Consider the following 72089-nt stretch of genomic DNA (forward strand, 5'->3'; position numbering starts at 1 on the left):
TACCAGAAGGCTGTGTAGATGGACAGTATATAAAATAAGAAATTAACATGAACATGGTAACAACTTATTCTATAATGGCAGCTGGGTGCCCTAATTGCATTAACCCATTACTGGCACGCCTATACGCGGTATGGGCACACGTAACTTAGTATTCTGTAAGTTGTATACATAAGTGGCAGCACTGCTCATGCACATTCTAGGCCCCTCCCATGTGAATGTCTTCTGTACCAATTACACATGCCTTTACAGAACAGTGCCTAATCACACGGCTGCCACTTATATGTAAGTGTACACTTACCCTGGAAAGTACTTGTATCGATATATTTATGTATGCAGATGGTGCCGGATTCTGTAACCGTCATCGTTGTTGGTGGCTGCCAATTGCATGACAGCGCCGGGTACAGAATCACGCCTCCAGCAAAGGTAGGCAATGTAAATGTAGGCCAGGGTTCACAGCTACATTTCTGGCACCTACCTTTGGTATGAATTGTGCCTCTGTAGCCACCTCATGCCACTTCTAGCATTAGCCATGCCCACAGTGGCATTAAGCAGCCTAAACTACCTACAGAAGTGCAGTTCCATCATCAATTTTTTTAGGCACTGTAGGTTACTTTGAAATTCAGTTAAAAACATCATTTAAATGGTGTTTTTTACTGAGCTTGGGCTCCTACCAGTGCCTAAAAAATTGACGCCAGTTAGAGGATCTGGGCCATGGCTCATAAATGCCGGTGTTCAGTTATATGATTGCCCTGTAAATGTATGTCTTTTTGAATATGTTTTCCTGTGTCCTTAAGCTACATATAATAAGAAATGTTTACTAGATAAGCAAATCATCTCAGCACCACACCGGCCCTAAAACCCTGACTGCCCTATCACAGCATACCGATCTGCTCGAGGCTGCCTGGGACACATAACTTATAAGTCGTCTAATGTCTTCCTGTCCATTGTTTGCCTTTGTTATCAAATGTCCTCAGTACTACTGTGTATGTATTCTTGTAACCCATTCTGGGCTATATAACTAACTAACAACTAAATACAACAAACTTCATTGTGTGTAATTATTTTTTGTTTGCTTTTTTTTTTTAAGGAAATCATTTGTTCTTTGCAAAACATGCAAGAATTACTTCAGCGACAAACTCAAGTAATAGTCAGTGTAGAAGCACAGTTGAATGCTCTTAAAGAAGACTATCAGGTCAGATATTTTTCATTAGCCTTTATTGTATCTAATTTACAAAAGAATAGCATAATTAATGATTAGAAAATGAGATTCATAGAGCATCACCTAGTCCCTCTTCCATTAAACACCTCATAATTGATGCTAATTGGAGTTAATTGAAAGTTCTCTGAGGGCAAGCAGGCATAATATTCTTACATGTTGGTGACATCATCAATGCAACCCAACACAGACCCTACCAAGTGCACTGTCACTTCAAATCTTTAGGCAGTGCCCCTACCGCTTGTATGCCGGTGCCTTCTTGCCAGATGTTGGCTCGTGGAACCTTCAGTTCAGTAGCAAAACTAAGAAGCCAACTAGGGGAGGTGGGCAGGTTATGATAATATATGTCTGCTGCCCTTGGAGAACACCGAGAACAAGCAGGTATTATATTCTCACATGTTGGACTCCCAAGCTACCGGGATGACTCTGGACGAGGATAATGGATATATAAACATGATCCTGGTGAAACCTGAGAAGGTTGGAGAGAAAGTTGGCGATCAGGAAGTAAAAAGGTTCTGCAAAACTGCTTGTCCAAACCCATAGTCTCTTCTGGAATTTTGTTCCAAACAGTGGTGAGAAGTAAAGGTATGGACTGAGGACCAAGTAGCCACCTTGCAGACATCCTCAATAGATGCGGAGCGGAAATGAGCTACCAAGGCAGCCATACCACATTCCCATCCTGGAAAATCAGCTCTTCATGCCTTGGACTGCAAACATGCTCTGGTACACTACCTGGACCGGACTGAACCTTATAGAGGATCCTCCCAACTTGTGGCTTTTGACCCTAACAGATTCAGAGTTCCTGTTACCAAGAAAACTATCTCTACTTGGTTAGTGGACTATATCCCCTTCGTGTATACTGAGGCTGGGCTAATGCTACAAGGCAGTGTAACAGCCCAGAATGTCTGAGGCCAGAGCTGGGGGGGGGGGGGCTTTTGTGGGTCCCAGTGCTCTCACCAGTACTTTCTAGGAACTGGAGGAACCAAGGTTCAGGTTTCTGCTCTGCAGTGCCAGCCAAAAAGCCACAATGATGCCAGCTCTTAAACCACTTCTTTGATTGGAAGTCAGCTCTCGGACTCTTGGAGGCTTGGGAATGGATAATGTCCAACTGCTGGGTCCTGGAGATTATCAGAGAGGATTATAAGATAGAGTTCATGCACCCTTTCTCTGATTGGTTCATGGATTTGTCAGCAGGCTGGCCAGAGAAGGCAGAAAAGGCCAGGCAATGTTACAAAGGTTGCTAGATATTCAAACTATAGAACCAGTCCATCCAGAAGACTCAGGCTTCAGCAGATACTCCATATACTACTATGTTGTACCCAAGAAAGGCTCAGAGTTTTTGGCCACCATAGATTTGATGGAAGCTTACCTTCACATCCCGATCTTCACAGAACAGAAAGTTCCCCAGATTCCATGTGTTGGAGAATCACTATTAATTCTCAGGGCTTCCCTTTGGGCTGGCAACAGTGCCCCGAACTTTCATCAAGGTTATGATTGTGGTGGCCACTCATCTCCACAGAGTGGGTCATCAGAGCCCCATCCTGAATGGAAGAAGTAAAGGTGGTAGCGGCAGTTGTGGAGGCATTAGAGCCTGGGATGGATTGTGAACTTTTGAAATAGCCACCTAGTTCTGACACAGTCCCTGGAATATCTGAGAGTCTTATTCAACATGGCAGAAGGCATAGTTCCCTCCTTTCTACTGAATGTCATTTCAGTGTTTCATGTCAACCAAGAGGTTAGGTTGCCAGTATTTCACCTCAAAGGGTCCAAGAAGAAAGACAAAGTCTTAAAGGTTTTGGATGTCAGGAAAGTCTTATTGCATCACTTGGAGGTGAAAAATAAATTTTGTTTCTCAGATTATCTTTTCATGTTAACCAATCAGGTGAGATGAGGCAGACCTGCTTCCAAGGCTACCATCTCTAGATGGATTCAAGGAGCTATATGCTCTGCATATATCGATTGCGGCAAACAGCCGCCTAACTCATTTGATTTTTTTATTTAAAGAAATCGGATCATGTTTAGCCCTACTACAGGCAGCTCCATTGGTTACCATTTGAGGCCAGGGTATTGTTTAAATTTGGGACTCTTTGTTATAATGCCCTACATGGCCAGGCACCCGAATATTTACTGTATCAATTTACGCTTCTCAAGATAGATCGTCTGCTACGGATAACATTTTTGTTTATGTTTCCTTCTGTGCGAGGCTGTCATTATAAGAAATTTTTGCATTGAACAATTGCATATCTGTTTGTTAGTTGGGACATAGAGCTACGCACTTTGTTTGTTTCCTCAGTCTCATATATGCACTTTTTTTTTTTTTTTTTTTCCATTATATTTTTATTTTCAAATTTTACAAAAAGTGTACATAATAATAAAATACAGTTGATAAATGCATGGTATCACTTTTATATCTAACACAATGTATGTCTGAATTTGATTTTCCCCTTCACCCTCCCCCCACCCTTTTATTGCTTTAATATAATATTTTTAATTTTCAAATTTTATAAAAGTATACAACATATTAGAATACAATTGATAATTATTCAATAACATATTTATATCTAATACAATATATTCTGGATAAATTTTATTCATTTTCCCTCCCCCCACCCTTCTATTATTTTTTAATCATATGTTACATTTTGTATCATATATTATAATATATTATATATAAATTGTTTTCCTTACCCCCCCTATATGTGTGTCATAAAAAAAAAAAATCTCTAAAAGAAGAAAAGAAGAAAAAGTATTTTATTATTTATTCATTACAGTATTTTGTCAATGGCCCCCATATTTTTATAAATTTATTATATGTCCCCTTTTGTATTGCTATTGTTCTTTCCATTTTAAAAATATGGCATATTGTATTCCACCAAAATGTGTAATTTAGGTTGTTGTAATTTTTCCAATTGTTAGTTATATGTTGAATGGCAACCCCTGTCATAATTAATAAAAGCTTATTATTTTCTGGTGAAATTTGACTTTTTTTTCTCATCATTGTTCCAAATAAAATTGTATCATATGATATTGCAATATGATTTTCCATTAATTTATTAATTTGTGGCCAAATTGAATTCCAAAAAATTTTAATATAAGGACAATGATATAATAAATGATCTAATGTCCCTGGTTCTAGATTACAGTGCCAGCATCTATTAGACTTAGAACTGTCTAGTTTTTGTAAACGAGTAGGGGTCCAAAAAGCTCTATGTAATAAAAAGAACCATGTTTGTCTCATAGACGCTGACACTGTACATCCCATTCTCCAAGACCAAATTAGTGGCCATTGAGATGCATTAATTTGATGTCCAATCTCAATGCTCCAAATGTCTCTTAGACCATTTTTTGGTTTTTTATTCAAATATCCAGATATTAATTTATACCACAATGCGGCTTGATGTCCTAGGAAGTCTGCTTTAAAGCATAAGAACTTTAAACTATATTGATTGTTTAATGATTTCCATTCAGGGAACCCAACCTGAATGGCCTGCTTCAATTGCAACCATTTAAAACTTTGTGTTTTATTAAGACCAAATCTATGTTGCAATTGTGAAAAATCCAGCAGTTTACCTTCTGAAATAATATCATCTAGAGATCTAATTCCTGCAATAATCCAGTTCTTCCAAAGGATTTGAGCTCCGCCAATTTTGATCTTGGAGTTTATCCATATGGATTGATTAGTTGATTTATATATTGGGATGGGTGTTAATTTATCAATAAATCTCAATGTTTTCCAAGTATCCATTATTATTTTATTTTCTCTGTATCTTTTAGGTATATTAATACTTGGTAAATGAACTAAATTTAGGGGAAACATAAGGCGCCATTCCAAATATAACCAATCTGGTGCATTATCTATAAGTTCTGGGAGGATCCAATACATACCCTGACGTAGAATATAGGCTTGATGGTACCTATAGAAATTTGGAAAATTTACCCCTCCCTCCTTAATTGATTTTTGTAAGGTTACTAAAGCTATTCTAGGTGTTTTACCAAGCCAAAGAAATTTTGTTAAAATTCTATTAAGCTTCTTATAAAAGGACCCCTGAAAATAAATAGGTATCATACTCATTTGGTAGCAAACCACAGGCAACATCATCATTTTAATAGTTTGAACTCTGCCCCACCAAGATATATGTAATGGGTTCCATTGTTCACATAACTCCATTACTTTTTTTAATACATATTTTTCATTTTCTTTTACAGTATCTTCAATTGTTTTTTTAACTTGAATGCCTAGATATTTAAATCCTTCTTCTTTCCATATGAATGGAAAAATATCAAATAATCCTTTTACACAGTAAACATTCAAGGGTATAATTTCAGATTTATTCCAATTAATTTTATAACCTGAAAATTTGCCAAACTTATCAATTAATTCCAATAAAGAAGATAAGGTAGACTCTGGATTTCTCAAATAAAGCAAAATATCATCAGCATAAGCCGAAATTTTATATTCCATATCTGAATATGGAATTCCTTGTATCTCCCTCGTTTGCTGTATTGCTAACAATAAGGGTTCTAATACAACATCAAATAACAAAGGAGATAAAGGACAACCTTGTCTAACTCCCCTCTGCAATTGAAAACCATCAGATATCTTATTATTAATATTTAATCTTGCAATCGGGAAGCTATACAATGTTTTTACCATTTGTATAAATCCAGAACCTATACCAAACCATTCTAAAGCCTGATACATAAAATTCCATTCTACCCTATCAAATGCTTTCTCAGCATCTAATGAAACTGTAAAAGCCGGTTCATCCATTTTTTTTGATAAGTTTAGCATGTGAAATAATAGTCTAGAGTTATTGGAGGAATGTCTTTTAGCAACGAAACCCGTTTGATGCATATCTATAATATGTGGGAGAGCTTTGGCTAATCTCAAAGCCAAAATTTTCGCCAAAAGTTTATTATCAACGTTTATCAAAGATATAGGCCTGTAGTTTGAAACCAAAGTAGGATCTTTATTTGGCTTAGGCAAAACAATTATTATTGATTCAGCCATAGTACCTTTTATATTACCTTTTATAAGTTGTGTCTGATATAATTTTAATAAATGTGGGGAGAGGATATTTTGAAATGTTTTATAAAATTCTACTGTGTAACCATCACCACCTGGAGCGGATCCAACTCTAAGAGATCTCAATGCTGTTTCTAATTCTTTTAATGATATAGGTTCTTCTAAACTTCGTTTTATATGATCAGGAATCTTAGGTCCATTTATTAAATCTAAAAATTTTTTTCCATCTTTTTGTTTCCCCAAATAAGGTTCGGAAGAATATAGATCCTTATAAAAATTTAAAAATTGTTTTAATATTATATTTGTTTGATTTGTTATTATACCATTATCATCTTTTATTCCATTAATATTAGTTCTCCTTTTTTTTGCCTTAAGATAATTTGCTAATAATTTTCCCGCCTTATTAGAATTTCCATAATACACCGTTTGTTTAGAAAACAAATCTTTTCTTATCATTTTTGAAGTTAATTCATTATATTTACCTTTTACTTTCAAAAGAGTTTGCAATACTTCATATTCCCATTTACTTATCAATTTAGCTTCTAATATTTTTATTTCTTTTTCTAATTCCATATATTGTTTTTTAATTTGTTTCCTAATAAAAGCTGAATATGATATGATATTACCCCTCATAGTTGCTTTAAATGCATCCCATACATTCTCTATAGATGTATCTTCCACTAAATTTATTTGAAAAAATTCATTAATTTGTGTTTTAAAATTTTCCAAAAATTTGTCATCCACAAGCAATGCATTATCAAATCTCCAAAGAGGTCTATTATTTTCTAATTGATCTAATTGTAATTCTATCCATATTCCCGCATGATCCGAAATGATAATAGGATCAATGGAGGCTTTAATCACTTGTTGCACTTTATTTGTTGAAACAAAAATATAATCTATTCTTGAAAATGATTTATGAACCTGTGAACAAAATGAATACTCCTGATCATTAAAATGAAGAATACGCCATATATCTTTCAAATCACATGATCGAACTAAATTATCTAGACCTAAAGATTTAATATTTTTACCTGGTTTTTTATCCAATAATGGATCCATTACAGCATTAAAATCTCCAGCCACCACTAAATTAGAGGCAGCCAGTGGTAATAACATATTTTGTAGCTTTTTGAAAAATTCTGATTGATTCGAATTAGGGGCATATATATTAAATAACGTCAGGGTATCATTTCCCATACCTATATCGATATGTATCCATCTTCCATGTGGATCTGAATTTTTTACCTTTATATTGGCCATACATTTTTTATTTATAAGGATTGCAACCCCTGCTTTTTTACCCACTGCTGGAGCAAAAAAACATTCTTTTATCCATCCACCTGATAATTTCTGTGATTCCTTCATATTAAGATGGGTCTCTTGCAGACAGTAAATATCTGCATTTTGTTTTTTTAAAAATGTTAATATTTTTTTCCTTTTAATTACGTGATTCAGGCCATTGACATTAATAGAATATATTTTAAAAGACATTATATATTTTAATACTTTTCATTATCTTATTCTTCCTCTCCTCTTTCATATTTAATATCCAAAAAATTTTCTTCATGACACACATATTTAACCCTAATGTATCTCCCTTAATTATTCTAATAAATATTCTCCTTATCCCTCCCTTTCCCACCCAATACATTGGCTGCTTAAGGATACACATTGGAACTGTAATCCTAACATTCTCCCCATTCCAGGCAATCAATATTCAATTGTTTAAACAAATTTCCCTTCTATCTATCTATATTGATCTTTTATATTTATTTAATCATTTTCCATAACATTTTATTAATGTATCATTTTCCATTTAACAATATGTTAATTTGTATTTCCTTAGTATTATGATTTCAACATATAATTATTTTAAACATATATGCAGTGTATTATTTAATAATTTTCCTATATTCTGTTCTTTCTTTCATATAATTATTATTGTCTTTTCTTTGTATTGTTTTCCTCCATTTCTTCAAATATTTCGATATGTTATATTTTCTAATTTTTCATAGAGTCTTCAAAACCATCTTAATATATTATGTTAATATATCATAGGTTCTGGTTTAGAGAGAAAATCTTTTAGTTTTTCAGGATCCTCAAAATATAAGGACTTGTCTCCAGATGACACTCTCATTTTCGCCGGGTAGTATAGACCATATTTAAATCCTTTTTCTTTGAGTAGAGGTCTCATGTCTAGTAGTCTTTTTCTTTTAGTTGCTGTGTTTTTGGCGAAGTCTGGTAAAAACCATAATCTTGATCCTTTATAATTTAAGTTTTTATCTTTTTTTGCAGCATTTAGTATCTCTATTGCTTGTTGGTATCTCAACATTTTGAAAATGATTGGTCTTGGTCTGTTTTTATTTTCTAAATTTTTAATTGGGATTCTATGCGCCCTTTCAATTTCAATTGGTTGTTTCAAGTCTAACTGTAGAATTTTTGGAATTAAATTTTCAAGGAAAAGGATAGTATTTTTTCCCTCTAAATTTTCTTGTATTCCAAAGAGTTTGATGTTCTTTCTTCTTCCTCTATTCTCATAATCCTCCAGTTGATCTTTTAATTTATTTAATTCCAGGCTGTCGTTTTTACATCTTTTTGATTCACATTCTATATTTTCCATTTTTGATTCTAGTTCAGTTGTTCTTTTGTTGTTAACTTCCATTTGTCTATGTATATTTAAAATTTCTTCTTTCATTTCCGACATATTAGTTATAGTTTCCTTGAGCATTTGTTTGATTTGTTTTAGTTCTTCCATAACTTCTGTTTTGCTTAATGTGTCTGATTCTTCGATAGGAAGTGGTATCTTGCTTGGTGTTATTTGTTCTTGTTTCTGTCTTTTTGCAGATGTACCAGCCTCATTTTTGTTTTGTCTGGTACTTGCCATGTTATTGTTTTATTTTTCTTGGTTATTATTATTTCTTGTATTTAGTCTTTTAGATTTGGTATTCTTAGGTTTTTAATCTCTTTTCTTCCAAGATTTTGTTCTATCTTTTGAAGTAAAAATTTTTCTTTTTAAGCTCTTTTCTTTTTCCTTTACCTATGTCAGTTTGAAAATTCTTTTCTCACTTTCACTTTTTCAATGAAGTAGGGGAACTTTTTCTTTTTTTTTTTTTTTTTTCTCCTCTCACAAGCCCAATCGCAGCCCTGATTGAGGAGAGCAACACTTTTTTAGAGTTATTTTTCCTATTTTGACCAATTTTAAGCAATTTTCTTCTGTTTTTTCTCAGCGTCTCTCAATTCCTCAATGTCTTGCTGTTTCAGTTTTTTAAAGTTCCGTTGAACCTTTTCTCTGTCTCCTCTCTCACAAGCCCAATCGCAGCTTTGTCAGAGGAAAGTAATATTCAATTCAGTATTTATTTTAATAAGCTGATATTTATTTGTCTTCAGCGCTTCGGCACTTAATTATTGAGAGAAAATGCATGTATTCCTCTCTCAATTTTTTTTTTTTTTTTTTTTATTAATCCCCTTTTTTATCAAAGAATAATCTTTTTCCTTTTTTTTTTTTGGTTTCAATATAGCTGGTCAGAATAAAAATTTCTTTGATAATAATCAACAAAAGAGATCCTTTTCCCCTTTTTCTTAAGTCTTTCTCTCTCAGAATTTGATTCTGACTTCAAACAGCAGAAATTCAACACTATGTTATTCAGCATAGAAGAAATAATTTTTTTTCCTCAGGCTTTGCTTTGACATTAAGCAGGAGAGGGCTATATCAAACTGTCATATTTTTATCTTTGACAGGCAGCCCTCTATCCCAATCAGTCTGAAGTGAAACTTTTCTGTTTATTAATTAAATGTAATATTCAATGTTCTTCCCTTTAAAGTGTCTTGATTTTATGTCTCAAGAAACTGCTTCAATCTGAGGATTAATTGATCTCTCTCAGGACTCCAACTCAGTACCGTCAGGAGAGAGCTATTTCAAACTGTCATAGCATTTAGAAGTCAAACTGACAATTGCCTCATAATGAGATCGATGTTTTCCTCTATTTATCAATCTTTTAGACAGTTTAAAACTTCAACATCTTTTCTTATTACCGTGCCACATCAACAGAAAAATGAAGCCGATATTAAAAACAATGAAAACCAGCAGTTTTTCTTTCTTTTCCCTTCAGGTCTTTTTTGTCAGTTGCCCCGAAGCCGCACTGCTCTAGCGCTGAACAAAAAACCGGCAATCCCACCCTTGATTCTCCTATATCAGAATCCGTCTCAATTTCAGCAGAGGAGATCAATATTAATACTAATCATTCACAATTCTTGTTTTTTAAAGATTAGCAGCAAGGGAAAAGTTTCAAAAACCGTTGTCAATTTTATTTCACACACATACCAGACCTCGCCTCATCACCGGCAGAGGAGGGCCACTTCAAAACCGCTGACTGACAGGAACCAGCCCACCATATAAATTATTTATAAAGAGGAAAATTCTCTCCTTGTCGCTAGGCAGTTCACCGCCAGTTTCAATCCCCGTCGGTCTCCAGCCTTCCGCACAGCACTGCTCAAGACACAAAAAACGGCACCTTTGCTTCTTGGTTTTTCACCTCCCAGGCGTCTCTTCCGTCTCAGCGAAGAAAGTCAACATTAGTCCATCATAACTTCAGGATCGTAGGAATTTATTTTTTTTTTGATAAAATTCTGTAATATGGGGTTAATTTTCATTAATAGTTGCCTAGTGATGAGGAGCGTCGCGATCACACTTCCATTCGTGCTCGCGTTAAGCCACGCCCTCTCATATATGCACTTTTGAAAATTATTGAAGACTTCTCTCTTTGTAAGATTTCTGGGAAATTAAAGAATGTGCATTATTTTTGTAATCGCGTTTTTGTATAGTTTCTTGACTATGTAAACCGCATTGATCTGGAAGGTTTTGCAATCTAGAAGTGCATTTTAATGTAATGTAATTCAACAAGAGGAATAGCATCCTCTTGGGCAGAAGCAAGGGCAGTTCCTCCTGAGGAGATTTGTAGATCAGCAACCTGGTCCTCCCTTTATATTTTCACCAAATTCTACAGGGTGGACATATCAGTACAGGAGGATGCTGCTTTTGGGTCCTTAGTACTACATGCAGGCTCATTTCTATGGGGACTGCTTAGGTATATGTCCATATGGTTCAACATACCATCCCTATTGCCCTGGAAAAAGGGATTAGGTTCTTACCTTGATAATATATTTTCCAGTAGATAGGGATGGCATGCTGAATCCCCCACCCAGCAGTTTATCTGATGTGCCTGCTTTCTGACTCAAATGTAATGGTCAGCTCCATAGCTAGGATTTTACTTTCAGTCAGACTATTGGATTATGAAGAGTCTGTATATACGTAGGATTACAAGGAATCCTAAAAGTTGTTTCCTATTAGTTATTTTAAGTTATTTCTAGTAGTCTGCATTGTATGATTCATCATTGACATTTTTTTGACAGAGAAATGTCTGACTATTTTGATATTTGATTTTGATTGTGTTACTGCTTATATTTCCCACTTGTAATTAGTTTCGTCAAGTATTTATGGTGGGGTTTTTTTTTTTTTTTTTTTTCTTTTATAGGATTACAAGGAACAGAGTATAGTAAAATGCATATTAGCTGCATAACACACTTTCATAAATAGGCCCCTATTTTTCTCTTATATAGAAAAGGGAAACTTGTAAGTTCAAATATTCTCTTAGGCTGGCATCATGATTGTTGCTGTGTCTGGGTAAGTAGAACCGATGTTTCAGCCATCATGCTGTGGCTTTCTTCAGGGTATGCTGAAAAAAGCCACAGTATATCCTGAAGAAAGCCACAGCATGATGGCTGAAACGTCGGTTCTACCAGCGAAACCTGGACAATAACAACAATCATATGTTAAAATGTTTGTATTGATGTACATGTGTAGCATAATTTTATAACAGGGCACTTGTTTTAAAAGGATAAGTAGTGTCTACTTAGGCACTTTTCTATAAAGATAAGTAAGAACCTATTTATCTTCATAAAACACTAGCTTCACAATATGACTTTTAATTCTAAAGCTTGCTTTCCAGTGAAAAAAATGATCTTGGGGGCAAAGTTTGTAAGCCTACTTTATCTGCCTCGGTGACATACCCCCCTTCTACAAAGCCACTGAAATTTGCTGTAAAGTTTCGAACAAAACCTAAGCAGAAACTGAAACCTTGTGGCATCATGGCCCTCCCCAGAGAGGCAGCAAGACCCACTACCCTCTGCCCCCCATGAAAACCCCACCACTCCCTCTCCCCATGCCTACTTTAGAAGCCCTGGTGATCAGTGGTAATCAGCAGTTGCTATTGCCTATGCCTGCTCTGCAGTCCAAAATGGCTGCCATGACTTCCCTCAGCAGCTTTGTGAGGCTGTGAGCAACTATGGTGAGAGGACAGCAGTGGTGATAGTGATGATTTTGGTGAAGGAGGGTGTCAGTTTCAGGAAAAGCAAAACATGGAAATGGTGTGCATTTTTGCGCCTGCTATTTATTAGAAAATGCAAGCGTAGTCTTCCACCCTAAACATGTCCCTGGAAGCCTTACTTTACAACTGAAGCTCATTTGCATACTTCAAGACACCAAGGACACTTTTCATTTTGGACAAGCCACCTGGCCAAATGTCTTTTAATATTGCTTTATTGAATACCAGTTGGCAGTGCCATAGTAAGGATAGGCGGACCGCCCGGGACTCTGGCACCTCTCCTCCTCTCTGTCCCCCACTCCTCCCCATCACATGCGCGCCTTCACTTCACCTCCCACCATAGCTCTAGCTTTTCCCCAGCGCAAACAGCAGCTCCAACCTCCTGAACGCCCCGGCCTCAGCGCTCCCCTCTGACGTTACTTCTGGGTCCTGTGACCAGGAAATGACATCAGAGGGAGTGCCAACGCCAGTGCGGGCAGCAAGTTGGAGATGCTGCTTGTGCTGGGAGAGATAAACAGGTACGGTGACTATAGGGGGGCGCCTCTCACCCTCGCTACACCATGCCAGTTCGTCCAAGAAACATTTTTTCACCCCCTTCTTTGGGTTTCCTGTTTAACTGGAACCAAGGCTGGGATCTGGGGGCACAGACTTTATTGGCAACTGGTCAGGAATTGCTGCACAAATCCTTGACTGACTGCCCTACAGCAGGCTGCTTTTGGTCACTAAATCTGGCTCCTAGTTGTCACTGATGAATGATAACTATGACTTTTCCCTACTCCCAGGGTCTGTGAACACCTCTTCTGTGGCACCTCCATCCATCCATTCCTGGCAGGGAGCAACCTGCATTCAGGAACCAAATCCTAGTCTCTTTCCCTCCCCTAACAAATATTTTTAATGGGAAACAGCTTCATGTATTGATTTTAAACAATAAAAGTGATAAAGAATTAGTACATTGAGGAACAGTTAAACCTAAGAAATTTTAAAATATTGAGGTACTTTTTTTCTCTGCTTTGAGTAATCTGGATTTGAATTATGCCAGATTTCATACTTCTTAGCTCTGCAGGTTATATTACTTTTCAGCACATTAAAACTTATGCAGTGAAACTGAATAATGGCAAGTGTTTTTATACCCTTTTATAGCCACTTCTTTCTATAACCTCCCCCTCTTTCCTGCTAGCTAAACTATAAGCACCTTTCTGTTAATTTATGAAAATTATTGTTGAGAGTACATTATCAGTGATCTGCATGGCACTTCCAGCATGTTAGATGCAAAGGTCCGAGCCACATAAAACACATCAAAATTCATTAATGTGGTATTGATTATTTTTTGGATAATTAATTTTATTGCAGATCCTTGAAAGAGATAATGAGCTGCAAAGGGAGAAGGCAAAAGAAAATGAACAAAAGTTCCTTAATCTTTTGAATGAGAAATCATTGGAAACTTGGAAAAAAGATGTAAGTTTATTTATTTAGATTAAATAGAAGACAGGTTTATAAGTTTTTATAAGGTAGGTCCTGGAAATTGACTGGATCTATAGCACCGTGCAACTGTGAGAACAGGCTTGACGGATCAAGCCAGTTTGGAGAGATGTGCTTTTAGTTGAAGCTGGAGGATAGCAAAGTATGTTGGCTCATACACATCAGTGAAATGGAGCATCTGCCATATGAGCACTTCAGGTGAATCTGGACTTCTAAAGACTTGCCCATCTCATGTAACAAATTTAATTTCTACTTTTACAAACGTTATTTGTCCCGGATCATAATCATTGCTATTCTATATTTGGTGGATGTGAGTTTGCCATTTTATTACTACTGCTACTAATATTTATCATTTCTATAGTGCTGTACATTTAACATTCAATAGACAGTCCCTGCTCAGAAGAGCTTACATTCTAATTTGGATAGATGGACAGGACATCGTAGAGTTCTGTCTTTGAATTACTGGTATACATATTCTTTGTTTCATTCGTGGAAAATGAGTAAATAATCCAGATAAATGAAGGAATCATTTAGGGTGTGCAGTGACGACAGAAAAAAGCAGTAGCTAGCCTCTTTTCTGTGTTTGGTCTTGTTTGCTTACTCACCTGTTATTCGACTATGAATTGTTTATATTATCCCTTCAAACTACAAAGAATGTTTGTGTATTTACGAAGTGTGTACTTTAATGCAGTTCCTTTTGAAGAATTACCTCAAAAATGTCATTAGCTGGAAGATAGCAAAATGCAAATCAAGACCCCCAGACATTTACTTAAGTGTTTCTTTTTGCACAAATAAAGTGTAATTGACCTAATTACTTTCCCATTTTTCCCTTTCAACTAATTGTATCTAAACGAACCCATTAATAGGTGAACCAATCTAGGAAGGTTGAACACCAGGGTATGTGGAGTTCGGGAAGGGAAATAATACCTCAGAAGCAGAGGTAGCCCAAAAATCTGTGCGCCATTTTTTTTTTTTTTTTTTTCTTTTGTTCCAAATAGATCTTATGCATAGTCATTATTTATTTATTTAACACTCGATATACCCGCCTTGCACACAAAAATCAAAGTGATGTACAATTAAAATAATAAGTCAAAAAGAATGCTATGGTGGAAATAGTTGAAAGGGGATAGATTCCCTACAAAAGTAAGGAAGTTCTTCACCCAGAGAGTGGTGGAGAGCTGGAACGCTCTTCCGAAGTCTCAAGACTAAGCTGGACAAGTTCCTGCTAAACTGGGACGTACACAGGTGAGGCTGAGCTCATTTTAGAGCACTGACCGCCGCTTGAGCGGACCGCTGGGCGCAATGGACCATTGGTCTGACCCAGCAGCGGCAATTCTTATGTTCTTAAATCTTGGCAATGGAACTGGACCAGATTGCCCACACCCCTGTTAGAGGAAACTTTTATATGTCGTATTTGATAACTCATACAAAATGTGAGTTGTTTTATCTCTATCAGCTGAGAACTTCTGGGCGTCTGTAGTGTCTCACACTGGCATGGCAACCTGTGATTAGGGGTTCAGTTTTGGATTTGCCATGGCTGAACTACAGCCAAACCATGGGAGGGATTAACAACAGGTTCCACTATATTTCCTTTACCGCACTTATCCTGCATCTTCTTTGTTGTAGCAGAATGTTTTACAATCAGATCAGCTAAATGAAACACCAAAGAAGCAACTGGAAGATGGATGTGCAGAAGTCAAGACTGGAAATTTAAACCAATGTGGAGAAAAATCCATAGATAAACAAAGTACGGAAGAATGCCAGGGAGAACACACAGAGGAAGTATGTATAGAACACAAGAATGGACTAGATGCCAAAGGTACAGTAAACATTTAATACACTTACAAAATTCAAAACATTTGGCTAGCAACATAGTATAGGACAGCATTTAAAGGCCATCCACGTTACTAAGGAGCTGTCATGGCTTCTTCTTAAAAACATCCAGGACTTTTCTCTTGTACTTGTCGTCTTCTACTGTCTCAGGCAGATGAGCATGACTGTGGCCCAAACATATAGGGGGAGGCAGTGCTGGGCCTTTTCTGGTGGCTGCCATTGAATAGCCGGGATTTTTTTGGCTGCTCTAACTTAACCAGCTAAGCGAATATTCAGCGCTGGCAGCTAACATACTAGCGGGCAAAGACATGCAGTCTGCTTTGCCCACTAAATGTAGCACTGAATGTTGGAGATAACTGGTTATCTTGTGTTGAACATTTGTAATTAGGTGCTGAAATTCTATTTAACCAGTCAGCGGCTGTTTCTGGACCTTTGCTCAGTTTTTAGTTTTTATAAACCACATAGATTTACTTGTTAATATTTGTGGTATATCAAATAAACTGAGCTAAACTGGACAGTTAAATCCATCTGAATATTGGGGGGCATGGTTTCCTAGGTCCCTATCACCTTTCTGGATGTTATCCTGTCACACTATCAACCTGGGTGATTTGGCTTTATTCTGTTCTATTCAGTACACTTATGAGAGGGTGCTGAGGAGTTCTTAACCCAACCAACCCACTTCCTAAATTTTGAACGTTATTTTGCCTCTGTTGCTTATTTCGTTATGTGCCAATTAGCAGAAACAAAATTCTATGTTTTGACATTGTTTTAGATCATTGAGTGAACCATATCCATGTCTTCTCTTCTTGGCTGGGCTGAGAACTTTTCAGCACCCCCTCAAATATACCACTTCTTCCCTAAAAATAGGTCTTGAAGTGGTTCACATAATTGGACAATAGGGAAAACATTATAAAATAAGTTCTAAAAAGATCAACAAATACGAGGGGTTGCTGAAAAGTTCTCAGTCCACTTTTTTCATTCCGTCAGAAAAATATGGACCAAAACAAAGTGGAAAATTACTGGATTAAGGTGCTCATAATAATAATAATAATAAAAAAAATCTAAAAACCTGCCTAAATCAACACTTGGATGATCAAAAAGACAGGTCATCCAAGTACCAATAATCAAACAGGATTTTAGACTGGGTGAGGGAGGTTCTGTGATATGTGTATGAAAGACATGGTTTCTGTTACTGTTGACCAGCCTTGTTTGGTGAAACACATCGGGCATGGTTCATGGGAGTACCTTCAATAAACCTGATTTGAATCTCCTTCATTTCTGCCAATTATCTTTTGTTCCATGTTGGATTCTTTGGTGAACCGCTTGCCTTGTTGTTTCATTACAAGTTAACATACATGGAGTGGTTGTTTATACATACATATGAGTTCCAGTTGGACGACACAGAATGAGGCAGTTGAGAGGAGTTGCAAACTTGGTTATTAATACAGACTTATATTTCGGATAGCATTACTGCTTTACAATGTGAAAAATTCTAGTTGTAGACCTGATTGATGTCCAGAATGAGCTTGACATGTAAGCAGTCTAGCATAACAAGTTAGCTCATAGAAACATAGAAATAGATGGCAGATAAGGGCCACGGCCCATCAAGTCTGCCCACTCCAATGACCCTCCCTATCTATCTTTGCGGATAGATCCCACATGTTTGTCCCATTTGGCCTTAAAATCTGGCACGCTTCTGGCCTCAGTTTGTAGATTATGACTATTGACTTTGGTTTATAGATTGTAGATTCATATGTAGCATTATATGGTTATGCATATGGTCATTGCGTAGTCTATCTATATGAGTTCAAAGACTGTGGTTGGATCATCAGAAGAGGTAGATTTTACTGCTTTCCAGTTCATCATCGGAATATAGCTCTAAGAACTGGGTTTACTGTTCCTAATATCCTTGGCTAGCAAGGACTGTGTAGAATCAGTTTACTACGATGGTTTTACTTCCTATAAGAGGAATTTTGAAAGTGTGTCAGGACAAGAAGGTTCAAAAGAAGCCTAAATCATCATTGGACACGTAATAAAGTAAAACTGCCCTTTATAGAGGCTGCTCTTGGACTTCCCACCTTCAGTCTGCTGGATTTTGACGACATCATTGAAGAGTTTGCCAGGAGAATAGAAAGAAGAAAGTTACTGTAAAGGTTCTTATGAATATTGTATTTAGGCCAATGGTTTTGCAATTATAGTTTATTTCTTCAATGCTGCCACAAATCCCAGTTTACTAAAGTGAACTAATTAACATACTGGTATGCAAATGGGTGTGGGAGTTAAAAATGTTGTTGTATTGGTTTATCATAGTTATGGTATTGTATATTTAACTCCGTGTGAAATCAAATGGAAATCCCAGCTGATGATGAATCAAGGTTGCAGTACACTTTTATTTACGTATGGAAAGGGTTCAGAGTTAAAGTCCTGAGCAAGAAGGTGGGAAGGGAAGGAAGGGGGGATTTGTTCAGAGATGTTTGGGGGTTGCACAGAAGAAAAACTACACTGGCATGGTAATCTATGTTGTTTGTTTTGAATCTTAAAATAAAAGAAATGCAAGTGGAAATAAAGAAGTAAAGAAAAAAACAGGTCCATGGGGGTGGGGCAGGGCCAGGGGGCCCTCAAAGAATTAATCCTGCCCTGCTGGCTCCCCATTCCAGCAATGCAGCAGATTTTTTAAAATGCTCTGTTAATTGATTTCCACTCCTTCTCTCTCCAGGTGCAGTGGCTGTACTAGCCAAAGATCCTCATCCTTCTTAGTTTGATGAGCATCAGGTAGGAAACAATAAACTTTTGTAGCTTTATATAACACATTTCATGATATCAATATGGCTTGCATTATAGCATTTTTAAATAGCTCTAGTGGAGGGAGGTCTAGAAGGGAAGAGACAGAAGCAGGATAGGAGCAGAGAAAATAAGCTAAAGCACTGTACAGATATGCAGGGTCCCCCTTCCAGGGAAAGAAGGTGGTGAAGTGAAGGCATCCTTGAAATGTCTTAAGCTTTGGGTTGGATTTATTGCATTAGATATACCGCTTGACCATAGGCATTGGTCTTAAAGCTATCTTGGGTAGATTCCAGTTTATTGGGAAGTGAGTTCGACTACTGAGAAGATAGTTTTGCAAGTTGAGTCATACCCCTCACTGTAATTGTACAATGGCCAAGGAAGCTGAGGCCAAAAACAAGGGATTTGAAACTGGACTAGGAATTTATAGCAACAGTTTCCCTACAAGAGATCTCCTCCTATCATTGCCAGTCACAAGTTGGGGTTTCCACAATGAATATAGAAACATGACAGCAGATAAAGGCCAAATGGCCCATCTAGTTTGGCCATCCACAGTAACCATTATCTCTTTCTCTCTCTGAGAGATCCCACATGCCTATCCCAGGCCCTTTTGAATTCAGACAAAGTCTCTGTCTCCACCACCTCTTCTGGGAGACTGTTCCACACATCTATCACCCTTTCTGTAAAAAAAAAGTATTTCCTTAGATTATTCCAGAGCCTATCACCTCTTAACTTCATCCTATGCCCTCTCATTGCAGAGTTTCCTGTCAAATGAAAAAGACTCGACTCATGCACATTTATATTATGTAGGTACTGTATTTTTTGCTCTATAAGATGCACTTTATCCACCCCCAAAAAGAGGGTGGAAAAGCGAGTGCATCTTATGGAGCAAATATACCTCCCCCCCACCCCCCCAGGTTCATTTGTCTCCTGCTGAACGGCTGCCTTTCTCATTGCAGTGCGGCGCATAACACAGGAGCGTGACCGTTGCGCTTCCTGCCTGGTCCCGCACCGCTCTATGATTAGCTGAGGTCAGTTCTCGAGAAGGTATGTACATTTCAGTGCAATGAACAAGCCATCACAGATTTAAGAAACACCACTGATAGTGAAGAACTCCAATCACATTGCAGTCTTTGTTGGCCTAACTCCTAATGGAAAAGGAGAAAATGCTCTTAGACAGTACTGAAGCATTAGTTGTCTGCAGTGCAGATGAAAGTCAGCAGACAGACTCCAACGAGCATTCATTTGGCACTAGTACATATAAATGATAAGACTGACACACATGATGACAACTAACCACCCCAAAAATAATTCAAATTGGTTCTCGGTACTGGGAAAAGCTCGATGAATGAGGAAATTATGGATAGGAGACACACTAATGACACACACTGTTATCAGTGCAGTTCACAGGATGCAGGACGGAGGCTGCTAACTACAGACCGGTGAGTCTCACATCAATAGTGAGCAAGCTAATGGAAACTCTAATCAAACGCCAATTGGATACGATCATGAACGAGGAGAATCTATGAGATACGCGTCAACATGGATTTACTAAGGGGAGGTCCTGCCAATCTAACCTAATCAGCTTCTTTGACTGGGTGACAGGGAAGCTGGATGTTGGGGAGTCCCTAGACATCGTATACTTGGACTTCAGCAAAGCATTCGATAGCGTACCACACCGCAGGTTGTTGAACAAGATGAGCTCTATAGGATTAGGAGACACGTTGACAGCATGGGTTAGGGACTGGCTTGGAGGTAGGCTACAGAGGGTGGTGGTAAACGGCACCCCCTCCGAAAAGATGGAGGTGATCAGTGGAGTGCCACAGGGCTCGGTCTTGGGCCCGATCCTATTTAACATCTTCATAAGGGACTTGGCTGAGGAACTTCAAGGTAAAATAGCGCTATTCGCCGATGACGCCAAACTATGCAATGTAGTAGGCAAGAACACGTCAGACCAAAGCACAGGGCCGGACGGAAACTCAATGCCCGACAGTATGGTGAACGACCTACTCCTACTGGAGCACTGGTCCAGGACCTGGCAACTCAGTTTCAATACCGAAAAATGTAAAGTCATGCACCTGGGCAGCCAAAATCCATGCAAGACGTACACCTTTAATGGTAAAATCCTACAAAGGACTGTAGCAGAACGTGACTTAGGGGTGATCATCAGTGAGGACATGAAGACTGCCAAGCAAGTGGAGAAAGCTTCATCTAAGGCTAGACAAATCATAGGTTGTATACGTAGGGGTTTCGTCAGCCGGAAGCCCGAAGTCATTATGCCATTGTATAGATCCATGGTGAGACCCCATCTGGAGTACTGTGTACAATTTTGGGAACCCATTGTGTGCAGACTTTCCTGTATCCCAAGTCAACATGCATTATGACAAATGCTGATCCATAGCTGATATCCAAATCTGCAGCCAATTGAGACACCGTTATCTACCGGTCTTCTCTAATTAAGGCATCCGCCCTGTCAATATGCTCTTGTGCGCAATGTTGATGGGTGACCAGAACTGCTTAGGATAATAGCCAGTTATGTTTCACCAGTTGCAGAGATAACTGGTTATGTTGCATATGTACAATATAGCTGGTTATGTGAACATAAACGTTGATGCTTTGAGCACTTCTGTATTATATGAGGGTAAATCAGAATTTAAAGGCAATTGTTAAATTACGTGATAAGCAGAAAAGAGCTAGCGAAATGCAATATATGTACTCCTACATTGCCTGTTGGATAGTTCATCCACACACAGTGCAGCACTCGGCCTTTAGTTGTGTGACAGCCACAAGGTCAGAAACATGAACGCTCTATTGCAAGATTGCACCATCGAAGAACAATGTTCAGTAGAGCGCTTTCTTTGGGCAGAGGGAAATTCAGTATAGACATAGCACCATGAATCAATGAAAGGTTTAAGTTTAAAGCAGGAAGAACAGGTGTAACTGATAAAGGTCGTTAGCTTAGCAGAGTTTAATAAAAGGTTTGGAAAAGTTCCTACAGCAAAAGTCCATAAACCATTATTAAGATGAACTTGGGAAAATCCACTGCTTATTTCTATGATGAGCAATATAAAATTAATTTTACTCACTACTTTTGGAAACAGGATATTGGACATGATGTCATACTTATGTGCTTATGCATAGTTCATGTATAAAATGCAAATACAGTAACAACCAGAAACTGCCATTATTTGATGCAAAAATATGTGGCCCTTAACATCAGATATAAAACAGAAGTTCATTCCCTCTACAGTGAGTATTTAGGGAATAAATTGCATTTGTTACCATTTCCTCTTTGTCCATCAGATTCTCCTACTATTAAACTTGTTGACATTTTGAATACCTCATGTATGAACTGAGGTCCCAGGAGAGATCCTAGTGAAAAATGGAATGCAATTGCAGAGGCGTTTTACGATTTTTCTTTTCCCACAGAACTTGTAAGTCAATTACAAATATTGCATAGTAGACCTTGGGTGAGCCAGATACAAATATATGCCACACTGTACACATCTGGCTGCTTTAAGACCTAGCTGATTTCAAGCATAATAAAAGGGGGCAACATGGCACCATTTTTCACAATTAAGGATGATAGAAAACAGCAGGAAAAAGTCACAGCAGATAAATCAGAGAGATGCCATCAAACTTATTTGAGGAAGGTCAGTATTTTTGTACTTCATTAAAAAAAATTGAACAAAATATTTAAGATATGACATTTTATGTTCTCACATTGCATAGTTATACATTTGCTTCTGAGACTTCTCTAGATGAACCTAGTCTTATTAAATAAAATCCATGTTCTGCTTAAAGCAAAAACCAAGTTTACATTTATTTTCAGGTTATTGCAATCTATTTCAATTTTAGTTTTGAAATGCCAGAATTTACTGCACTAAAATATGTATGTATTATAATGAGTAAATTTAAAAAAAGGAGATTGCTGTGAACTTTAGAACTATTTAAGCCTGTATTAAGTATAGAGCCAAGTCTTTCCTTTATGCTAATTTTCCCAAATACTAGAATTTTAAAACAAGAATTATTGATATAATCACTACACCTCACAGATGATCTCTACATTTCAATACAATTAGAAATGCTGTCACCTGAATTTGTAATCAGTGTTCCCATCGAGCAGGATTGAGTCAGGCACACAAGTGGATGTTATTGTATGTTACAACAGCTCTACCAGAGCTCAGACCTTAGTGTAAAATTATCAACATACAAAGTCATGTGTAGCTGTCTCCGTTATTCAGCTGGTTTTTTTTCTCCGGTGCTAAATGTCAAAACAAAGCTCTCCTACTTGATTTTGATAGCTTTTTACCTCTAGGTCCTGGTTTTCTTCCTGACAGGAGTGGAGTGGGGAGATAGACTGGACTGGGATTGGGGGGGGGAGAGAAAAGAGGAAGAGAGTATACTCGGGGATAGATGCTGGACCAACAGAGGGAGGGAGGGAAGGAAGCAGTAGGAAAGGGGCAGAGAAATGCTGGCCTTGGGGTGAGAGGGGGCATGACCAGCAGATGGGGGGGGGGGAATATGATAGAGACGTTTAAATACCTATGTAATGTAAATGCGCATGAGTCGAGTCTCTTTCATTTGAAAGGAAGCTCTGGAGTGAGAGGGCATAGGATGAGGTTAAGAGGTGATAGGCTCAGGATAATCTAAGGAAATTCTTTTTTACAGAAACGGTGGTGGATGCATGGAACAGTCTTCTGGAAGAGATGGTGGAGACAGACTGTGACTGAATTCAAGAAAGCCTGGGATAGGCACGTGGGATCTCTTAGAGAGAGGACGATATCATGGTTACTGCGGATGGGCAGACTGGATGGGCCATTTGGCCTTTATCTGCCATGATGTTTCTTTTTAAGAATAGCTTTACTGGGTCAGACCAATGGTCCATCAAGCCCAGTAGCCCGTTCTCACTGTGGCCAATCCAGGTCACTAGTACCTGGCTTAAACTCAAGGTGTAGTGTAGCAATATTCCATGCTACCAATACAGGCCAAGCTCTTCTGTGGTTTAGTAAACCCAGTGTTAGTTAGGTAGAAACAAGATGGCAGATAAAGACCAAGGATCTCTTTGATAGTAAAGTTGAAAAAATCAAAAAATTTTTAGTTTTGTTTTTATATAAGGGTACTTAGAAATAAGATGTCAGCCTTGTTAGAGTTGTTCAATTAACTTTTAATATGGACACAAAATTTGAGGATATTGGGCGATTTTAATCTGCCCACCTTGGATCCTATAAGTGACTTAACAGTAGGTGTCTTTAAATGGCCTCAAAATAGCAGGATTTGAACTGAAGATATCCTCCTCTATTCAAGTTAAAGGGGGTATTTTATTATCACAGGAGTTGATATGCAAAGGTATTTAACTGGTCAGAAACAGCTTCTGGCTTGTTAAATCGCATGTTTGGGGCTAACTGGTCCTTTTCAGTGGAACTTAACTAGTTAATGACCAGTTAACATCTAATACAAAACTAGCTATTTTGGGGCATTTCAGGAGCGGAAACAGCACTTAACCTGGCAAGGTAACTGCAGAAACACCGCTTAAAAATCAGTCCTATCTTTATATGATCCCCATAGTTGATTAACTGCTGAATATTGCACTTAACCAGTTATGTTTTAGTCAAACTTGCCCAGTATTGAATTTCCAGGCTGAACACTGTCAGCTGGATATCAATCCCACAATTCTTTTATTAGGATTTTCAAGTTTATTAGGATTTTATATACCGCCTATCAAGGTTATCTAAGTGGTTTTTACAATCAGGTACTCAAGCATTTTTTTGTGCAATTGAAGCTCCCGTGAGTTTATCATTGACACTATTCTGACCTTTTGCTAGTCAGAACTTCGAGATATAGATTTGACTCTTCTTCCAGGGCACCAAGATCAGAAGGTGTACAAAATGGAAGATTTGGCTGCTATTTGTTCAGTGGAACCCCTTAGGACAGTGGTCTTCACTCATTTTTAAGTTGGGTCCACTTTGGATCCAATGAGCTGAAGGAGAGTTGCCAAATACCTTTCTATATGAGATTGTTGACTAGTGTGTTTCAATGATGTCTACCCCATCAGCCCATCTTCAAACTGTTTATTGGTCACATCCTCAAGATGACCATTTCCAAATAAGTTCTCTTTACCTGTTGAGAAATGCCTTGTCTTTCAAGCATTTGGCTCTTCTGCCTTTCTGTAATGAACTTGGATAGAGGCAGAGTAGAAGAAAAAAAAAATCAGAATGATGATAAGGGCCACCTTAGAGGTCTCCAATGGCTGCCATTGGACCCTAGGTCTTGCATTAAATAACGCTGCCTTAAGACTGCCTTATCAATTTCAGCTGGCTCATAGACACTTTAGGCCTGCTGGCTTTCTGGATTGGGGACCCTCTGAATAAAAATCAGACAGAGCTATGTGAAAAGTCAGCTCCTTGGTTTACCGAGGAGCAACTTTTCAAGTACCAGACCAGAAAGTTTGAATTCAGTTGGCATAAGGCCTATGAGGCAAGACTGGGAGATTTCCTCTACACCTACTTCATGCTCTTGATGTAACTACGCTGCATTCCTGCAGCCTCTCTTGTTGTAAACCGTCTTGAACTGAAAGGTATACTGGGATATAAATAAAATTATTATTATATACAAAGAACAAATAAAGCTGTACAATAGAAAGATTGTGAAGGCAATGGATAATGCCAAGAAAGTTTCCAAATTGTGCCTGTATAATTACCACACAACGAAGACCTCTCTGGAAACTTTTCATGCAACTCATAACTAGATGTGAATAAACTGGTGCACATCTGTTCTCTTAAGATTTGCTGAAAATATTTTCATATATATACAAATTGTGACAATTTTCTAAGTACTCATTGGGTGATGGTTGATATATAAAGAAAATGTTGTTCTAATACAGCTTCATCTTCCACATGCAGTTGGATGATACGATGTCTTTAGTGTGCTTCCTTTAGTTGCTTGGGTTACCTAAGCTTGGTCTTGCTTTTATCTCCCAACTACTTTGAAACTAACATTCAAAGTCCCCAAGCTACAAACCATATTTTGCCTTTAAACAGGAGAATTCTTGGAACAACCATAACAAGCCTTCAAAGCCGTACTGCAGCAAAGCCTGGGCTTATGGTGGCAGAAGCAGGAAAAATTTATTTTTAGGTCACATTTATAACACTGTCCTTAAACAGAATCAGACAAATTGTTCTGCATGTGGCATCATAGTTTCCCTATGTATGGTTGTATAACATTCTTTATCTAATGTGGCAGCATTTTCTAATTATACCGAGATGGTGCAATGTAAGAGACATATCACTGTAAGCCTATGTCCTTTTTAGAAGAAATGATTAGGTTCTTTCAATTTTAGATCAGTATCTAATTTGCCCAAAAATATAATCCATAACTGACACACAAATGTTTTATTTCCTAGCTCTGCATGGAGGCTACAGGTAATGAGAAAGCTCACTCCGAGTCTTTCCATCTCCAAATGATGGAGGTTTTCAGCCTGCCAAAATGCATCAACTAATCAATGAGGCCAAGGGGTTTTTGGCTTAACAAACAAAGCAACAAAGAAAATCTGATAAAGCTAGAAGAGAGAACAGAATTTGTAAAAGTAGACATTTAAAGGTGTCGATCAAATAAAAAATGGACAAAAATGTCATACCCATTAACGTTCAAATTTTATTTGGAGCGATGAAATTGGTGAATTGTAAGATTGGTGAATAATCAGAAAAATACATCAGCACACGCTGATACAAAAAGGGGGCTGGAATTATCAGTACCAACACTCAAAGCTTCAACCATGCCCACAGGTTTCAACCTTGTCTGAATAAGTAATCTAAATGCTGAGCTAAAAATTAAAGTAACATTTGGTAGAATACTTGCAGTACAGAAGGGTTATTTTAAAAGATTTCAGGAGGTGTGGAGGCCATTAATTGAATATTATAATGATTAAGGTTTATTCTTTTTCCTTATGGGATAATTTGGAGAAATGGGGGGGGGATAAGATATTTTAATTAAATAGCATTAAATAGCATTAATTTTAACTGATTAATGCATATAAGAAATATGGTATATATGTATGAACAGAAAAGGAAAGGGGGTAAATATATTGGAAATATATTGCTATGGAATTTTAGGGGATATATGTAATATGATGAGTTATATTTGTTGTGCATTTAATTTATATAATACAATGAACAAAGAGTTTGAGGAAGAAAGGGTAGGGGGAGGGATAGGTTAATGTAAGATTAATTGTAATGTAGAAGAGAGATGTCTAGGTATGTATATGTTTGGATAGATTATTTTGTGGATATGGGGAGGGATGGGAGGTGGGTGGGGAGAATTAAAATATGTATAATAACGTTGTTTAAGAATGTCAAGTGAGTTATGTGAATCATTTGTAATAATATTGTATACTTGTTGAAAAATAAAATGAATAAAGATTAAAAAAAAATAAAAATAAAGTAACATTTGGTTTGACTTTAAATTCAGTTTAGGTTACAAAAGATTACTGAACTTTCTTTTGAGGAAAAAAGTTTATTTCTTAATACACTTAAATCTTAAGCATCAGAAATGCTATGGAGACTGTTTTTCACTTTGTTTAAATTCTGTTTCCAACAGTTAAGTATGTCATAAAGTTGTTGCCACTGCTGTTTTCCAAACGTTCGATGTGTGCTGTGGCTAAAAGCAAAGAGAAAGAGAGTTTATTACAGCTTCATTATAAATTGCACATGCAAATCTATCCAGGTCCAAATGCAAATTTCCATTTGCACAGAAAATACTTGTTTGCAATCTCTGCTTCCCCTTCCCGGTAAAACCCCCTTCACAGCCTTCTCCAAGTATTTAAAGGAAATTCAAATGCCATTTGTATTCCAGCCATGAATAGGCCATTAAATGAAATGTGCTGGAAAATAGGACGCTTTCATTAAATAAGCTAATCACATTCCGTCTTAGCTTTAATAAAATTATGATAAATAGCAACTATTTAACCACAGGCAGCTGACAAGAATAATACCTTGCTTCTACTAAAAATCTTAATGAGATATATTAGGCAAAAATAATGTGAACTTAGTAAACTGCTCAACAAAATGTTCAAATGAATGGGTCTTACCTGATGACCACTTTTCTCTGCGTTTGATCAATTTTGCAATAAACCATTTTTGTTCTTACAGCTGTAAAAAAAAAAAAAAAAAGGATTAAGAGTTGGTATGACAAGCAACTTGAAACACTCTTTCCTTTTACACAACACAACTTGAGAAGATGGTAAATAAAATTTAAAATGAACTGAAATCAACTTGGCAATCCTAACTTTTGGTCGGTGAAATGAAACATCACTTCAAATGAAATTCAAAACCCTCTGCAGGTGCACATTTTCTTCCTCATTCACCCAGCACGCACACGACTGTTACCTGCTACATGCTGGCCACACACTCAGTGGTATTAGTACTAAATGCAAGGGGTGTTTCATAGAGGAGGAGCCCATGAGTGTCCAACATGGCAAAAGTGGGCGCACCAGATGCCAATGTGTGCTACTTTTCTATAACAACACTCATGTGCATAAGTGCTCTTGCAGCCTGCAGAATTTGGGGACCTATCTTGTAGCACGTAGTAATAGAATTGTCTCCTTTGGGACCTACAGGAATTTAAAGCAGGGCTGTTGAGTAGAGAGCTGCATGGGAACGGGAGCAACAGGAATCCTGTGGAGATCCCCTCCAGACTCGAGGGGATGGGAGTGATTAGTTCAGGTCTCCTTCATTAAGCAGCATCCTTCCTATGCAGGAAGGAGAAATTAGGTGAAGAAGATAGCCACAGGGCGGTGGCTATGAATAACTCATATGTCCTAAGTATACAACATGAAGGAAGCAGTGATAACTGCAATCCCCAAAATGCAGAAGGAGAGGCCACTGGAAGAGGGTGGGGGTTCGATGCTCAGAAGGTCTTGACCTCAGCACCAGAACATACTGTCATGGGAGATAGGGAAGTTGTTTTTAACAACACTCAAGTCTTGCAATGACCGAGTTACCTACTAAATTTTTGGATCAAAAGCATTTATTTGGAGCCCTCTATTTCCATATAAACAATTGTGCAAGATCATAACTGCATTACTTGCAATCATGGTACAAAAAAAGAATTCAAAGAGAAGTCCCCACCCCCATTACCTTACAATGCCTCATAGTCGGGACAGGAGCAATGCCCCAGTCATAGCAGCTATTTTGAGAGCAGTCAGAAAGGGCAGAACTAATTGGGTACTGCTCTTGCCCCAACTATATACCTAGACCACAGGGGCCTATTGGGGGGGGGGGGGGGCAGGAGGAGGCAAAGGAAGACAAATGAGCCAAAGTACAAATTTTCAGTTTTCACTAAAAAAAACATATGGCCAAAAATTAAAACAACCTTTTGGCCAAGACCAAAATGGGGCAGAAAAAGATTTTGGGCCAGTTTCAGTGCTATAACCAAAACTCAGTATGTGCGTAAGTGAGGAAGGTATTTCCATGGCACATTCAGATCAGGAAAGGAAAAAAGAACATTTAAATGGTATATTGAATCTTTGTGTACTTTACCCACAGAAAAAGCATGTGAAGATAGGATAAAATCTGTAGATGCTTTGCACTAAGTGTGAATAACTGGAAAATTGATTTGAGATATCTCTAGGATTACAGAGTGCAAAACAATATCCATTCTATAAAAAGCACATAAACAATTCTACATACTGAATACTTTTATCATATAAAAATCTGAAATGCTGATGAAATTAAGTTAAAAAAATAAAGGAATGACATGATTACCATCAATAACAAATGCTTCCACATCATCAGCTCCAATCTGAAGCTCTTGCTGAATGGTATCAAATGAAATCTCTTTATTTTCCACTGCCATACCCATGAAGGTAAGTAGTCGCATTTTTGCCATATTCTGTTCATGTGACAGGCCTAGAAAGTAAAACCAAAAATAAATGTTTCCTATTCTGCCCAGATCCAATCTAAGCATGGACAGCACTGAGAATTTAGAGAGACATATACGGTAATACCGTCACTATTCTTTCTTTAAGATGTGAAACCATTTGCCTTCAACAGAGGATCTTTTAAGAAAACTTTGGCGAGCAAAATTGCTCGTACTGGTTTGGAACATTCACAGAAAGATGTTATTTAAGACATTGTCCATTTTGTGCAATAGGTTCTGTGGTAAATGTGTTAGCAAATGACTCCCTTAGTGAAAAGGGCCTTTTCCTCAATGTAGGATATATTTTAAGATACAATTTATGCAGAAACCTGAGAGAGAAGATTTTAAGTTTTGTGCCCAAGTCCTTCTTGATTGGGGTGTTACTAAATAATGAACTTCTATTCTCTATTTGAGACTGGTAAACAAATACTTAGATTGAAAATTTACAGCATTCAGTGATGATTAGGCCTCAGCATAAAAGAGCACATTGTGTTAATTAACAGTAATTATCTGGCAGAGATTCAACAACTAATGATCATAACTCAGACGAATGAGATACACCAGCAACAATACCTAACTGGACTTAATGGAACTCTACAAGCTTCAAAAAAATCAATTAGTGCACATTAACCTTAATTAACAAATGAATATGAGACTGCTGATTAGGTTTCTGAAGCAAAAAGGTTGCTGGTAATGCCAGATTACAATGTAGACATGTTAGGGCGACAGACGACACCATATACTCATGCTCTTGGCCTATGTTGTCAGGCTTAATAAAATGACGAATTGCTACACATAAAATGATGTCATCTGCTGGAGTCTATTAATGACCGTTTAAAGACATTTTAAAACCCTTACCCAACACAGGACCGACTGATTACCGGTACTTCAAAAATACAATTACTATTGTTTTAAATGTTTTGTTTTTAAGATACAGATTGAACCAATAACTCAAAAGCAGAGACAGTCTACTCTTAATCTAGATCTCACTGTTCATGAAATCTTTTTGTAAACTGCATTGAATCCTTGCGGTATAGAAGAAAAGAGCTCTACTTCCACACAGTCTGGGCATTCACTACAGAACAAAGTACAACAATTATTGATTCCATTTTCCCAGGAGAGCTCAGAACGGTTTACATGAGTTTATTCAGGTACTCAAGCATTTTTCCCTGTCATTCCTGGTGGGCTCACAATCTATCTCATGTACCTGGGGCAATGGGGGATTAAGTGACCTTTTTTCTAATCCATATGATCCAAAAGCATCCGGATCCAGGCATTTTCCGTCTGTTTCACATTTACAACGGCTGCATCTATTTCAGTTTTCTTCCCCATATCAAGGGCTTCATCATTTATAAAGACGCTCCGAGATTAGTGGATACAATCAGATTTATGAAATAGTTAGACTACAAATTCAAATCGGGGTGCATTGTTTTACTGTCCCCCTGGGCTTATAGCTGCTGAAATCAGTTTCTGAAGGAGTCCTGTTGCTCTGCTGGCAAAGTGACAAAACTGCTTGAAGAAATACTTGCTTTTAGGGGAAAGTGTGTTGATATCCCCTTTCAGCTCTACGCTGACGCAGTCTTAGGGTATTTTGTTGCAATAAACTGCATTTTTTTTCATCACTGGCTGGTCTGCTTTGTTCTTGCAGACCACTGTCTATCGCCTCTTTGTGATTCTGTGATTCACCGTTTGATCACACATTGGACTTTGTTTTCATCCCTGACTCTTGGTCACATAAGGCAAGTCATCAGCACTCATTTTACAAGTACCTGCTTGGAACATTTTTTAAAATTAGTAATAGGATCAGTATTCTAATTAAAAAAACAAACAAGAGGAGGCCTTATGGGGCCTTTTCCTAAAGCTTAGCACACCCCATTTTCTACTGACATGATCGAAACATTCAAATTACTGAAGGGAATAGACTTAGTAGATAAAGACAGGTTGTTCACCCTCTCCAAGCTAGGGAGAATGAGAGGACACTCTCTAAAGTTGAAAGGGGATAGATTCTGTACAAACGTAAGGAAGTTCTTCTTCACCCAGAGTGGTAGACAACTGGAATGCTCTTCTGGAGTCTGTTGTAGGGGAAAACACCCTCCAGGGTTTCAAGACTAAGCTGGACAAGTTCCTGCTAAACTGGGATGTACACAGGTGAGGATGTACTCATTTTAGAGCACTGGTCTTTGACCTGGGGGCCGCTGCGTGAGCGGTCTGCTAGACACGATGGACCACTGGTCTGACCCAGCAGCAGCAATTCTTATGTTCTTATGTTTTAAGCAAAAATTCATTGATGTTGATTAAGGAAAAAGCAAGTGGTTCCCTGATTTATCCTTGTTCTGCGAAACAAACGTGACAAGCATGGTAGACTTGGGTAGCGATTAACAGTATGAAGTGGCTCACATCAGGATGAATGAGGCTAAGATCAGTGTCAGCACTGTTGGAATAAATCTAACCCTCCCCCCCCTTATATCTATCACTGTTAAATACGGATAAGGAAGCTACTGAACAGGCACAAAAGATCCTATGTGCATGTGAGCTTTTTATGACGTTAAGCACTTAAATGACCACATGTGTCTTCTAGCATGTTTTGCTCATAAACTTTATACTATGATTTCCAAAGCTCACTGGATAAATTTTGCTTCAATTTCTACAATAACTGAAAAAGTTCACTTGCTGAAGGCCACTTATCATCACGCACCATATCACCCATAAAATCTTAATGCTGGTTTTCAAAATCAAGCTCTCACGTCTTCCATCTTTTCTTGACAAACTTATTATCCCTCTCTGTTCTTCTCGGACCCTAAGATCAACAGATCAAAACTTACTGGCCGTTCCTTCCATTAAAGAATTCTATTACACTAGGAAAATTAACTTCTCTGTAGCTGCTCCAACCTTATGGAACTAAAAAATTTTCGCCCTGGTTTACAGTACAGCACAACTACTCATGAAAGATCAGCAGAGTCCACAAAGAGAAGTACTAAACATTCCACAGGCATAGAGTTCCAGAACAAGGCAGAAAAACCCACAATTCGCACATCAGCAACGCTTCTTCTGTGAAAATTATTAAGAGAAGGAAAAAGCCGCAGATCCCCCCCTCCACCAAACCAAGAAACTCAGGTTGAAAACAGGTGGAGTTTTACAGGGTGTAATAAAGTCACTGGCATAAAAAAACCTCCTCAATAATATTTCAATAGAGAAAAGCCTTGTGCAATGCAAGTGGGATATACTCTGCCTTGTATCAGGACCCCTATGATCTGAAAATGATTTGAAAAGCCAAATTCTATTGAGTAAACAGAAAGACACCGCACATCGACGGTGGCCAGCGTTTCGCTAATTATAAGCTGCCTCAGGATGTGAAGTCACAGTCAATTTCTCAAATAATAATAACAGCTTATATACCGCAATACCGTGAAGTTCTATGCGGTTTACAAAGATTAAGCAAAGGTACAAATTGATTGACTTTAAGAGGGGAGGAAGAAAGAGGGTTAATAGGACAGGAAATCCATTTTTGAGGAGAGAGTGATCAATAGAACAAGTTAATCGCTATAGAGGGGAGAGAGAAGAGAGGATCAGTTGTCCAGATACTTTAGGAACAGGTGTGTTTTCAGACGTTTCCTAAATCAAATCAAATCAACTTCTCGATCAAACATGGTGGTTTTTCGAGGGGCTTGGGTTGTGTTTCCAACCTTATGGAACACCATACCACCTCAACTTCGTCATGAAAATCTTCTTGATAAATTCAAGACCAAACTAAAAACATTTCTGTTTCAAGATGCATATCATAATCTCTAAATACTTCCTTCCTCAAATCCAGCAAAATCATCTCAACCGCTTTTACGAAGCTACCCTATCCCTCATGTCATATCCTTCCCCTCTCTTCCCTTCTTTTAACTTTCATTTTAATAATGTATTTATTGACCTTTCCTTCACCTTAATACCCTCAAATTCATGTAAGTCTTTGTCTATTGTCTTTTAATGTTCACTCCTCCCCATATATATATAATTATTATTTTACTTTGTATCTTTTTTTTTTAGCATTGTAAACCGGCCAGATACATGTTGATGGTCAGTATATTAAACTCAATAAAACTTGAACTTGTTCATTGCAAAAATTAAAATTCAGATGCATTAGATCCTATGATTTAATTGACAAAGTTCCTCTTCACCCTACTTGATTAAAGTTACCGAGAAGGTGGTTTTGAAGCAATTACTTGATTTTCTTCATTCTCAATTCCACGCGCAGGATGAAATCCAAACTAAGACCCGTTTCCTCTCTGGTTTACATGTGTTTCAAAGAAGAATTTTTAAAGACCCGAACGTTTGCTGGTACAAATGGGTATCTCTGAGGCCTCTGATATTTTGAATCATGAGACTGAGTGGTATTGATTGAGTGAATGGTACATTTGCGCCACTGTCCACCTGCCATAAATGACCTCAGGGTTCTCCCTTCCATGGCACCCTTTCAGTGGTTGTTTATTGCCTTTAAAAGAATATCCAATTTTTGTGTTTGTAATGAGATTTCTTAGAAAAGGTAATTTCAATCTTTTAACGCTGGAGGTTTGAGAACAGATTAATTTGGGGTAGAATCTGGAATGTGCACTACTTTCTTAAAAACAATGCTAAGTATTACATTAAAATGTCTAATTCAGACACAAAAAGAAGCTAATGATCAAATGGCAGGGGGGAGGGAGGTTAAGTGAACAAGAGAGGCTGCTGCCCACTTAGTGGGCCATCCTGGGATAGTCAGTGGAACTTAACCACTACTGTGCCAGAGTGGTTCATGGATGGAGTTGAGGAAGAGCCAGCAGTTATCTGGGCACCCACAAGCCTAACCAGGCAAGCAAAATACTGTAAAAGGTGGTCGTTGCACCTGCTTAACCTATGGGTCCATGGCCGGGGCGCAAAATCAGTGGCTTTAAAACCACTGGCCACTGAGGGACTCCCGAGGGCTTAATATCGGCAGTTTGACTACAAACTTCCTTATACAGTCATATGCAGCAAAAGAAATTTAATTTCACATGTGCCGGACATGGCTACGTTCGCCCGAGGGCTGCATCAGAGACAAAACTAGAGAGGACAGTAAGCTTCTCTCTAGTATAATAGTTTAGCAAACAGTCCAGAGTATAAAAATTCTCTTCTCGCCGGTGCAGTAGTTCTTCAACCACTAGCGCTGAAGTTTTGCACAAGTGAGAAATGTATTTTTTGATTGTACTGCATCCTCTGAATCATCGCAGCTCATCTGCCTCTGTTACGTCACCCACTTCTTACCTCCATCCCCATCGTCACAATATGTCTTTTTTGTCACAATGTTTGTTATAGTTGTAAATATGTATATCCGCCTAGAAGTTTGATTGGCACAGCTTAAGTTCTTGCCAAATCGATCTCAGATAATATTCTCAGCTGTGACCGCTTTCACTTTTAATACATACAGTGTATTAACAGCCCTCAACACAGTACAATTATTCTCACACTTTGATAACAATCCATTAATTCAATGATGCACGTATTAAAGGTTACCCTAACAGGAGGACTTGTTTTTCCAGAGGAAGTCAGGCTGTAGTGAACTGTGGTATTTCAGTTCCAAGATATAAAATACATCTTATATTTTATGGAAACATTTATTCATTACTACTATGTCAAAATCTTAATGCACTCATAAAAAAATAAAATCTGCATCACTGCGTTGTCACTGACCCCTGCCCTAAAAAGCCACCATATAGAAAAAGGAATTTTAATGCGTCCACTAGCGAATGAACTACTGCTCTTTTGTAACACTCAATTACACATCAATGGGGGAGTGGCAAAGAGTTAATTAGGACTCCTTTTCTTCACCATGTATAAATAAAGCGGCTGCTGACATTAACATTCCATCACCGAGCTTTCATGCCATGAGACAAATTGTCTTCAACGCAAGCACTGGCTGTGAAGGAAAGTCCACCATATCCAGCTATCTTAGGCCATCCTTGGCAGCAAGGCGTTTAGCAAAGTTCAGTGATGCAGAGCAAGAAAACAACCATCAGTTGTTACATGAAAGTACTATCCATATTCTAAACGGCCACATTCCCACTTCCATTTCGGCTTGCAGAAAGTTCTTGAGCAGAGGATTTCCACACCTAGATCGGTTTTCTGGTGGTGATGCCCGATATGGAAACTATGAGGGTGAATTACTTTGCACTACCTGCACCACTTTGCAGCTGTGCACATGAAATTTCATCTGCCATTTGGGTGCCTGAAAGGCTTTCCTGCAATTTCTCAATAACTTTATGGGTGATCTACAAAGTCAAACACTTATAAATATGTTAAAAAGCACTGGTCTATAGGATATGCCACTATCTACCTTTTATCAATTCAGAAAAGTGACGTTACCATCTATCCATGACGGGACTTCTTCAAAAATGCCTTCTGGGATCCAGATAGAGTAGAACAACTGCCTCTGTGTGGCTCAGCACCCAGGCAAGTCACTTAATCCCCTCATTGCCCCAGGTACATTAGACAAACAGGGAGAAAGGCTTGAGTAGCCAAGTGTAAACCACTTAGGCTATAAGTGGTATAGAAATATTTAAATAAAATAAACCATTTAAAAATGCAGCATCCAGGTGGTCTATGACCCAGCAAACCATGAAATAGAAATATGTTCAGTAATTTTATTCTTTTGAATGGTTTCCACTATTTTGATCCACAGTGTAGAGTTTTTGGATTATCCTTTGGACCCTTTTAAAATTTTATGTCACGCTGATCACTTTCAATCTTCAGCAACCATAAATGACTAATGATAACTGAGTTTTGGCTTCCTCCGATGCAATGGTTTGATTTTCATACGCCTTGGTGGATTCAATAAGTCTGTCGCCCTTACAAATATGATTTTCTAGCAATCTCCGCTCCTGAAGAAGGCAGCGAAATGGAGCTCTGTCGAGTGGTGATTTTTACAGGCAACATATACTTCTAATTCTACATACAACAAGTTTCAAGTTTAATAAAATTTTTGATTAATCGTTTAATCAGATTTCTAAGCGATGAACATTTTAAAATTACAATATTTGGGGAACAATACAATACTTAGTAATATATTACGTCCAAACGGACTAATAGACAAACTTAACAAACTATAAACAAAAGGATAAAGGAGAATGAAATACAAAATCATTAAAGGAAAGTAAGACAATCAGGGAAAAAACAAAAGGCAGGGAAAACAAAAAACCTTAATATTGTACAGTGGAATTAAAAATGTAACCAGCGAACTAGTTAGCTAATTATCAAAAGCATCTTTAAAAAGAAAAGTTTTTAAATTACTCTTAAATTTCTCCAGATTGCGCTCTTCCCTTAAATAAATAGGGAGGGAATTGCAAATTTGAGGTGCAGTAACAGAAAAAATAAATTGCCGTCTTGTATTAACAACCCTAAGAGAAGGGATCGTCAATAGATTTTGTTCATTGGATCTCAATGTTCTATTTGGAGTATCCAAGGGATTAATAATTTATAGATGAATGCTGGAGTTTTATAAATAGGGACTTAAAAGTAAGTATGCATAATTTATATGTTATCCGGTGAGATATAGGAAGCCAATGTGCTTTCCTAAGAAGAGGAGTTACGTGGTCGAATTTCCTAGTTTTAGTTATAAGTTTAATGGAAGCATTTTGAATAATTTGTAAACGTTTAATTTCATTCAGAGAAATGCCCTTAAAAAGGGCATTACAATAATCAATTTTAGAGATCACCAAAGAGTGAATGAGAATATTAAGGGATTTTGAACATAAAAATTGTGAGAGTGAACGAATTTGGCGCAGCCTGTAAAAGGTTGTTTTAACAATATTACTAATGTGATCATGGAAAGTCAGCTTATGATCAAAAATCACCCCTAAAATTTTTATGTTGTTAACTGTTATAACAGAATGAACTATTTTTGACTTTTATGAATCATATTTATGAAATTATATTAGTTTACCAAATCTAGATTTTTTATTTCACTATTCATCAGTTTTGATATGAACTGTTTTTTACATTTATGAACCACATGGAAGTAGGGTATAGTTTATGGTACTGTTTCAATTTGGAATTTTTTCCAGTGTTTGCACCTGCACTTTAATCCTCAGATTTTTAAAAGTTTTTCAAGATGCAAACTTAGCACTTTAAGGACTTCATCTTATCACGTTTTGGGAGATTATTTATTCATTTTTTGTTAATTTTTTATTTATTGAATTTAAAAAAAAAAAAAATTTCCTGGAGTAAATGTTTGCAAGTAATTAAAGTATATACACTTTTTGATTATATATAAAACAGGACAACATGATGTATGAGGCAGTTCTTATTCAAACTTATGTCTGATGCTTTTCATTAATGAGTTACTGCCTGAGCCAATTATTTCTCATGGGCAATCTGAAGGGCTCATACTGATGTCCATTATTCAAAAACTTTTTATTTAAAGTGTAAAATTTTTTCATTTCAAAAATTTCCTCCAGGAGAATTAGAGTGTTAGCCAATTTCTATTTGGATTAAAGTTTGGACATTACTGGTAACAAGGTCCGTAGGAGAAGATTGTAATCTTGGCTAATGTGCATTAGCTTCGCTGTGATTTGGTTCAGCTTCTCTGAATGGCTACAGTCTTTCTATGACCTTGCCCAACTGACTTCTCTCGCACAGGCTTCTTGCTTCAAATATACTTGAAAAAAAGGCTGCTTTATGAGCTTTCAGATTCTCTTGTGGCTGCCTTATCAATGCTTTGCAACCAACTTGCTAGTGCCTAAACTTTTTCCTATTTCGTCATTGTATCTGCTTTCCGTTTGTTGGAAAGAGATTCTTTTGAGCGATAATAGCCTCTTTCACCTCACCCTTTAGCCATGTTGGCAGTTCTTTGGCCTTCCTTCCACCTTTTTTTAATGCACAGCAAACATGTGTCTTAACCTTTGCAGCTGCTTTTTTTTCCATTTTTCACCTTTTACTATCCTATTACTAGCTGTTTCTGTACCTCATTATTTCTTTTACAACCAGACTTGGACATAAGTACCTAAGAATAGCCATACTGGGTCAGAGCAATGGGTTAGATGGACCACTGGTCTCATATCATATTTTTTAACATGTCAAAGAATGTTTGTTGTCTGTATTTACAATCTCTCCAGCAGCTGACTGGAATACTTTGGAAATCGTTCAACTCTCTCTCTTCTTGCCCTTTTTCTAACCTGCTTATCGGGATGCTCTTAAAAGAAACTACCAAGAGGCACATTCAAGATTCTTCACTGCAAACACGTTCTAGATCAGATGCTCTTCCATCTCCTTTTTTAGCATTAGTGCAAAGACCAGGTAGCACCCTGCTTGACCACACTCTTTTGGAAGCAGCTCCCCCTGGCTCAATTTCTTCCAAACCTAAAACCCTCTTTTCTGGATTAGACTGGTAAGCATAAAAACAGTTGGAAATGTAACATACCTCATTTGGAAGGGGCATTTTCAATAGCACATCTAAATTTAAGTTTAGATGTTTTGAGGAAAACATCCAAATATCCAGCAGCGAACATAACCATTTTCAAAACTGGAAAATGTCTCTCTCTTTAATTGGAAAATGGCCATTTCTAGATGTGATTGTCCTCAATGCATTAACCTTTTTGAACCCCCCCCCTTCAAATGAAAAACTTACATAAAACAGCAACCGTGACGTAGGAGGGGCCAGCATTCCTAGTAAACTGGCTACACAGACATCCCAGCAGACCGGTTGGGCACTGCAGTGAAATTCACATCTCACCAAAACCTCTAAAACCTACTGGATCCAACTGTACACTACCCCAATAGCCCTTATGCCTGCAGGTGGGACTTGGGGTAGGTTGTGGTAGTCAGAGTTGGATATGGGCCTGGTCTCCTGTCATACAGGTTAGTATGTACTGGGGGTCATGTCTTCATCTGGTTAATTTGGACACCTTTTTGGCATCTTTTGTTATTAAAACAGGTCTCGCCTCACACATCCAAGTTCTGCACTGGACATTTTCCCCTTGAGATTTAGATGCACTGCAGACAAAGCAGAGAAAACCATCTAGAAAATGTGCTTTGAAAACAGCAATTTGGATGTTTTAGCAAACTAAGGGCAAATGTGACGCAGCCCAAAGGAATTGAATAGGCTGTGGGAATTGTTACTGTAGCTTTGTCAAAGAGGCCCAAAACATCAATTTTTGGGATGTTCTTCTCTTTTGAAAATGAACCCCTAAGTCATTTAGAATTTTACTAAATCAAATATTTTATTAGGCTTAATTGTGTGAGACGCATCTACCATAACAACCATTTCTTGAATCTTATATATGATGTTCATGTTTTTCTAATGTCAAATATTATTGAGACAATCCTATTTAAATAGAACCAATGCATGTCGAAAATGATTATATAGGCCTTACCAAGGGAGTCAATGAAGTCTTTGTTGTGTTGGTAAAACCTGACATAGGATGATAATTTACCACTCACAAAGATGGTCAAAAGCTGAAAAGACAAAATGCAATTATCTTAATTAACTCCAGTACTTTGAGACCACAAAATCGATCATTCGTATAGCACTTTACAACATCCGCAAGTGACAATCTCTTCAGCAGCCAAAGAGGCTAAGTTTAGCTAGGTGCTAAAACAGGGAGGCATCTAGAGTCCTTGTTCATATTTTCAAGCCCCCTAAAAGCTCTCCTAAAGGCCTCTTCGATAACCAGGCAAGTGCAACACACACACACACGCAAAAACATAATATGAGCTCTTTAGGAACATGTCCTTATCTGAAACATCTCCTACCTCTTCTACTATTAGACTGTAAGTTCTACTGAGCAGGGACTCTCTTGCATGTTTTAACATACAGTGCTATAGAAATGATGAGTAGCAGCAGCAGCAGAAGACTTCCTCAGCAATGCTGAATGTGCAAAATAAGAACATAAGAATAGCCTTACTGGGTCAGGAGGCCAATCCAGGTCACAAGTACCTGGCACAAGCATAATAATAGCAGCATTCCATGCTACCGATCCAGGGCAAGAAGTGGCTTCCCCCATGTCTGTCGCAATAGCAGACTATGGACTTTTCTCCAGGATCTTGCCCAAACTTTTCTTAAACCGCTCTTTCCACATCATCCTATTCATGTTACAATATTACTCTGTAACTTCATCAAGTGTCCTCTAGTCTTTGTAATTTTTGACGGAGTGAAAAATTGATCCACTTGTACCGTTCTACTCCACTCTGGATTTTGTAGACTTCAATCATATCTTCCCTCAGCCCTAACCGTTTTAGTCTTTCCTCATACGAGAGGAGTTCCATCCCCTTTACCATCTTGGTCTCTCTTCTTTGAACCTTTTCTAGTGCCACTATATCTTTTTTGAGATAAGGAGACCAGAATGAGCATTACAGAAGTATTATAACATTCTTAGTCTTGTTTACCATCCCTTTTCTAATAATTCCTAGCATCTTGTTTGCTTTCTTGGTCACCACCGCACATTGGGTAAAAGGTTTCAGCGTATTGTCTATGATGACACCCAGATCTTTTTCTTCAGCACAGACCCCCCAAGGTGGACCCTAGCATCCGGTAACTTTGCGTTTATCCACATTAAACTTCATTTGCCATTTGGACCTCCCCGTTTTCCAATTTCCTAAGGTCTTCCTGCAGTTTTTCACAGTCCACATGCGTTTTAACAATTTTGAACAGTTTCATCACCTTACTCATTGTTCCAATTTCCAAATCATTTATAAATAAGTTAAGTCCCAGTACGCCACTATTTACCCTCCTCCATTGAGAAAAATGTCTGATAACCAAGTCTTAATCCACAATTAAACATTGCCTCCTATCCCATGAGGAACTTTGTCAAAAGCTTTCTGGGAATTTAGATATACTACATCAACCAGTTCACCTTTATGTTTATTTAAGATTTGATCAATCGCTCCTGCATTTTACTGACCTAAGCGGTTTACAAAGTATCAAACTAAAATGAAATTAGGTACTTGAGAAAAACTCCCTTATCTGTCCTGAAGGCTCACAATTTAAAGGATCTGATAAACTAGAAATAAGTAATAACAACATAACATACATTTCCAAGATCAAAAATCAAAGAAATAGAAAGAATGAAAGAAGATTAAAAATAAAACAAATTTAGGAGATAGAAAAGTCTCTGAAGCGGCCTGACAGCAAAGAGTCATATTTTAGTGCATAGCACATTTCACAGATCCATCACTGGCAGTATTGATCCTTTTCCTTTGTACCTTGTTTTTTTTTAAATAAATTGTTCAATTTTATAAAACAAAATATTGCAATAGAGGTAGATACCAAACGGTATTTGGATTAACTTGTGCCTTTCTCAGTAGTTACATTTAGGGCTCCTTTTACAAAGGTGCGTTGGGGCCTTAACGCACGCTAGCCGCCTCCTCTTGAGCAGGCGATAGTTTTTCGGGAGTGCGCACGCTAAAAACACTAACGCACCTTTGTAAAAGGAGCCCTAAATGTATAAAGTATTCTCCTCTCTCCAGAGGACTTTATCTAAGTCTCCATGACTTGCTCAAGATTTCAAGCAGCGTTAATAAAATTTGAACCCAGACTTCTCAGCTACTCTTCCACTCGCACTTGTCCTCACCATCACACAGCATAAAGAAACCTGGTAAAATTAGAACGTTTATCATCATGAGAGAATCCAGAAATGATATTTACATCGTGAATAAGTTCTCCTTCTAAGAATTTGACTGGCTTCAAAGCAAGAAGATGGTCTATGAGAAAAGTCTTGGGGTCCTTCAATGCACGTACAATACATCTACAAATAACACAAAAACGTACCTGTTAAAAACCTAGAACACTTACAGGATCATATTCTGATTTGTAAACATTTCCCTGAATATACAATTTATTTTGTTTGGTATACTGCCTTTCAAAAGGACAGCGCTTAGATTTAAACACAGATGGCACAGTTGAAGCAGAGTGGAGGGAAGGCACATACACAACAGTAGGTCCCAACTCTCTGCGGATATCCTGCTCTACCCCACAAAGAGGTTCACAATTTATGAAAAGTTCTTTTCTTTCTTTTAAGGCATCTGTTTACTCCTCACTGGTGTCCACAGAGCTCGAGCGAGAAACTCATCTTTCTGTGGGTATAGAGGGCATGCTGCCATCCTACAGATTCGCTTTCTACTTCAATTTCAACCAGCTCAGCTTTCTGTCCCCTTAGGGAGAGACTAAAATTAAAAAGGAGTGATTGTCAACTGCCTGATCATAAACCAACTTCAGTTTTTTTTTCTGAAAATATTTGATCCAAATGATCATTAAATTAACAAAGAAAGAAATCTTTTCAAATTGAAAGTTCTAGGTTGCTAAGGGCCTCTTCTATTAAACTGTGCTAGCAGCTTTTAGTGCAGAGAGTCGCACTGCTCCTGACGCTCATAGGAATTCAGCGCAGGCCATTCAGCATGGTTCGCCACGCTACAAACTGCTAGCACAGTTTAATAGAAGAGGCCCAAAGTGTAGTTAAATTTTGCACTTATCACATGTCATTTCTGAAATAAACATAAGGCAAGTGCAAAAAATAACCTGCATTAAAAGCTGAGAGGGGGGCTGCATCACCCCATTTCTTGCACAAGCCAAAAATGCGGAGGGGCCATGCATGTAATGCAGCCCAGAACTCTGTCACAATGACAGCTAGCTGGGACAGCATTTTCATATCATAGTCCCTCTCTCTCCCCAATGAAGCTTCTCTGACACCATCCTGACTCCACCCAACACAGGATCAAATGGGGTGTCAGAATAACTAAGCCCCACCCCTTACACTTCACAACCTCAACCCCTGTCAATCCCCCAGGATTTATTCAAAGGATGGCAGCGATTCCCCTTGCTGCTGTCCATGAAGCCTAGTGGCAATCTTGCCGTCCTTCCAGATATGGCAAAGATAACGAGAAGCAAGGAAGACGAAAACAAAAGCTGAGCACAAGCAGTAAGTCAACTTTCCACCTAGTCAGGACCAATAAATGGGTCTTTTCTGCCATATGTTACTAGGTCCAAACGCAAGGGTTACCTGTGAGCATCCTCTCTGGCCTGCGATGCGTTGTCTTCCGTGTAACTACCCAACAGCTCCACCATGACCTTTGCAGCAGCATCACTGGAAGCAAGAGAAGCTCAGCTCATTTTATGTTCACACGAAACCATACCCAAAAGAATAGGTTCCATTCATAGAGAATTTGGTTTGACACGGGGCAGTTTGCTCTTGCCCCCCATCCCTCCCCTAATCCACATCTTCCTTAGTTGGGCCAGCTAGGCTGCTGCTGTCTCTTCTAACACTTTGATCACTTCCATTCAACTCCACAAATGCTTGTACTGCTCTTTTTCCACTACCACTGCATTTCACCCCCCAGGATTTTCAAAAACAGAGGAGGAAAATCAGGGGCCTGGCTTGAGCATTAATTTAATTTAGTATTTCTTGAAATGAAGTGAAAGAGAGGACTACTCTCTATAAAACAGAGAAGCAGCGACAGGCACGTGGGACCTCTTAGAAACATGACAGCAGATAAAGGGCAAATGGCCAATCCGCAGCATCCACCATCTCCTCCTCTCCCTAAGAGATCCCAAGTGCCTGTCCCACGCTTTCTTCAATTCAGACACAGTCTCTGTTTCCACCACTTCTTCCAGGAGATTGTTCCACGCATCTACCACCCTTTCTATAAAAAAGTATTTCCTTAGATTACTCTGGAGCCTCTCACCTCTTAACTTCATCCTATGCCCTCTCATTTCAGAGCTTCTTTTCCAAATGAAAGAGACACGACTCATGTACATTTACGCTACGTAGGTATTTAAATGTCTCATGCCTTTCCTTCAGATTGAGATCTTTAAGTCTGTCCCCATATGCCTTATGACGAAGACCATGCACCATTTTAGTAGCCTTCCTCTAGGAATTCTATGAGCATCGGAGCACTCCAGGCTGTGGTAGAAACCTCTACCGCAGCTTATTAAAAGGGACCTTAATTAAGTGCAAATTATCAATACCAGACGTCACATGTAACTAGATCATTGTAAGTTCAGAGTACATTTCTTGGTGCTTCTGCTGTCCTGTTTATGGCATCGGGAAGCAGAGAGAGCTCAGAACTCGGCGGCGGAGGCTTGGAGGCCTGTTCCCCGATTGTGGCGGCGCCAGTGGCTTGAGACGGGGTGGCAGGGAGAAAGAAAGAAAGGGGGTAGGGAGAGAGAAAGAAAAAGTTGGGGGAGGGAATGAGGTCTGGAGGAGAGAAAGCATACAGGAGGCTGAAAGAAGGGAAGAAATATTGGATGCACAGTCAGAAGAAGAAAGTGCTACCAGAGACTCATGGAATCACCAGACAACAAAGGTAGGAAAAATGATTTTATTTTCAATTTAGTGATCAAAATGTGTCCGTTTTGAGAATTTATACTGCTGTTTATATTTTGCACTATGGCCCCCTTTTACTAAACTGCAATAGTGGTTTTTAGCGCAGGGAGCCTTTGAGCGTCAAGAGCAGCGAAGGGCATTCAGCGCAGCTCCCCAAGCTAAAAAACGCTATCGCGGTTTAGTAAAAAGGGAGTGGGTATGTTTGTCTATTTTTGTATGGTTGTTACTGAGGTGACATTGCATAGAGCATTCTGCCTTGACCTCTGAAAAAACCCCAGAATATAAATAATAATTAACATTTTCTCTGCGTACAGTGTGCTTTGTGTTTTTAAAAATTTTTTTTATTGTTTGTAGATCATTTTGACTTGGTCATTTTAAAAGCAGCTCGAAAGCCCAAAAAGTGTGGGCACCCCTGGCCTAGGTGTTAAGTGGGTAAAAAGTAAATAATTAAATGATGAAGCCCTCAAGTTCTCAATCTGAAAAGACTTTACAAAGACTAAAAAGTCAATCAGTTCACAATATTCAAAGCAGATTCAGCTCTTACTAAAACAAAAGCATCTTTTTCTAATCATATATGATGGATATTGTATAATGAGAGCAAAAGCTCTGGTTTAGCTTTGTTTTTTTCACCTCTTTTTGCAGTCCACAAGTGCTTCATAAAGCAATCTCAAAAGTGTGTGCTTCTTGTCTGTGCTTAGCTTCCAGTCAGAAATCCATTTTCGAACCTAAAAAGAAGCACAATTTCAAGCTACTACTTCCTTGAAAAAGCAGAGTTGGGACTGACACAGGGAAAAATTTCTCCCCTTGTCATTTTCTGCCCAAAAGGAAATTTAGTCAATGTTTCCCGCTGAAAGGAGATTCACCCTTAACTCTTTTTCTTTTCTTTTTAAAATATTTAGCATTGAATATGACCAAAGAAGACACTTTGTCCAGTAATAAAGTGTTACAAAACAAAAGGAAAGAAAAAAAAATAACCAATAAGCAAATAATAATATAAATCTTGTAAACACAAACTAAGCTACAATACACCAGGGAGACTACAAAAAAGGGAAGAAAATTACTAACAAAGAGGTTTAAAAATTGAAGTTAGGCAGAGAATACATTAGAAACTGACTGTGCCCAGAACTACGGATCCTTAGCTCAACCAAGAAATTGAAACTAGAACCAGGAACACTTTTTCTAATAGGAGTCTGCGTCTATAACATAGAAACATAGAAATAGATGGCAGATAAGGGCCCACAGCCCATCTAGTCTGCCCACCTTAATGTCCCTCCCCTACCTTTGCCCTGTGAATAGATCCCATGTGCCGATCCCTATAACCCTATAACCTTTTACCTACATAGCACTTTCCTCTCCTTCTATTAAAGGAAGGCACTGTGACGGTTGGAAGATTAGGTTTTTAGGATTCCATACTCTAGGTCAGGGGTGTCCAACCTTTTGGCTTCCCTGGGCCGCGCAAACGCTGCAGCAAGACAGAGGAGGAAAACACCGCATCGCCCTCGACTGGGGCCGCACAAAATATTTCACGGGGCCACATGCGCATCATACTATTTTTCTAGCCCTGACTATATTAAATTTACAATTATCTTGACTAGACTGTAAGCTCTTTTGAGCAGGAACTGTCTCTTCTATGTTTTGATGTATAGATCTGTGTATGTCTAGCAGTGCTTTAGAAATGACTAGTAAACGTAGTAAAAAAAAAGACTTGTTTGTATTATAATCAATCAGAACTTTGATATTTCATTAAAATCTGAAGTACCGGTACTGTATAGCAAGCAAACCAGTTCTGATAGTAGCCGAGTGCCTCCCCTATTCTATGTTTGAAAGACAAGGTTTACATTTTAAGTAACATCCAAGTTCAACACCTCATTTTCGGAGGGTCATTTAGCTTCATGTGCATCTGCCACAATTCCCTTTTATTCCTATGAGCCCCGTGGCAGATCACACATGCTAAGTAAATGCCTCACAACTCACCTGGTCAAGATCTGTTGGAATATACTGGATAGCATTGCAGGTGGATGCAACTTTTATAAGGCCACAATAAACTGTATATCGCACAGGGGTGTTTTTGTCCATTCCATGGAACAGATTGCTTAGCCTGAAACAGAACGCTAGTTATTAACATTGTAAGTTTATTTAACAAAGCATTTATCACCGTTTAGGGTTACACTTTACTTTGTGGTATCATTCAAGAAACTGAAAGTTAAACACTTACCACAAAGGCAAACAAAAAAAAGTTTTATAAATTGTGAAATACAAGAATATAAATGCTATGAAAATATACCCTGGAGAGAACCACATGCACAACAGATGAAAATAATTTCCCTGCACCTGATAGAGCTAATATCTCAGCTTAAATAAACCACATTAAAAAATGGAGATTCAAATACTTACAGCTGTAACCGGAGAGATGGACGCTCCCCGTCCCGAAATTTGATTAATTTCTCACACAGACTTTCTATCAAAGCTTCTTGTTTATCAGGTTCCAAGATCAGGAGCAGAGAAACCACACTGTTCATCACACTCTCAACATCTATAGAAAAAAAATTTAGAAAGAAATCTATCTCAGCTGAAACAACTGAGCCGACTGTTATGAAAAGCAACGCTGCGTCACTGATGACACCATCAGATATCTTTTCATCTCTCCTTCCCATCCCCCACATGCAGCATAACCCTGCCGACCCTCCTCCGTTCTGAACAGGCTGCTCTTCATTTTCCCCTCCAGCCATGTGCATCTCCTCTCTCCTCAGTTCCCCTTCCCTCTACTCCATCCATGTGCATTTCCTGCTCTTTCTTCCCTTCCTCTCCATCCCATAAGAAGCATATCCTTTCTCTCCATGTCCAGCATTTCTCCACACCCATCCATCCATGGAATCAGTCAGCCTTACCAACTCTCTCCGTTTCTCCACGCCCCTCAGTCCAACATCACTCCTTCTCTCCCCCCCCACTCCCCCTGGCAAGTTCAGCATTTCTCCTCCTCTAATCTTCTTCCTTCTGCCGCCCTACCACTGCCTGACTCGGAATCTGGCCCGGCACTAACTTCAACGAAGAGCCTTCACGTCCACGGCTCAGGAAGGCCCTGTCAGCTCCACCCACTTTGATACATTTGTGTCAGAGGGGCGGTACCAACAGGGCCTCACGAGTGGATAGACTCAGAAGCTCTGCATCAGTTAAGCTAGTACCAGTGCCAAGCCTTGTATAGCCTCCAGACTCCCTGACAGGAAACAGGAAGGTGGAAAAAGATGGAGGGCTCTTCGTCACTGGAGTTAGCTTGATGTTGCCCAAACTGTGGAGCCACTCTGGCTGACCCGGCTTCCCTCTGACGTCAGTTCTGACATTGGAGGGAAGTCTTCTTGGTCAGCTTTGGCTTTGGGGGGGGGGGGCATGCTGCTGGAGGAATGGAGGTGGGAGACCCACGCTGTATACCCCTACTGTGTGTTGAGAAACAATGGACTAACAGACAACCTAGCTGAAAGTAACATTTTTGAAACATTCAGTTTTATCATAGCAAACCTTTATCATCTTCCTTTAGGCAGACATCGCAGGCCTCAATAATCTGAGCCAGGTCAATATGGAGGCCCCCCTCAGAGTTCTCTTCTGAAATTTCAGCTCCCTTAGATTTAAGGAAAGCCCGAAGTTCTGCAGCCTTTTATAGAAAACAAATTGAATAAAATTGGTCCATTCACTGTCACTTAATCCCCCCATTGCCCTGGGATAGCCAGGGAAAAATGCTAGAGTACCTGAAGAAATTCATGTAAACCATTCTGAGCTCTCCTGGGAGAAAGGCATAGAAAATTGAATAAATAAATAAGTTAAAACCAATCTAACCGTAGGGGTCTTTTACTAACCAATAGCGCACGTTATTTGCAGCAAGGCCCAAAGAAATAAAGTGGCAAATAACGTGTGCTATCAAGTAAAAGACCACCAGCTTCAACAAATTATATCACCCAGAGATAACTTCACAGTGATCTGCAGAGAAGGGGAGTTTGGATAAAAGGAATAGCCAGGTCCTACCAGTTGCTATGTAGGAGCTGCTCTTTCAGGTAGGCAAGAAAGAAGGGACTGGGGTTAGAGGAAGAAAAAGGACAAAAGGGAAAGAAGAGTATGGAATTTGCACACTCCATTCCATTCAGGGAGAAGGTTTCATTTTTACGATGATGGTTAGCTAGCCATAACGAGAACTCTCCTCCTCATACAGAAATCATCTTCTATCTACTAGCTTAGGAGAGAAGCCAGTCAATCAGTTTCTTTCATGAAATAGAGAAACAATATATCCACAACATTTGAAAATAATGCTTTTTGAGTTACCAAGAAAAAAACACCAACACTGCTGTGGGTAACTAAAAGCAAATTCCTTAGCATGGAAGCAATTTTCAACTTGTTTACCAACATGCAAAATTCAGTGAACAAGTGAATTAGTGGGTGCTTGACACGTAAAATAGACAGATAAGAGCAAGAAAAGGACATTGCAAGAGGCAGACAGTTACTTCAGATACTCTGTAGTTACTATTTATTAATTTTTCCACATAACATGTGGATACTTGATTCACCCCTTAACTTTCAGAAGGAATATAAGCATTAAAATTTCACATTGAAACCCGACATGGTAGAGTGTGGCACAGTGGTTAAAGCTACAGCCTCAGCACCCTGCTCCTTGTGACCCTGGGCAAGACACTAAATCCCCTCATTGCCTCAGGTACATTAGATAGATGGATGGAAAAATGCTGGCGTATCTGAATAAATTCATGTAAATTGTTCTGAGCTAATGGTATAGAAAATTGAATAAATAAATAAACAAACAAAACTTTTTACTTGATAGTCATGAAATGTAAAGGTTCTGTTGGAAAAATAATGCATAAACATTTGAAAGTGTTCTGATGTTATGCGTACATACTGTGAAAACCTGCAGGAAACCATAAGAAATTGGAAGACAGATGTAATGTAATGTGGATAAATGCAAAGTGATGTACATTGGGAAGAATAACCCAAATTAGTTACCAAAAGTGCCCAGGAAAAAGATCTGGGTGTCATTGAAGACAACGCTTCTCCTCTTTGGGATTCTATATGGAATCTTGCTTCTCCTAGGGATTCTGGAATGCTGTTCCTCTTTGGGATTCTATATGGAATCTTGCTTCTCCTAGGGATTCTGGAATGCTGTTCCTCTTTGGGATTTCAGAATGTTGCGATCTTTGAGATTCTATATGGAATCTCGCTATTCCTAGGGATTCTTAAACGCTGCTCCTCTTTGGGATTCCAGAATGTTGCGATCTTTGGGATTCTATATGGAATCTTGCTACTCCTAGGGATTCTGAAACGCTGCTCCTCTTTGGGATTCTAGAATGTTGCGATCTTTGGGATTCTATATGGAATCTTGCTACTCCTAGGGATTCTGAAACGCTCCTCTTTGGGATTCTAGAATGTTGCGATCTTTGGGATTCTATATGGAATCTTGCTACTCCTAGGGATTCTGAAACGCTCCTCTTTGGGATTCTAGAATGTTGCGATCTTTGGGATTCTATATGGAATCTTGCTATGCCTAGGGATTCTGAAACACTGCTCCTCTTTGGGATTCCAGAATGTTGCGATCTTTGGGATTCTATATGGAATCTTCCTACTCCAAGGGATTCCGAAAAGCTGCTCCTCTTTGGGATTCTAGAATGTTGCGATCTTTGGGATTCTATATGGAATCTTGCTACTCCTCGGGATTTTGAAAAGCTGCTCCTCTTTGGGATTCTATATGGAATCTTCCTACTCCAAGGGATTCTGAAAAGCTGCTCCTCTTTGGGATTCTAGAATGTTGCGATCTTTGGGATTCTATATGGAATCTTGCTACTCCTAAGGATTCTGGAATGCTGTTCCTCTTTGGGATTTCAGAATGTTGCGATTTTTGGGATTCTATATGGAATCTTGCTACTCCTAGGGATTCTGAAAAGCTGCTCCTCTTTGGGATTCTAGAATGTTGCGATCTTTGGGATTCTATATGGAATCTTGCTTCTCCTAGGGATTCTGAAACGCTGCTCCTCTTTGGGATTCTATATGGAATCTTGCTATTCCTAGGGATTCTGAAACGCTCCTCTTTGGGATTCTAGAATGTTGCGATCTTTGGGATTCTATGTGGAATCTTGCTATGCCTAGGGATTCTGGAATGCTGTTCCTCTTTGGAATTCCAGAATGTTGCGATCTTTAGGATTCTATATAGAATCTTGCTACTCCTAGGGATTCTGGAATTCTGTTCCTCTTTGGGATTCCAGAATGTTGCGGTCTTTGGGATTCTATATGGAATCTTGCTATGCTTAGGGATTCTGAAACACTGCTCCTCTTTGGGATTCCAGAATGTTGCGATCTTTGGGATTCTATATGGAATCTTGCTTCTCCTAGGGATTCTGGAATGCTGTTCCTCTTTGGGATTCTATATGGAAACTTGCTACTCCTAGGGATTCTAGAATATTGCGATCTTTGGGATTCTATATGGAATCTTGCTTCTCCTAGGGATTCTGAAACGCTCCTCTTTGGGATTCTGGAATGTTACGATCTTTGGGATTCTATGTGGAATCTTGCTATGCCTAGAAATTTTGAAATGCTGCTCCTCTTTGGGATTCTAGAATGTTGCGATCTTTGGGATTCTATATGGAATCTTGCTACTCCTCGGGATTTTGAAAAGCTGCTCCTCTTTTGGATTTTATATGGAATCTTCCTACTCCAAGGGATTCTGAAAAGCTGCTCCTCTTTGGGATTCTAGAATGTTGCGATCTTTGGGATTCTATATGGAATCTTGCTACTCCTAAGGATTCTGGAATGCTGTTCCTCTTTGGGATTTCAGAATGTTGCGATCTTTGGGATTCTATATGGAATCTTGCTACTCCTAGGGATTCTGAAAAGCTGCTCCTCTTTGGGATTCTAGAATGTTGCGATCTTTGGGATTCTATATAGAATCTTGCTACTCCTAGGGATTCTGAAACGCTGCTCCTCTTTGGGATTCTTTATGGAATCTTGCTACTCCTAGGGATTCTGAAACGCTGCTCCTCTTTTGGATTCTATATGAAATCTTGCTACTCCTAGGGATTCTGAAACGCTGCTCCTCTTTGGGATTCTAGACTGTTGCGATCTTTGGGATTCTATGTGGAATCTTACTTCTCCTAGGGATTCTGGAATGCTGTTCCTCTTTGGGATTTCAGAATGTTGTGATCTTTGGGATTCTATGTGAAATCTTGCTACTCCTAGGGATTCTGGAATGCTGTTCCTCTTTGGGATTCTATATGGAATCTTGCTACTAATAGGGATTCTGAAACGCTCCTCTTTGGGATTCTAGAATGTTGCGATCTTTGGGATTCTATGTGGAATCTTGCTATGCCTAGGGATTCTGGAATGCTGTTCCTCTTTGGGAATCTATATAGAATCTTACTACTCCTAGGGATTCTGTAACACTGCTCCTCTTTGGGATTCTAGAATGTTGCGATCTTTGGGATTCTATATGGAATCTTGCTTCTCCTAGGGATTCTGAAACGCTGCTCCTCTTTGGGATTCTATATGGAATCTTGCTATTCCTAGGGATTTTGCAACGCTCCTCTTTGGGATTCTAGAATGTTGCGATCTTTGGGATTCTATGTGGAATCTTGCTATGCCTAGGGATTCTGGAATGCTGTTCCTCTTTGGAATTCCAGAATGTTGCGATCTTTAGGATTCTATATGGAATCTTGCTACTCCTAGGGATTCTGGAATTCTGTTCCTCTTTGGGATTTCAGAATGTTGCGATCTTTGGGATTCTATATGGTATCTTGATATTCCTAGGGATTAGGAAACGCTGCTCCTCTTTGAGATTCCAGAATGTTATGATCTTTGGGATTCTGAAATGCTACTCCTCTTTGGGATTCTATATGGAATCTTGCTACTCCTAGGGATTCTGGAATGCTGTTCCTCTTTGGAATTCCAGAATGTTGCGATCTTTGGGATTCTATATAGAATCTTGCTACTCCTAGGGATTCTGTAACACTGCGCCTCTTTGGGATTTCAGAATGTTGTGTGTGATTTTTGGGATTCTATATGGAATCTCGCTACTCTTTGGGATTCTGAAACGCTGCTCCTCTTTGGGATTCTAGAATGTTGCGATCTTTGGGATTCTATATGGAATCTTGCTTCTCCTAGGGATTCTGGAATGCTGTTCCTCTTTGGGATTCTATATGGAATCTTGCTATTCCTAGGGATTCTGAAACGCTGCTCCTCTTTGGGATTCTATATGGAATCTTGCTATTCCTAGGGATTCTGAAACGCTCCTCTTTGGGATTCTAGAATGTTGCGATCTTTGGGATTCTATGTGGAATCTTGCTATGCCTAGGGATTCTGGAATGCTGTTCCTCTTTGGAATTCCAGAATGTTGCGATCTTTAGGATTCTATATGGAATCTTGCTACTCCTAGGGATTCTGGAATTCTGTTCCTCTTTGGGATTTCAGAATGTTGCGATCTTTGGGATTCTATATGGTATCTTGATATTCCTAGGGATTAGGAAACGCTGCTCCTCTTTGAGATTCCAGAATGTTATGATCTTTGGGATTCTATGTGATATCTTGCTACTCCTAGGGATTCTGGAATGCTGTTCCTCTTTGGGATTTCAGAATGTTGTGATCTTTGGGATTCTGAAATGCTGCTCCTCTTTGGGATTCTAGAATGTTGCGATCTTTGGGATTCTATATGGAATCTCGCTACTCCTAGGGATTCTGAAACGCTCCTCTTTGGGATTCTAGAATGTTGCAATCTTTGGGATTCTATATAGAATCTTGCTACGCCTAGGGATTCTGTAACACTGCTCCTCTTTGGGATTTCAGAATGTTGTGTGTGATCTTTGGGATTCTATATGGAATCTCGCTACTCTTTGGGATTCTAGAATGTTGCGATCTTTGGGATTCTATATAGAATCTTGCTACTCCTAGGGATTCTGTAACACTGCGCCTCTTTGGGATTTCAGAATGTTGTGTGTGATTTTTGGGATTCTATATGGAATCTTGCTACTCCTAGGGATTAGGAAACGCTGCTCCTCCTTGGGATTTCAGAATGTTGCGATCTTTGGGATTCTATATAGAACCTTGCTACTCCTAGGGATTTTGCCGGGTTCTTGTGACCTCGATTGGCCACTGTGGAAACAGGAGAGTGGGCTAGAAGGACCTCATCGTCTGTCTAGAATTACTGCGCGAGCCCTTTCTCGCGGTCTGGTGGCGTCACGCGACTTGCTAGGTCTGACGGATAACGTTGGCGAAAGTCTCGTAACCAACTCGATTCAACCGAGACTCACCTGATCCTCCTCAGTCACATCGATAAAAGCCGGGACGCTCATGCTGAAAAGCCTCGGCGCAGACACGCGCGGCACCGGAAGAGACGGGCGCCAGCACTTCCGGGTCAGCGACGAGCCGGGATTACGTAATGGGCGTGGCCACGCGCCTGGTTTACAGGTGGGCGTGCAAGGGAGGCGAGGGGCGGGGTGAAGGAAAAAGGGGCGGGGCGAGGAAGAGCTGACTCAGACTTTGGGGCTGGGTTTCCTCTCTTGGGGTCTGATGGAGGGAGGAATATGGGATTAGTCAAAGCCTTTGCAGGGCCACAGAAAAAAAGAGTGAAATGAGGTTAAGCTTTCCTTTTGTCATTTATAGCTAAAGCAGTGGTTCCCAACCCTGTCCTGGAGGTCCAGCAGGATAACCTTAATGAATATGCATGAAAAAATTTGCATCTAATGGTGGTGACAGGCATGCTAATCTGCTCCAAGCATATTCATTAGGGCTATCCTGAAAACCTGACTGGTTGGTGGTCCTTCAGGAACCACTGAGCTAAAGAGACATATGATCACAAAACTCTTTTATTTTACCCAGGGCCTATGAGTTTGAGACCACTGGATTAGATGGATGAATACTGACATTATGTTTTGGTTGTGACCCACTGTGGGCTATACATGTTAACAAACATGAGCATCAATAAAATGCTGGATCCCACAGCAGATGGTAAGTGTTCCCGCATTAACTGTGGCGAGGGACCAGTTTGAAAATGCTGGTTCTACCTCCACTGGGTGCCGTAAATTGTATCACAGTTTGTAAAAGTCTAAATAAAATACACTAGAAATAGACGCTTTGTTGCCCTTTCAAGCTAGGCAAGCTGTTAAAAAATTACCCTCTGCATGAATTATGTCAATCACTTAATCCTCCACTGCCCCAGGTACATTAGGTACATTGTGAGCCTGCAGAAATGCTTGAGAACTTGAATTCAAACCGCTTAGAAACCTTGATGGGTGGTATTCAAATAAAGAATAACAGCTTCGTCTTTTAATTTCAGCCTTCCTAAAACCCTGCTTGTCCTTCTGTTGCTCGCCCTCCTCATATCCAACTGGAAAACAGCAGGCTTCCATACTTACTCCATCCCAATCATTACAACAGACCTCAGGCAAACTCCACCAGCCAGGAAACTCCACTCCTTCAGAACTCTGACACCATGTCCTAATTCCAGCCTAGAAAGCATCCCAACATTCTGGGGTAAACGACCTCCGCCAAAACCCAAGATAAACAGCCATAAACACTTGACACCCCCAAGAATCTTCCTCAACTCAATCAGTTCACAACTCTCCTTCACAAACTTCACACCAATAAAATGTGCTTACATGAACATAAGATCAATCAATCCAAAGGTGGAATTAATCAAAGATTGGCTAATCAAAGATCATCTAGGATGCCTATTCCTAGCTGAAACCTGGATCACTTCAGACTCCGACCCAAGCATAATAGATCTCTGCCCAAAAGGATATAAATTAGAGCTTGTCTGTCGAGAAAACAAACGAGGGGGAGGGTTAGCCATCATAGTAAAAAACAACTTTAACTTAAAAGTCCTAGCCAAGAACTCATCCCCTCACCTGGACCTTCTAGCATGTCAACTCTCCGATAACACTCTCTCTGGAAACCTGACCTGCATTCTATGCTATGTCACACCAGGGAAATGGTCCACATCAAAACAAGAACTCGAAGAATTCATTCTCCAGAATTCACTAACTTCCACCCACAACTTACTCCTCGGAGACTTAAATCTCCATCTAGAAGACCACTCCTCCAAACAAGTAGAGGGAATACTCTCATATCTCGATACCCTATCCTATCAGATACTTAACCCCGAACCCACACACGAAAAAGGCCACCAACTGGACATTGCAGCATTCACGACCCATAATCTTGACACTCAAAACATACACACATCCAACGGTATATGGCACCCCTCCCTCTGGTCAGACCACTACAAATACACTTTCACCATAAACTGGGCTCAAAACAACCACAAACCCGCACCCCAAAAAATCCACATCAACACACGACAGAAAATCAATCCTACTACATTTTGGGAGAAGGTAGATCCAGCATTCGACCAAATCAACCCCAAAGAATTTGTAACTCACTGGCGTACCATTAGCGAAGCTACTTTGAACGAGCTAGCACCAATAAAAACAAAAAACAAAATCTGTAGACCTTCAGACAAATGGTTCGACGCTGAACTTCTCCATTTAAAAAGACAATGCAGACACCTCGAAAGAATATGGAAAAAACAGAAACAAGACCAAACAAAAGTAGCATGGAGAATCCAAATCAAACAATATAACATCAAACTAAAGGAAAAAAGGAAAGCATACTATTCCAAACTAATAGGCACTGAAAACCCAGACTCAAAAATACTCTTCAATATTGTAAGAAAACTCACAGACACCAAACCTTTCCTAGCTACTCAAGGAAACCAATCTCCTTCAGCTCACCAATTAGCAGACTACTTCAAGCACAAAATCACCAATATCAGATCCACATTCAACAATTCATTAACCCTCCTCGATGAGATTATAACAACACCAACAATAGATGAAGCCTTAGTAGCTGACAGAACGTGGACTAACTTCCCCAAAATACAATGGAACGACATGACTCGACTATACAACAAATATAGTAAAACTTCTTGCGACCTAAACAGCTGCCCATCGTACCTGCTAACAACCGCATCCATCAAGTTCAAAGCTAACCTCATGAACTGGCTACAATCCACGCTCACAGATGGTCACTTCCCACCAGAACTAGGCGAGATTATTATCACCCCCATACCGAAAGATCCCAAAGCTCCAAACAATAATCCAGCCAACCACAGACCCATCGCTTCAATCCCATTATATATCAAACTACAAGAAGGTCTTGTAGCACAATACCTCACCAACTACTTAGAAGACCACAACATACTACACCCATCACAATCAGGTTTCAGAAAAAACCACAGCACAGAGACACTACTTGTATCTCTAATGGATATAGCCCACCAACACCTCAGCAAAGGGAACAGGATACTACTTATCCAACTAGATCTTTCAGCAGCTTTCGACCTAGTGGATCACAACATACTACTCCAGATACTAGACGCCATAGGGATCACAGGTTTGGTACTCAACTGGTTCCAAGGCTTTCTAAAAACTAGAACTTATAAAGTAAAGACAAAAGACCACATATCTGACCCTTGGTCAAACCCCTGTGGAGTACCACAAGGATCTCCATTATCACCCATACTTTTCAACCTCTACGTATCCTCACTGGGCACCACTCTAGACTCCCTAAATATAGTCTCATTCAGCTACGCAGACGACATAACAATCCTTCTCCCCTTCAATACCCAAGACCCCAACTCATCAGGACGACTGAAAATAACTCTGGAAACGGTAGAAACATGGATGACCAACCACAAACTGAAACTGAACACGGATAAAACCAAATTCCTGCTGCTAGAAAAAGACAAAGAACCTACCTTAACTGATCTGACGACAAATGCAATCACATACCCAATACAGCCAGCACTCAAAATCCTGGGAGTAACAATAGACAGGAGATGCACAATGCAGACTCATACTAACAAAACCATCCAAAAAGCCTTCTACACCATGCGCAACCTGCGAAAAATAAGAAAATTCTTTGACAAAATTCAATACAGGATCTTAGTCCAATCACTTGTACTAGGACTTGTAGACTACTGCAACAGCCTTTATCTACCCTGCCCCGCTTACATGACCAAACAATTACAGACAGTACAGAACACAGCACTCAGACTTATCTACTCGCTAGGAAAATACGATCACATCACTAATGCCTATCTCGACTCACACTGGCTACCGATACAAGCAAGAACTCAATTCAAACTATACTGTTTATTATTCAAAGCACTAAACGGAACAGCACCTCTCTACCTAAACAGCCGCCTAACCCGAAACCTCTCAACTAGAGTAAGGAGAACCCAGACTCCATTCACCTACCCCTCACTCAAAGGCACAAAACGCAAAAAGCTATATGACAACCTACTTGCTACACAGGCCGCGAAAATTGACCCCACCATATCCAAGCTGCTGACCACAACTACGGACTACAAAGCGTTTCGAAAAGATATAAAAACCATACTATTCAAAAAACACATCCCAATATTATAATCTACCATCATCTTCTCTCCCTTCATAACCTACTGCAACTCACAACCAACTGCAACTTCGTCCCCATAGGCAACATCTAATCTAGCTGCATCGGGCGTAAAGCCAATTCATATCTAGAAACACAGTCTCCCCAAATACCGAAAAAATCAGATATAGCAACCTAGGAACAGACGATTTTTTGGTAACATAAGATTATGCGTTGTAATATTATGTAAAGTAACATAAGGTTATGCGTTGTAATATAACATAAGGTTATGCTTTGTAATATCATGTAATGTAAGTTATGCAATGTACTGGAATAATAAGGTAAAATAACATAAAATAACTCTACGTAAAGTCTTGTAAAGTTATGTAAGATAAATTATGTAAGATAAATTATGTAAACTTAATGCAAGTTATGCAAGCACGGTAAGGATAATGTAAAGTAACACAAAGTAACTCCACGTAAAGTTATGTAAAGTTATGTACGAAAAGTTAAGTAAAGTTAGGTTTGCAAAGTTTGTAAAGTTATACAAATAATTGTATTGTCATCGCCTGGAAATGTCCAGCCATCTTCTATTGTAATCCGCTTAGAACCGCAAGGCACAAGCGGAATAGAAATCACTAATGTAATGTAATGTAATATTATTATTATTATTTTTTATAGATTTTCAATTTACACAATTAAGATTATCCTTGTACAGAAAGCAAATTCAAGACATACAAAATAATACAATATAATTATAATAAAAGAAAAAAAAATCAGCTTAAATCCATCTCAAGTCCTCAAATAGGATCCAAAATGTAAATAGACTTGTGTGAAGGGAGGTAATGAAGCCTCAGGGACCGCCAATATTTCAATCAAGTAACATTTCAACATTTCCCTAGGAAATGACGCCAAACTAAGCAATGTAGTGGGAAAAAGTGCAATAGAAAAAAATTCAATGCCCAACAATATGATGCACGATCTACTCTTACTAGAGACCTGGTCTAAGACATGGCAGCTCAGCTTCAATGCCAAAAAATGCAAAGTTATGCACCTGGGTACCCAAAATCCATGCAGGACTTATACCCTTAATGGCGAGATCCTAACAAGAACGGTAGCAGAACGGGACTTAGGGGTGATCGTCAGTGAGGACATGAAGGCTGCCAATCAAGTGGAGCAAGCTTCTTCCAAGGCAAGACAAATCATAGGTTGCATACACAGGGGTTTCATCAGCCGTAAGCCTGAAGTCATTATGCCTCTGTATAGATCCATGGTGAGACCCCACCTGGAATACTGTGTGCAATTCTGGAGGCCGCATTACCGTAAGGATGTGCTGAGGCTGGAGTCGGTCCAAAGAATGGCCACCCGGATGGTCTCGGGACTGAAGGATCTCCCGTACGAAGAACGGTTAGATAAATTACAGCTATACTCGCTCGAGGAGCGCAGAGAGAGGGGAGACATGATCGAGACGTTCAAGTATCTCACGGGCCGCATCGATTCAGAGGAGGATATTTTCTTTTTCAAGGGTCCCACGGCAACAAGAGGACATCCGTGGAAAATCAGAGGCGGGAAACTGCGTGGTGACACCAGGAAATTCTTTTTCACCGAAAGGGTGGTTGATCGCTGGAATAGTCTTCCACTTCAGGTGATTGAGGCCAGCAGCGTGCCTGATTTTAAGGCCAAATGGGATCGACAGTGGGATCTATTCGCAAAGTAAAGGCAGGGGAGGGTCAGTAGGGTGGGCAGACTGGATGGGCCATGGCCCTTATCTGCCGTCAATTTCTATGTTTCTATGTTAGTAATCCTCGGGAAATTAATCAATCTAAGATTATTATTTCTAGAAGCATTTTCAAGTTATTCAAGATTTCTTCTTAGGTTTGCATTATCTTTGATTAGCGTCTCTTGTATTTGTTTAGAAGATTTTATCTCTTGTTGCAAATTTTCTACTACAGTTTTAGAGTCGCCAGTCAATTGCTTTAAATTGGCAATATCTTTATCATGTTCTTTTAATCTCCCTTCAATCTGTTGGAATTGAGGATTAATAATCTTAGCCAAATTAGCCACAAGATGATACGGTTTTATTAAAATCTTCTTTTAAATTCATCCTATAAGATGGAAACACAATATCCCATAAAATCATTCACAGGACAGGAAGGCATTAACAGAGAATAGCATTAGCACAGGCAAGCACATTTTAGTTTTGATAATCTTCCCCTAAGTGGAGTGGAAAGGGCACATGTAAATCGCTTGTTTACTCTTTCCAAAAATACTAGGACTAGGGGACATGCAATGAAGCTACTAAATAATAGATTTAAAACAAATAAGAGAAAATATTTCTTCACCCAACGTGTAATTAAACTCTGGAATTCATTGCCGGAGAATATGGTAAAATCAGTTAGCTTAGCGGGGTTTAAAAAAGGCTTGGATAATTTCCTTACATAGAAGTCCATAGGCCATTATTGAGATGGCTTGGGGACATCCATTGCTTATTCTTAGGATAAGCAGCATAGAATCTGTTTTGCTACTTGGGATCTAGCTAGGTATTTGGGGCCTGGGACAGATTACTGGGCTTGATGGACCTTTGGTCTGTCCCAGTAGGGCCATTCTTATGTTCTAATGGCGATGAAGTCTGTAGGATTCATAGATTGATCTCATCACCTACTGTGGATTACTTTCTGAGACCATCATTGAAATCAGAAAGAAAAGTGTCTGCATTATTGCTCTGTAAAACATGCAGAGATGACTTTAACTGCTGTACCTAATATTTACTGCACAGCTGTTGGAGTAGTTTAAAAATGCAGCAGTGCGACTTTTAGCTTTTGATGTACATTTTTCAATGAAAGGGGCAGGGGAAAGTACTTTAGTTGGTTTGATATGTACAGCCTGTTCTGCAGTATTTGTTGTAGGGAATTAACCACTGAAAGGCAAAATGACAAGTTTCAAGGAAATGACCAGGGCTGTTACTCTAGAAAGGATTTTGTCAGAGTTAAAGGGAAAAACCTGCTTTTAAATGAAAGAACAGTAAATCAGAAGAAGCTTCTGCGGAAACGATAAGTCAAGAAGTTAGAAAAGGACAATTTAATGTGTTCTTTAAATTCAGCAACAGACTGGAAGACGTTCTGTCTGAATTAAAGGGCTCTTTCTCTTTACTAGAGATACTGTTTGATGATGACGATGAAATAAATCAAGCAACGGCCTCTACACAGGGTTTATACACTGTGTATCAATAGTATTTTCTCATATGCTTATGACTGAATCATCCAATGAGAACTTTTCTTCATATCAGTTATTCTCTGATTTTTTTGCTGTTTCTCCTCATTAAATACCCGGAACTATGAGAAGTAGCTCTATACGTTCCTTTTTTTTTTTCTAAAGGCTCTAAGGGCCAGATTCTCTAATATTGCCCGTAAAACCCGTCAGGTTGCTGTAGTTCCAGCAAATTGCCTAATTTCAAAATGGCGGGTAACAGAGCCATGATGGGCAGGAATGAGTGCCCACAGGACCCCAACTGGACTACCATGGCCTAGGAGGTAGGCACAGGAGACCTACAGGGGTGGGGGTGAATAGGATGTAGCCAATTTTTGTATTGTGGTCTGAGTATTAGCTGGATATTATATAATATACCCGATCCTGATCAGTCCTTGTCATTTTCAGGGCACAGATAACAGTGATCATGACATGACCAGATATGATATAATCCCTAGAGTAATTTCATACAGGAAATCCAATACAACAGCATTTAATTAAAAAAAAAAAAGAGACTGTTAAAAAAGAAACTTAGAAGAGCAGCTGCAAAGGTCAAAAATTCATATCAGGCGCAGATGTTATTCAAAAATGCCATTCTGGAAGCTCAGACCAGATATATTCCATATATTAAAAAGGAGGAAGAAAGACCAAACAGTAGTAACAAGTGAGGTAAAGGAAGCTATTAGAACTAAAAGAGAATTCTTTAGAAAGTGGATCTGACTGAATATAATTGTAAACAGCATAAGGAATGGCAAGTCAAATGCAAAGTGCTGATGAGGATGGCAAAGAAAGACCATGACAATTGTGCTGCAAGCAAAAATACAAAGGCCCATATTCTATAAATGGCGCCTTAAGTTAGGCTTCTAACTTAAGTGGAAAACACTATTTTAAAACAATTAAAAGCATTTTAAAACAAAAAATGAAGGCACCTACCGGCACCTACAATGCCTAATGCCATTGTAGGTGTGAGGAACGCCGGAAGTGGCATTAGGCAACATAAAGTATCTCCATAGCCATGTGAAAGGTAGGCGATGGAAATGTAGACCTTGAATACCTCGGTATAAGCCATGATTTTATAAACACATGATTGGTGGTCATTTTTTAGGGGAAAAAAATGGGTTGGACTGCTAGACGACCGAAGAGTAAAAGGGGTACTCAGGGAAGACAAGGCCATAGCAGAGAGATGAAATGAATTATTTGCTTCAAACTGGTGCCAGAAATGGTATTTAATGCTGATGAGCCAGAGAAAATGAAACAAATCTCTGTAACTCTTGAAGAGTCAATTAACGGGTCAATTTGACAAATCAAACAGTAGCAAATTTCTTGGACCTTTATGCTTTCAAAATCTAAACTTTGAGGTTCGGCACAATGCCCTGTCTTCGATTCTCATTCCTTTCACACATGACTTGCTGGACTCGCTCTTACCCGAACCCCAGTTCTTTTAGCCTTCATTCTTTTCTTTAAACATTGTAATTCTACCAGCTCTCCCCTTGTCTCAGCTTTGTCCATTGTCCAAGTTTGTCCATATTTGTATTTTAAACATTTTTGTGTCCTCCTATTTTAGTGATGTACACTGCATAGAAATTTTATAAGCGTTTGTATCAAATTTTAAATAAACTTGAAACTTCATGGTATATAACCCAGAGTCCTGATAGAATTGAAAAATGAATTGGCTGTTAAAGGTCGGGGTTGGGTCAGTTATCCAGGAAGTTACGACAGTTTGACATGGATATTCAATAGAGTTGCTAGTACAGGTAGATCAGTACAGTTAGGTCATAGTTGCAAACCCATAGTTACAAGTGTTTACCTCGTCTGGCCGGCTCCCTCCTCCCAGGTACACTTGTCTTCACAAAGCCGTAGCTGCGGTTCTTACACAAAGCCCGCAGCTGACCCGAAAGCCTTCCCTCTGACATCAGAGGGGAGGCTTCCGGGTCAGCCACAAGTAGTGCTGCTGCTCACGGTTTTGTGAAGAGAAGTGCGGCTGGGAGGAGGAAGCTGGCCAGACGAGGTAAGCACCCGCAAGAGGGAGGGAGGCACGAATTTGGGGCTCAGCACAGAGGGAGGGAAGGATGACAATGGGCGCATTGGGACACGGAAAGGAGGGAGAAGGTCACTTTGGGAAGTCCATAGGCCATTATTGAGATGATTTGGAGAGATCCACTTCTTATTCCTAGGATAAGCAGCATAAAATCTGTTTTACTGCTTGGGATCTAGCTAGGTACTTGGAACCTGGATTGGCCACTATTGGAAACAGGACACTGGGCTTGATGGACCTTTGTTCTGTCCCAGTATGGCAATTCTTAAGTTCTTAAATCTGTCTGGCTTTGGCATAATTATCTTTTATTTCTCTTTTATGAAATTTCAAAAATATAGTAAGAGTTCCCCTTGACAAGAAAGTGAGCTCATTAGACCCGGATATTTTGTAGCAGTGCCAGGGAGGAAGAAAAAGAGAGGTGTGGGAAGGAAGGGAGGGAGAGCTTATGCACTGGGGAGAGCAGGGGAGAGAAAGAGAAAGGAAGAGGGAAAGAATGAGAGGAATAGATAGTGGTTACAGTAGGTGCAATACTGATGAAAAACTCATTAAAACAAAAAGTAGGCGCTGGTCGATGCATCATAATCACGTCTAAAGAGGCGTCTAACGGCACCTAAGGTCAAAGTCGCTGTGGTCAGGGCCAGAGATGACCTTAGGTGCCGTTAGAGCTGATTCTCAAAAGAACTTAGACATCTGGCAGGGTTTTACTGGCCTACACTGCAGATGTCTAAGTTTTCTGGTAGGTGCCATTAGCTGCGATCATTTAAATGGCACCTAAACGTGATTGACGATATGGGCGTCTTTAAAGTCAGACTAGGAACTACATAAGATCTGGTGGGAGTGTGTAGTGCGGTGGCTAGAGCTGGGTTCAAATCCCTCGCTGAGCAAGTCACTTAATCTCTCATTGCCCCAGGTACACTAGATAGAGTTTGAGGGAAATATGATCAAGTACCTGAATGCAAACCACTTAGGATCTAAGTGGTATCTAAATATACTATAAGCAGCAAATAAATTCCAGTCATATCAAGAACTGGAACTGAGTTTGATCTGCTTTGTAAATGGGGCCCTATGAATTGAAGCCATTTTTTCTTTTTTGCCATTTTTATAACACAAAAATGTTACTGAGCTGTTTTAGCAGGTGTCCTTAACCCTTTTTGAGGTGAAAAAGAAGTTTATAGGAAATAAAATACTTTTTTATTTAAATGTCCTGGGATTAGAGGAAGGCCACTTTGCCAAACAATGTCTTTTTACTTCAAAAACTGGCCTAATAAATTATGTTTGGAATCTTATTAAAAGTCTGTAAAAATTCCTATTAAATGGTTGATTGCCATCCAGACTATCACAACTTTCCTGTTTTCTGTGAAAAGCCACAGCTGTCCTAAAGAAATATACTTTGGAGAGAAAAGGTTTTGTTTCCCCTGTAATAAATTATTTTTGTGATATCCCTAAGTAATTTAAAACTTTCACTTATGTTTCAGTGAAGGAAGATTCTAGTGATAACGTGTTAGAGAATCTATAAAAAGAATGTAGATGAGAATCAGACTTCCTTAATGTTTGGCACTGCAGCTATTACTTTTGAAGGCAGAGATTATAACGCTGGATAGTGGAATGAATAATATGGAACCTTCCAACTGCATTCGGAAGTGTAACCTCAAGGCAACCCTCTGATAAAAAGAGGCATGGTGCTGAAGACTGTTCTATCTTTTCAACCATTTTTGCACAGGGTGGTTTGGGACCGTGACGCGAGCTACAAAAGTGTTCTGTCATCATCACATCATGCTTTCATTGTGTCCTTTTGTCTTTGTAAACTCAACAGATTTAATTTATTTCATTGAATCTAAGTATTATCTACCTTTCAAGGTGGTTAAACTGCTCAATGGCCCTAATTCTATAAAAGACGCCTACCAGTAGGCGACTAGATTGGAGTGCCTACCAAGCTAGGTGCCTAACTTAATTTTCTTAAATTGGTTAATTGGTGCTGATAATTGAAAGCACCATTAAAAACCAATTCGAAAAAAATTAACTTTCCGGTAGGCACGATATAGGCATCTATACCGAGGACCCAACCCATAAGGTAGGTGTGGTTAGGGACAGAGTTTGGGTGTCAATTGAGTTAGGCAGCAAGAAAACCCTAACCTAATATGCTGCTGGCTAACATATAATGCCTACCAGTGCCTAACTTGATTTAGACACTGCTAGGTCGATTCTACAAATGGTGCCTAACTTTATATGACATGTGGTAGGTGCCATTTTCCTTGGCATCTACTGACTTAAGGTGCTGTTTATAGAATCAGGCCAAATATGAGTAGAATAATTAAAAAATAAATAAAATTATGGGCCTCTTTTAGGAAGCCCATAGGAATGGAATGGGCTTCGGTGTATTTACCACAGCAGCATCGCTACCGCGGCTTTGTATAAGAGGCCCTAAGCAATTATACATAACAGTGTAACACAAATAGTTAATAAAATAAAACAAATGCAAACATAATAAAGTATATTCAGGAAGTTACTGAACGTAAGCAGTAAAATCAGTCCTGAATAGAAAAGAGCACCCTAGCCAGACATTAGAGACTACAAAGCCATGGAATAGAAGGGTTATACTAAGATGGATAGGAAAATGGCTGAAAAATAAAAGACAGAGAGTGGGCATAAATGGGAAGTACTCGGGCTGGAAGCAGATAACTAGCGGTGTGCCTCAGGGCTCGGTTCTTGGGCCTATCTTCGTAAATGACCTGGAAGAAGAAACGACCAGTCTTATCATCAAGTTTGCAGATTACACAAAGCTATGCCAAGCAATCAGGTCGCGAATATACAACAAGGAACTCCAGAGAGATTTGAACCAACTTGAGAGATGGGCAGAAAATTGGCAGATGAGTTTTAATGTAGAAAAATGCAAAGTGATGCACCTCGGCAGGAAAAACAAGGAGCATGAGTACAAACTGTTAGGTACAACACTGGGGAAGAGCAAACAAGTAAAGGACCTGGGGGTACTGATAGACAGGAACCTGAAGCCGTCGGCTCAATGCGCAGCAGCGGCAAAGAAAGCAAACAGGTTGTTGGGCATGACAAAGAAGGGAATCACGAGTAGATCAAGGGAGGTCATAATGCCGCTTTATAGAGCAATGGTCAGACCACACTTGGAATACTGTGTCCAGCATTGGTCTCCATACCTGAAGAAGAATATGGCACTACTGGAGAGGGTGCAGAGGCGAGCGACTAAGCTGGTAAAAGGTATGGAAACCTTGAGCTACAAAGATCGCCTCAGAAAACTGGGATTATTCACCCTCGAGAAGAGAAGACTGAGAGGGGATCTGATAGACTAGAGACTTTTAAAATACTGAAAGGAATCGACAAAATGGAGCAAGCTCCCTCACCAGCAGGAGGAAAGGAAGGTGAGCAAGAAACAGCGTTATTCACATTGTCAAATGTGACTCGGACAAGAGGACATGAACTGAAGCTGAGAGGGGACACGGCCAGGACAAATGTCAGAAAGTTCTGCTTCACACAGCGAGTGGTGAACGCCTGGAACTCTTTCCCAGAAGAGGTGGTGGAGGAAACCACCATTCTAGGATTTAAGGAAAAATTGGATGCACATCTTCTTGCAGGATACGAGTGATCAAGGTATTCGCCAGGGTACGCCTGGCCAAGCCTCCACGTGTGCAGATCACCGGACTGGATGGACCCCAGGTCTGATCCGGTACAGGCTTTTCTTATGTTCTTTTCTTATGTGTCCAGGGCAGGATTAATGGACAGAGGGCGAGGAGAGGAGGGAAGTGGTAAGAAAATGTATAAATGGAGGGACAGGGAAAGAGAAAGAAAAAGGAGGGGGTGTGGGGCCCATTATTGAGTTCTTAGGGCCTTGTATGTGCCACTTTGAAAGGCATAGTTTTAATTTTGACCCAGTTAGAAAATGGTCATTTTATTTGACTTTCCCGTTTCTTTGTCTAGTGGCATTTTAATAGCAACATGATGGGTTTAGGGGGTAAACGAGCCCAACTCTACCACCCAGGGAAGGAACCTTAATGTTAGTCTGGACATTTTCCATACTTCTCTAGATTTAGGAGGACAGCAGAAGGGCAGATGCGGTCCCTCTCCACAAAAGTGGAGTAAGGAGGAGGTTGGGAATAAGTCTGAGTTCTCTATGAAGTAAATTAAGGGCAGTGGTTTTAAGTGACATTTCTGAAATCCAATGGCAGCAGGGTTTCTCTAGAGGAAGGTCTTGTCAGAAAAGTCTGATTAATTTCTTTGATTGGGCAACTGGGGCGTTGGTTTGAGGGAGCTTGCTAAATGTGGTGTACTTAGATTTTAGCAAAGCCTTTGACACAGTTCTGCATCGATGACTTATAAATGAACTTAGTGCCCTCAGTAAGGACTCTAAAGTGAATTAGGAAGTGGTTGCATGGAAGGCGACAGAGGGTAATGGAGGCACTCAGAGGAAGGGGATGTTACCAGTTTGGTTCTTGGGTCTGGACACTGTATTTGAATCTTCACAGTCTTTCACACTGACTCCTTGAGTCTGTCTTCAGGTACTGCAGCTCAGCTTGGAAGATCCTGGGAGGATCTGCCTCCATGTTCTATTCTTGCTCTGGGGTTTTAGCTTCCCTCTGCCTGAGTCTACCTTCCTAGCCAGGCAGGTTAATATACCTATTCTTAAGGGGAATTAGGGGACATATAGTCTTATACAGGTGAGCTTCCACATGGACAGAGTCTGGGTAAAATATAGATGAGAATAACTCTGAAAATTAGGCCCATATTTCAACAGTTACCCTTTCCTTTCCAGTCAGTCACTACACTAGGCACCAGAATTACCCCCCTAAAGAGTCATTTTAAACATAAGAACATAAGCAATGCCTCTGCTGGGTCAGACCTGAGGTCCATCGTGCCCAGCAGTCTGTTCACGCGGTGGTCCAACAGGTTACCTCGATTAGGAGCCAATGGAGAAAAGCTGTAGACATTGATTCTAGTTTTATCACTAAAGTTAATTGTTCATCTTTGGGTTGCTGGGTTTTTTAAAATATTTAAAACACTTATATGCCGCAAATTGCAAACATCTCTGCGGATTACAAAAAAACATCACTCAGAACAAACAAGCAGTAAAATCACAAATAAAATTTTTCTGATCATCATCAGTGCATTTGTATTACACACAGTTCCCTTCATAAATCATCAAAAGCTTCCTGAAATAAAAACGTTTTGAGCGCAGAGGAATAGGACGTATTGCTGTTATATTTAGGAATAGTTCATACGAAGAAGCACCTCATAGCTCAGGAAACTAATGGGACAAAATTCAAGAGAAGTTAGATGTTCACAGCAGTCAGCGAACACATAACTTTCCTCTCCGGGTGCTTTTAGAATTTGCAAAGGTAGCATCAGTCCAAAAATCAGACCGAACAGCCCAGTGGCATTTGCATAATAAGGGCTGTTTGGGGTGGATTCTCCAGACGATTGCGATGTTCGACTGCTCTCCAAATGGCTTACTGACTAACAGACCTTAACAAAATGACCCCATTATCCACATATTGAATCACCAGTGCTTAATGGGATTGTTCATGCTGGCTGAAAATCCGCCTCTGCTTTTATGTAGTACCATACCACACCATATAGTTTCTTATATCTTGCAATTTTCAACATGCAATGTATCCTACCCACGTCCCTAATATAGCATGTTTTTTGTCTGTAATGTTCATGTTGTCTTTTTCCCCATTTTTATATTTGTAATATTGTAAAGCGTTTTGTATTTAAAAGCGGTATAGCAAGACTAAATAAACTTGAAACCTGAATTACATTAGCAATTAGATTCTAGATAGCGGGTTGGGTAGAGATCAGGCATTATGAGGAGAAAAGATAAGTCTTTAACATTCTTCGGAGGGAAGTAGTCTGGGGCCCAAGGGTTTTTTGGGGAGGGGGTATTAGGTAACATTGATTGTTTTGTGAAAATTTAAATTTAAGTGCTGTGGTATGTTTGTATAATTATGTTTCTTGTAACCCACCTAGATTTTTGGATATAACATTCTAAGGTGAGGGGAAGGACAGCTTAAGCCGTTGGGTCTTTCTTGCGTTATGGAATGAATGAGGGGTCTTGATGGCCACCAGAGTCACATGCAGCCCGTTCAATTTTGCCTACTCCGTGATATTCTGGAGTAGTATGAGGTCATGCCATCTCTGGCTGATAAGAAATATAAAGAAGGCGTATATTAAACTCTAAACAAAAAAAGCCTGATTCTAGAAATGGTGTCGCTCAGCGTAGTTGTCATTAAACCGCTAGGTGCTGTATACAGAACCGTGTCCGAATGTTAGCCTAACACAGATGCCTAGTGACACGCCTATTCTCTGCCCCTAACTACGCCCACTTTTCAGGTAGGTGTTATTCGGCGCTTGTAGGTGCTGCTTCGAGATCTGCGTGGAATTCTTAATTGTTTTAAACAGTTTTTTTGAATAAGTTCTTAAAGGCAAGGTCAATTGCCTCACCAATTAAGCTTATTATTCAGTTCTGAGTTCTGCGCGGGACTCGACTAGGGGGGAACCTAATCTAGGCACCATGTGTCTGAGGCACTGGCGCCCAGTCAGAGGCCCCGGTCTAAGACTGGAGTAGAGCTGTATTGAGCTTGGCTGCAGGTCTGGAGGTCATGAACAAGACTCAGCAAAGAGGTTCTGTGCATCGTGACATCACAACTTCAACCTCGTCATGGTGACGTCAGCCATTCCCTGAGCTGTCCTTTCGCTGTAAGTAGAGATGCAGGATGTAGTCTACCTCCGACAAATTTAAGTTCTTAAAATAAATCACTTGAACAAGGTCACAAGCAACAAAGGCCAGCCTGGGTTCAAAGTTTATAGGCCTCTGCATTTATCAGGTGAGAGAGGAGGCATTTCACTATTTCATAGAGCAAGCTTTTATGGCAAACTATTCATCCTCCAATTGTTCCTCAGAAGAAATAAATTCAAATCCTAAATCCAGAAATCATTTCCAAGTTTCTTTCTCACTGGACCACCATGGGCTGCACATGAGTTTTTGATTCTGGAAGGCTGTGATTGTCATGGCGGGAGAGGGGGGGGGGGTCGGGGTTTTACTCCCACTGCCTTTACTAGGGTTCAGTCAGAATAGCCCATTCATCTCCTCAGCAGCTCAGAGCTAGTTAAACTTTTCACCAGATCTGTAGCAATAAATTTTGTGCTGGTCATGGTTGCCCATTTATTTTTGCAGTGCATTTTATGCTCTGAGCCCTGCTTAGCCCACTAACCCCTGACATATCATTTAGGCTGGAGAAGCCTCTAAAGAGTATCTTTTGGTCGTGTTGTCAAGGAGAAGATTTTATTTTTGTAATTGATGCCACACTACTCATTCTACAGAAAATGTTAGGATAGTTATAAGATACAGTTTTCCAGGGTGGAGCAATGTATATAAGTAAAACTCTGCAAAGAAACAGCAGATGAGAACTGCTTGTTGGACTAAGTTAGTACATTCCACGCCATTTATCAGATTATCGTATATACTTGAATATAAATTGATTTGAGTATAAGGTGAGGTATCCTTTTCCCCCCCCAAAAGGAGGAAAAAAGGTTGACTCAAATATAAGACGGGGGTGTGTGTGTGTGTGTGTTAATATTCATGTGCCCTACCAAGATCTATGCCCTTTCCCCCCCTCTCACTCCCTCCTTCCCCTGCCAGGCTCTACACTCAGCCCCCTGTCCTGTACTTCCTCTCTCCCGATGTCTAGCAGGCTTCCACCGGTGGGCCGAAACAGGAGGGATCCCATCCCTCCCATCTCCTATCCCGGCCAACTCTGCCAATTTTTTTACCCCCCTCTTGTCTCCTCCTGCGTACCTTTTTGAATCCCTGGTGGTCCAGCGGTGTACCGGGCAAGCATGAGCTTTCCACACTGAGCCTCTCCCTGAATGACTGTCTCGAGTTTTCACAGCCCAGCAGTGTACTGGGCATGAGCGAGCTCTCCTCCCAACTTTTCCATCTGTGTCATGTGTCATGTCTGTAGTTGTTCTAAAATACAATGTATGTTCCCCATATTAAGTTATTTTTCTTTCTTTTTTTTTCTCCGTTTTATTTCCTAAATTGTATATGACTTTTATGGAAACCACTTAGGTTTTATAAGTGGTATATCAATAAAATAAACTTGAAACTTTAGCCACTTGCAGAATGGCTGCTGCGTTTTCACGAGTCCCGCAAGGGAGGTTAAAAAAATGGCAGAATCGGCCGGAACAGGAGACAGGAGGGATTCCTCCTGTCTCAGCCAACCCCACCAGGCCATACGGCAGGCCCGGCGGGGGCCTGCAACAAGTCCGGGACAGGAATATAAGCCGAGACCCCCATTTTTTTGACCAAAAATCTCAGTTTATATTGGAGTGTATATGGTAATGCCTAAATATAACAATAAATCACAGAATGACATGAAAGGGTGGTGTATGCCCAGTGGCGTTCATAGAGACA

At 39.4% G+C, this 72089-nt stretch overlaps 1 protein-coding gene across 1 annotated transcript; it reads right to left on the reverse strand.

Annotated features, from left to right (window-relative positions):
• Positions 1-27209: 27209 nt before the first annotated feature.
• On the reverse strand, positions 27210-54368 carry EIF3M (eukaryotic translation initiation factor 3 subunit M). Its single transcript, XM_033928548.1, has 11 exons — positions 54228-54368; positions 48457-48589; positions 47338-47476; positions 46918-47041; positions 45574-45668; positions 43621-43704; positions 42270-42369; positions 40000-40081; positions 29479-29622; positions 27804-27864; positions 27210-27373 (listed from the first exon to the last, which is right to left on the reverse strand). Exons 1-11 carry the CDS (start codon positions 54267-54269, stop codon positions 27253-27255), a joined length of 1125 nt encoding a protein of 374 aa, XP_033784439.1. The 5' UTR covers positions 54270-54368; the 3' UTR covers positions 27210-27252.
• Between the last annotated feature and the right edge of the window lie 17721 nt (positions 54369-72089).

The sequence above is a fragment of the Geotrypetes seraphini genome, chromosome 19 (assembly GCF_902459505.1).
Source record: "Geotrypetes seraphini chromosome 19, aGeoSer1.1, whole genome shotgun sequence".
Lineage (NCBI taxonomy): Eukaryota > Metazoa > Chordata > Amphibia > Gymnophiona > Dermophiidae > Geotrypetes > Geotrypetes seraphini.

Excerpts from the sequence above, each read along its gene's own strand:
- EIF3M (XM_033928548.1), bottom strand. The coding sequence starts at position 54,269 with ATGAGCGTCCCGGCTTTTATCGATGTGACTGAGGAGGATCAG. Across the intron at positions 47,477-48,456 it reads CCTAAAGGAAGATGATAAAG|ATGTTGAGAGTGTGATGAAC; the intron begins GTTTGCTATGAT and ends TTTTTTCTATAG. Across the intron at positions 47,042-47,337 it reads CCATCTCTCCGGTTACAGCT|GCTAAGCAATCTGTTCCATG; the intron begins GTAAGTATTTGA and ends GTTCTGTTTCAG.